General features: G+C 44.5%; 11 protein-coding genes across 20 annotated transcripts; 5 read left to right on the forward strand and 6 right to left on the reverse strand.

The window, feature by feature from the left end:
• Positions 1-7,084: 7,084 nt before the first annotated feature.
• LOC128304011 (SKI8 subunit of superkiller complex protein) lies at positions 7,085-8,330 on the reverse strand. The gene is made up of 4 exons (XM_053041123.1): positions 8,318-8,330; positions 7,945-8,245; positions 7,639-7,877; positions 7,085-7,559 (listed from the first exon to the last, which is right to left on the reverse strand). The coding sequence occupies exons 1-4, from the start codon at positions 8,318-8,320 to the stop codon at positions 7,101-7,103; spliced, it is 1,002 nt and encodes a 333-aa protein (XP_052897083.1). The 5' UTR covers positions 8,321-8,330; the 3' UTR covers positions 7,085-7,100.
• A 284-nt stretch (positions 8,331-8,614) lies between these two features.
• LOC128301298 (protein NDUFAF4 homolog) lies at positions 8,615-9,826 on the forward strand. The gene is made up of 3 exons (XM_053037699.1): positions 8,615-8,816; positions 8,884-8,975; positions 9,052-9,826. Exons 1-3 carry the CDS (start codon positions 8,672-8,674, stop codon positions 9,385-9,387), a joined length of 573 nt encoding a protein of 190 aa, XP_052893659.1. The 5' UTR covers positions 8,615-8,671; the 3' UTR covers positions 9,388-9,826.
• Positions 9,827-9,829: 3 nt separating this feature from the next.
• On the reverse strand, positions 9,830-12,197 carry LOC128301297 (uncharacterized). Of its 3 annotated transcripts, none has more exons than XM_053037696.1 (3): positions 11,766-12,197; positions 11,202-11,690; positions 9,830-10,694 (listed from the first exon to the last, which is right to left on the reverse strand). In XM_053037696.1, exons 1-3 carry the CDS (start codon positions 11,926-11,928, stop codon positions 10,663-10,665), a joined length of 684 nt encoding a protein of 227 aa, XP_052893656.1. In that variant the 5' UTR covers positions 11,929-12,197; the 3' UTR covers positions 9,830-10,662. The 3 variants fall into 3 exon arrangements, with proteins under 3 accessions (XP_052893656.1, XP_052893658.1, XP_052893657.1); XM_053037698.1 differs by having other exon boundaries at positions 9,830-11,074; XM_053037697.1 differs by having other exon boundaries at positions 9,830-11,687.
• A 564-nt stretch (positions 12,198-12,761) lies between these two features.
• Positions 12,762-32,756, forward strand: LOC128305714 (CLIP-associating protein). The gene is made up of 19 exons (XM_053043299.1): positions 12,762-12,889; positions 16,368-17,362; positions 20,739-22,057; positions 22,124-22,239; positions 24,311-24,436; positions 24,809-24,829; positions 25,629-25,757; positions 25,924-26,369; positions 26,438-26,868; positions 26,937-27,180; positions 27,273-27,360; positions 27,608-27,708; positions 27,821-28,110; positions 28,183-28,379; positions 28,460-28,601; positions 28,680-28,854; positions 28,920-29,126; positions 29,207-29,331; positions 29,409-32,756. The coding sequence occupies exons 2-19, from the start codon at positions 17,171-17,173 to the stop codon at positions 29,494-29,496; spliced, it is 4,437 nt and encodes a 1,478-aa protein (XP_052899259.1). The 5' UTR covers positions 12,762-12,889; positions 16,368-17,170; the 3' UTR covers positions 29,497-32,756.
• Positions 32,757-33,032: 276 nt separating this feature from the next.
• On the reverse strand, positions 33,033-35,621 carry LOC128305716 (angiotensin-converting enzyme-like). The gene is made up of 4 exons (XM_053043300.1): positions 35,504-35,621; positions 35,112-35,199; positions 34,850-35,032; positions 33,033-34,768 (listed from the first exon to the last, which is right to left on the reverse strand). Exons 1-4 carry the CDS (start codon positions 35,619-35,621, stop codon positions 33,034-33,036), a joined length of 2,124 nt encoding a protein of 707 aa, XP_052899260.1. The 3' UTR covers position 33,033.
• A 1,064-nt stretch (positions 35,622-36,685) lies between these two features.
• LOC128304059 (cytochrome c oxidase subunit 7C, mitochondrial-like) lies at positions 36,686-37,421 on the reverse strand. 2 transcript variants are annotated; one of them, XM_053041185.1, is made up of 3 exons: positions 37,361-37,421; positions 37,200-37,298; positions 36,686-37,023 (listed from the first exon to the last, which is right to left on the reverse strand). In XM_053041185.1, exons 2-3 carry the CDS (start codon positions 37,284-37,286, stop codon positions 36,907-36,909), a joined length of 204 nt encoding a protein of 67 aa, XP_052897145.1. In that variant the 5' UTR covers positions 37,287-37,298; positions 37,361-37,421; the 3' UTR covers positions 36,686-36,906. The 2 variants fall into 2 exon arrangements, with proteins under 2 accessions (XP_052897145.1, XP_052897144.1); XM_053041184.1 differs by having other exon boundaries at positions 36,688-37,023; positions 37,200-37,390.
• Positions 37,422-37,817: 396 nt separating this feature from the next.
• On the forward strand, positions 37,818-45,672 carry LOC128304879 (dnaJ homolog subfamily C member 5 homolog). Of its 6 annotated transcripts, XR_008287436.1 has the most exons (9): positions 37,818-38,442; positions 39,541-39,679; positions 39,752-39,904; positions 39,974-40,105; positions 41,297-41,365; positions 42,774-42,966; positions 43,251-43,319; positions 43,560-43,743; positions 43,987-45,672. XR_008287436.1 is itself a non-coding variant. In XM_053042122.1 (7 exons), the coding sequence occupies exons 1-7, from the start codon at positions 38,423-38,425 to the stop codon at positions 43,995-43,997; spliced, it is 717 nt and encodes a 238-aa protein (XP_052898082.1). In that variant the 5' UTR covers positions 37,818-38,422; the 3' UTR covers positions 43,998-45,672. The 6 variants fall into 6 exon arrangements, 1 of the variants encoding a protein (XP_052898082.1); XR_008287435.1 differs by lacking the exon at positions 43,560-43,743; XR_008287433.1 differs by lacking the exon at positions 43,251-43,319 and having other exon boundaries at positions 43,557-43,743.
• Positions 45,673-47,061: 1,389 nt separating this feature from the next.
• On the forward strand, positions 47,062-49,866 carry LOC128304877 (cytosolic non-specific dipeptidase). The gene is made up of 4 exons (XM_053042119.1): positions 47,062-47,213; positions 47,285-47,519; positions 48,545-49,663; positions 49,729-49,866. The coding sequence occupies exons 1-4, from the start codon at positions 47,170-47,172 to the stop codon at positions 49,780-49,782; spliced, it is 1,452 nt and encodes a 483-aa protein (XP_052898079.1). The 5' UTR covers positions 47,062-47,169; the 3' UTR covers positions 49,783-49,866.
• A 59-nt stretch (positions 49,867-49,925) lies between these two features.
• LOC128304878 (OCIA domain-containing protein 1) lies at positions 49,926-51,213 on the reverse strand. Of its 2 annotated transcripts, none has more exons than XM_053042121.1 (5): positions 51,030-51,213; positions 50,832-50,966; positions 50,579-50,754; positions 50,348-50,517; positions 49,926-50,288 (listed from the first exon to the last, which is right to left on the reverse strand). In XM_053042121.1, exons 1-5 carry the CDS (start codon positions 51,081-51,083, stop codon positions 50,029-50,031), a joined length of 795 nt encoding a protein of 264 aa, XP_052898081.1. In that variant the 5' UTR covers positions 51,084-51,213; the 3' UTR covers positions 49,926-50,028. The 2 variants fall into 2 exon arrangements, with proteins under 2 accessions (XP_052898081.1, XP_052898080.1); XM_053042120.1 differs by having other exon boundaries at positions 50,576-50,754.
• Positions 50,615-56,163, forward strand: LOC128304876 (bromodomain-containing protein homolog). The gene is made up of 4 exons (XM_053042118.1): positions 50,615-54,091; positions 54,159-54,427; positions 54,501-54,926; positions 55,007-56,163. The coding sequence occupies exons 1-4, from the start codon at positions 51,656-51,658 to the stop codon at positions 55,467-55,469; spliced, it is 3,594 nt and encodes a 1,197-aa protein (XP_052898078.1). The 5' UTR covers positions 50,615-51,655; the 3' UTR covers positions 55,470-56,163.
• Positions 56,164-61,208: 5,045 nt separating this feature from the next.
• On the reverse strand, positions 61,209-65,520 carry LOC128303130 (uncharacterized). The gene is made up of 6 exons (XM_053039988.1): positions 62,896-65,520; positions 62,170-62,810; positions 61,913-62,102; positions 61,698-61,837; positions 61,489-61,624; positions 61,209-61,418 (listed from the first exon to the last, which is right to left on the reverse strand). The coding sequence occupies exons 1-6, from the start codon at positions 65,518-65,520 to the stop codon at positions 61,209-61,211; spliced, it is 3,942 nt and encodes a 1,313-aa protein (XP_052895948.1).
• Between the last annotated feature and the right edge of the window lie 1,328 nt (positions 65,521-66,848).

Consider the following 66,848-nt stretch of genomic DNA (forward strand, 5'->3'; position numbering starts at 1 on the left):
GAAGAGCCATTTTCCCTTCAGTTAGTCGCAGCATCCACGATGGAACATGGATGCAGCTGCAGTCTACAGACTTTGTGAGCACGGAGCAGACAAAGAGATGTTTGAGGAACTATCGAACTTCGTTCGATTCTGAGCGATTGGGATGTGTAGAGGGCAGGGTCGGTTATTTGCTGGTCATTATTATTTTTGTTCGGAATAATTTGGGGCCAATTTCGGCAGTACCAAGCCGGAAAGAATACCCGAAGAAAGAAGGTACCAGCTAAAGGGAACAAAGGAAAATAGTGTACTTCGTTTCCATGCATGGTTTTCAAAATGGTGGCAATGCTTCAAGAAGAGAATATTATTTCCTATCGGCTACAATAAGGCTTAACTTCTATCAAAAGTGTCGGCAGTACTTCAGCTACAACTTCCAACACTGGTGGAAGTGTATTGAGCTGTAATTGAATTTAACAATCATCGGAGGATGTATGTGCCTGTCGGGAAGCAGTGTACGTAGGAAGCCATCCCAAAAGCGTTCCGTGACGTTTGCCATCATATCGATTATTTATTTAAACGGTAAATCCCAACACCAAGGCCCGCGGGCTGCATGAATCCCAATCGTGCTAGGACGGGATTACAACCGAGGCGTACCTAATGCCCCAGAAATAATCGCGTCAGGGATTCGGGGAGGTTCGCTCTTTTTTATTGCACTGCCCGGGCTTCAGATTAATCAACTAATTTAGCGTAACGAGCAAACCGATGCGCTAGAATTACACATCCGAATGGGCACCGGAACGCATATCGCGCTTCACAAGTAGCACCGTAGCACAGGCAAACTCTCCCCATGGGTCGTCCTTTTTGGCCTTTAAAATCCGCACCCGGATAGGCCCGGATGGTGTTCCGCAGACAGTGGTTTGGGAGCGTTTTTAATACACACGCGTCGGCTGGCCCTTCCGTCCAACAACACCATCAACAAGTAACCGAATCCGTTTCATCCAATTACACGACCTACGCGCATCATAGGAGGCTCTTTTTTTTCTCCGCCCTTTTGACGAATTGATGAAGATCCTGTTTTTATTTTCAACGCTTTGCCGGGGCCGCCGATGTCTCGATGCCTTTTGCAGCCAACCGAAACTGGAAACAGCAAGCTTCCCATTCACACGCAGGCCTTTAGCGTTCGTTTACCGCAATGTGTTGAAAAATCGATTTCAAACTTCTTTTCTCCTGCTTCCTTCCAGCACTTGTCTAGTGTGTGTGAGGGTGTATTTTGTGGTAAAATTTCATATTCGCCTTCTCAACGATACAGTGTCGTCCTGTTATCGTTGCGAAACCCTCCTGATATCGTAACAGGCCGCAAGAGTATTGTTTTCGAGGTTAGTTCGTCCGTTAGGAATGAAAAATCTGACACCTTTGCCCGTGTGGAAAATACAGTGCGCACACACTCACACAGAGTGACGCCAAGGAAACTTTGGTAAACATCGATTTCTTGGCTGTTGTTTCGTATTTCAACACGGCAACACGGCAACAGACGCCTGCAACAACCGGCGTGCGCGCATTTAGCGGTAACGGTGTTGTTGTTGTTTCGGTGGAAATGATCCTTCAATGTGCCCCACGCAGGGATAGCGGAAAAGGGAGGCGTTTTACCACTCCCTACCTCGCTCACTGATTACCGGCGTTGTGGGGATGATGTTCTCCACTCGAACGAAGCAAAACATACAACACATTACGATCACAACACAAACACGCGCTCAAGCTCGAGCGAAATCACATTCAGAACGCGTGGAAAATTAATCCCCAAAGGCGAACAGGTTTTGGTTTGTAGCACTGTATGGCACGTCGTATGCGAGATGACGCGCCCAAGCCAGGCGTTCTGGTGTACTGGTTGCGATCCGGCTACAAGATCCCATCGAACAGCACGAGAAGGAGAAAACTGCACCACTCGAGAAACCGTCATAAACGCAGCAGTAACCCCAAAAGGGGAAAAGATCACCACACAGCGGCGAGTCAAGTGTTTCCTCCGAGGTGTCGGTAGGACGAGAGCACCGCGAGCGAGTCGGACGGAGGCTGCGGAGGGATCCATTTCGATTTGTGACATGCACATCACCTCAAGCGTAACAGCTAATGAACGCTGATGGGTGTCTGCAGACATTAGAACACCGGTGATTAGAATATCACTGCCGGCTGGGACATTCGGTGTAGTTATCTTCCGGGTTCTATCTGCAGGCGATCCCCTCCGATATTACGACTGGATGCGATGCAGTGCGCGTGTGACACGCGCGATCGTTGGAGTTGGACGCGTTGGTACACACGACGAAGATCACGGATTGTGGATAGCCGACCGCGTTAGCACATGGCATAAATTTCTATTTTCGTTCCGCATCCGACACCAGCTACTACGACAACTACGACCACGACGGACCGGTGGTGGGCAGCGTCGAACACACGCGGACCGTGTCTTTGGAACGACGTCGACGTCGGCATGTTTTCTGCCCTCCGAAAACTTCCCAACTTTCTTCCAAATTCCCAAGTCCCTGCTGCTCCATCAAAGCGCTCGCAATCGAGCGCAATCGAAAATAAAAAATGATCCAATTTTTCGACCTTTTTAATTTGGCGCGGTGTATTCTCTAGTTGGCCCGGCCGTCTTCGGTGTTCCTGTGTTTCACTTTTTGTTCTGTGGAAACACGGCCAGTGTAAGACAACTTTTTTTTTGTTTCTTGTTGAACCTCAAATGTGACCTCCCCGTCGGTTTTGAAATTATGACGATCGCATGACTTCGATGGAATCATATCTTTGCACTGTAGGAGCACCTGATTGTGTCATGCCCCGCTGCAACGTGCAAATTAGCATCATTTTCACATGACGATCCTATTACTCACGACGTCGCCCGTCCTGAAGAGTCACGGCGCGGATATCGATTGTTGGTTTGCGATCGACGAGAAACACCGTGTGACGTAGTGCATTGGATCTCCCCACTACTGCCCACAACAACACGACTTGCTTTGCTTCCCGTCGCCGATGACACGATCGTCATGTTTATTCATCAGCCGCGAGTCCGGTGGGCATTAATTTATGCAATCGCGCCAACTCGCGTACGGTTCCGTTCTACCGCAAATGCGCCCGTGTTTGTTTTTTTTTGCAAACTGATCTCACTGGCATCTACTGCACCGGAGAGAACGAACGGGAGATGCAGTACGGCCGATGAAGGTGGAAGATTAAACTGTGGCTGCTGATGCTGTTCGACATGGCGGAATTGTACCAAAGTCCAATGTCCAGCAAGAAGTTTGCCATAGCGAAGTTCAGTAAAAAGTTAAAACACATCTTGAATGTGATCTCATACGGATGGTGAGGTACAGTATTGAAACGAGTATTCACTAGTGTCCATGCCATCACTTTCTGTCTTTTATTAGTTAATGACCTTATATGTTTCAAAATACTATTAAATTGTCCAAAAACGTCCCAAAACGGCAGCATCATTAGCCCACACATTTAAGCTGCCTAACCATCCATATAACAAATTCTTCAGTATTCGTGCCAGCAAAGGATACGATCACCTTAGAAAATACAAAGAAATAGATATTTCACAAAAAGTTCTAGATGTGCTCTTTCTGGATCTTGCGTTTCAACTCCCTGAAACTTAAAGTTCATCAGTGATCGTATGAGTGAGACGCGTATTGGAAAAATAACTTTTAGCTTCATAGTGACGCCCAACAACACTTCTTCTGCTGCGGTTCCACTTGATCTGCTGTTTGGTTTGGTGCTTCGTTTCCTATCACATTACGCACCCCCAGCACCGGAATTGGAAACTGACGCCGATCTTCCAACATTTCACACACACGCGCACGCGAGCACAAATGTACACACAGTAGGGAGCAATGTTCTTTTGCGGCTTAATTTGACCACAAAGCACGCTCTCGATCTCGATCAATCAAAACGAACTGACGCAACAGCTATATCACGGGCTAGGAAAGAATGTTTCCACCGGAAACGGCCATTACCCCTTATTCTCTGTTCAACTGTAGCTTGACTGGATGCGGATGTTCGTTGCACCTCGTTGACTCAGTTGAAGTCTCCTGACAAAACACGGCAGCACACCGCCACACAGCGCGGAATGGTTCGCGTAGTTCGCGAAATATACGCAAGCCCTGAACCGACGATAACACGAGACGGTCAAGCCCAGACCAACAAGCATGGGAAAACGCGAAACAACGACTGTTTGTAAGCGCCATGGAAGCGTTCGCTCTAGCGGCGAGGTACTTGCTTGGTTGTTCATCCCCTTTACCATCGTCACATCCCTCCCGCCACACTACATAGTTTCACCAACACCCTTCGGCTCCAATGTGCGAGCATAAAAGCTTTCGTTAAGCTCCACGAACATAGCAATGGTCCACTACACACGAGCAGTATCAATGTGCGAGATGCATATTGGTGCGCTTAGCGATGCGATCTTCGTGTTGAAAGGAGGGTTTTCGAAGCTGTAAAGAATTTAAATATTTCGTTAATGTCTTTAAAATCACACTCTTCTAGTGGGTATGCTAACCAAGAAGATTGGTTGAATGAAAATGTGAAAATTGATCCAAAATTGAGTTAAGTTCAGCATAGAAGCGTCAAGTGTGCAACGCACCTAAACATTCCACGAAGCACGAGTAACAGAGATAGAACCATCCTACGCTTATTGAATGAGAAAGAATGCGTTTGTACAAAAGAGAGGAATGACATAGCGAGATGAATGGAACGAAACGGATTTGAATGCGTACGCGAAAAAGAAAGAGAGATGCTTAACTTGCACACACACACTATCGTGCTGGATTACGCATTCTACCCCGTACAGCAACATATACAACAACGGGCTAAAGTCGACATAAACGGATGTAATGTCGACTAACCAGTTTGTTGAACAACTACAAAATTTTGAATTGTGAAGAAGATAATTGAATTGGAGAAATGCTGAATCTTCCAACCGAACTAATATTAAACATGAATAATATATAACGTCAGTATAACTTAAATACGCGAACATGGGATTTCCAATATCCATTACAGGATACCGTTCTTTAACGACAAGAATTAATTAATGTCACTTCTGTCTGGCAAACCGATATGATGTGTATGGACGGCGTTTCCTATTACCAGACACCACGGTTAACTGCTCCATGCACTAAACCGTACTCATACCCACACAACTAGGCCCTAGGCACAGAAGCAAAAGGGTTTCCAACGGTCAAATCGAATTCTCGTTACTCGTAATTATCTGAAGTGGGCATTGAGCATGGCCCCGATGTGTAATCTCAACGCAAACTCTTTTGCAATTCGAATCAATTGGGCATGTGTTTTATTGCACTGTATCCCAGCATATTTATGAGCGACATCAGCCTCAAATGCAGATTAGATCGGGAACCATTTCATGGTGGGGACAAGAACGGGAAACAAAGAAGGCGCTTGTGTGCGAACAAAAAGCCCTGATGTTTTCGGAAGGGCTACGAAGCCAAACCAAACACATCCCCCCGTATATTGCCATGTAAGGTGCACACGCTACGCAATTAACCGTTGTAGCTTTGAATTGCGAACCGCCGCACACGAGACAGAGGTCTCGGTGGGCTTGGTCTTCGAGAGGAATTAGTCATCGTAAGCGATCGAAGTGTGCCGTTTGTGGTAGTGCAGTGCATACGGGCTGAAAACAAAAACAAAGCCATCGGCGTGCAGCTTCGAATGCGCTGGAGGCAATCGAAGTAGCAAAGCGGCGGGGATTTAATAGGCACAACATAGACAACACGATGGATGCGTAGAAAAGAAAAACAGATGTCTTGCCAATCGGATGCATTTAGTGCGATATGAACAAATCAAAATGCGTACACCATTGGATTCGCATTACTGTTTCCATTCCAGAAAACACCGGTTGAGATATGTTTAGCACAATGAACAATTCACCAACAATTGTCAGTGTTTATTGATTCTGTTTTATCCCCATGTGGTCCCCAGTGTAACACAGATTTCGTTTAACTATATCCGCTCCCTTCCCGATTTGATTCTTACCGTTTTGTTCTTTGCACGACCTTCTGCCCAAGTTTACATCATTACTGACATCCTCTTCCACTTTCGCTCACCCTGGCGATGGGACCGGAAACGAGCTGCATAATATTAGCACATACTTGCTGACCTTCCCTTTTTTCGACCGTCTTGGGATTTTTGGGACTGGAGGTCCAGTGTCACTGAACCTTACGAAAAACAGCACACCAAAAGGGGAGGCCAAAGAGGAGATCAAATGTGAAACGGTCTCGAAGGAAGAAATCAGTGGCCTATGAAGTGTAACTCCATTGCGGAGACAAACATTACATGGCATCGTTCTCTCCCCGCGAATGATTTCGGTTTCGATATGGAATTCGAACCGAACCCTCGGGACATTGGGGAGGACTCTTGCTTTGTCCATTCCCCATTCGAACCTTTTAGTCTGAAACCGAATTTTGGGACGAAATGGAGACCACTGTTATTAATTTTATTTCCCATTACTGAATCGCAGAAATGCATGAGAAAATTCGGAACATTCGCATACTTTCGGGTGCTGTGTTTGTTGTTGAACGGAAACGAAAAAAAAAACATCTTAGAGTGAGTTGAAAGCGAAAGCACGAACGAAAACAGATCAGGCTCCTTTCGGGGTTTCTTTATCGGTTTAGACGAGGGTATTAATGAAGTGCGAACAAGATTGATTTATGCATGAGGTTGCGGGTTCTAATGTAGTCTTTAATATTGAATATCTGAAGAAATGAATATTGCCACTTGGCAGCCAATTTTGGCGCTTTTTGTGTAGGTCAGGACAGAAACCGAATAATTGGTGGAGCTATAGCAAACATTGAAATTTTATCTGGTTACAAGCGCAGGATTCCGGTAAACGAATTCGCAATATTTGAACAGAATTCTTGATTTTTTTCTTCCCCGACATGAATTATTATGCGGACTCATTCACTTAGATTGGGGAATCGAAAACAAAAATATGTCACGTATGTTATATCTGTACCCTCTTCAAAGGTTATGTGATATTATTGGATGGCTTATCGATTGCGAATCAACTAATTCAAAGTAGATTATTGATAAAGGCCAAATCGGAAAAGGAATAGAATTTATTCGATTTATACAACATTGGGTGGGCAATCGTACATATTAATGCATTTATCTTCCGACACGGAAATAACATTTTTACTGTCTGGGCTGTACCGAACGCCCCACACCTGATCGACATGCTCGGTAAACGTATGTAAGCACTGGCGCTCGGCGACATTCCAAATTTTTACTGTCTTATCACTGGAAGACGAAGCAAACTTTTTCCCATCACCTGAAAAAGACACCGATAATACCCACGACGCGTGTCCGGAAAGTGTACCAACTACATCGGAATGTGCCACATCGTACAGCTTCATATGTCCATCGTCGGAGGCCGTCAACAGCATTTGGGAATCCGGAGAGAAACATAAACTGCGCACGGACATCGCATGTCCTTCGAGCGTTTGAGCAACCTTTCCGGCAGCTACATCGAAAATATTGATGATTCCATCGATGGCACCACTCGCAATGTACTTCCCATCGGGACTCTGTAAATGAATTATGGTTAAAATGTTATTGTTGCTTGAGGCTAACAGCTTTCGTACATTTATGGAACGAAATACGTACGCATGCGATGCTAAGTGTAAATTTGCCATTCTGTGGATCTAGCACCTGTTCCGGTTTGCCTGTTTCCACGCTGTAGAGAGAAATTTTTCCCTCATGCGAACCAGATATGATGTACTTATCGCACGGGGAAAAAGCAACGGTCCACAAGTCGACCGGCCCGAGTGATATTTGGTTCATAAGTTGACCTGTTTCCGCCTTCCATATGCACAGACTTGAATCCAGGGAACTGCTAGCGATTACTGTAGAGGAAAAAACAATATTTTTGTACTCATTTACAATTTATCAAATGGCCAGCGTTTTACTCACCTTCGCCACTAGTGCTTACGTCCACCGAAACGACACCGAGTGAGTGACCGCTGAAGGTATTCCGAAGCTTGAATTTGCTGCGGTCTTGGTGTACATCCCAAATCTTAACCGTATCGTCCACGCCGCCGGTAACGATAAAATCTCTATATTCGCCGCCCGTGTCCTTTTTGCTTGCGATTGAATCTCGTGAGTTGTCATCGTTTTCGTCGTCGGCACCTTCTGGGCGTACCTTTATGCGACCCCAAGCGCAGGACCAAATGCTTTCTTCGTGTGCTGCCTCTTCCTTGTGCAGTAGAGAGTACTAAAATGAAACAAGTCGAATTGTACTAACCGATAACAATTGTTTTAAGATAGCGGTAGCTGTTGTACGTACCATCTTGCGGCTTTTTATTGTTGCTTTGTTTTTTATTGATCTGACAGCTGCCCGGTGAAAATGATATGTAATATCGGAGGTATGCGTCAATTCAAGTCTATTTCGAAGCATATTCTTACAAGAAATACATTAATGAACATAATGATCCTTTAAAATATTGTTCTTTAAACAATTGATACTGCAACTGACCAACATAACAATAATTTTATTTAAATTTCACCTATAAACAAACCGTGGACAACAAACAAAATGTCAATGCTCAGTTTTCCTCGCTACAATTGTCAAAGCGGTGTGTGTTTACGCAATCTGCCGATATCAAACGGAAAATTAGATGTTCTGTAATTTGTGGCAAAGATGGGTAAAGTAATGTCCGTTGTCGGACGCCAGGTGCAACGTTTTAATGTTGAAAATCGAGCCCAGAAAGTGATATCGCAAACGAAACCCAAACCGGCACCAAAGTACGAATCGAATCTGAAAGATCTCGAGCGTGTGCTGAGAGGTGAGGACAACATGACCTTCTCTGTAAACTAATTCTAAATGAAAAATGTATGTTTCGTATGTTGCAGAGCATCCGGATGTTGTTGAAGAACAGAGTCGTAAGAATGTGCTATTGGATGAAAATTTGCGCCAAGTCTATGTTACCTCGAAAGATGTAGCGGTATGATGAAATTGAGAGCAAAACGTTTATCTTTGAACACTGTGTAGCATCTGTGTGTTCTGTTGTTCTTTTCCAGATTGACCCGAAAGCTAGTCAATTGCAAGACCCAGATAAGCCTCTTCCAATAAACCGTTCTACCGTAGAAGAGTACGAGTTTGGGCATCTGGAACCACGTACAGTCACTAAAGGTCGTTGCACACTTCGACAAGCTGTGCAATTTATTGCAAACCACCAGACCGATCCGCAGCAGTGGACCTCGGCGAAAATAGCAGAGTACTACAGCATGAAGGAACCTGTAGTCCAAAACATACTCGATCATTTCAAATCGTTCGAGGTGCATTTACCCGACAAAAACCTCGAACGGCGTAGAATACTTACAAGAGCAACGGAAGCCTCAAAACAAATTGAGTAGACAATAGAAGCGACCTTAAAACCAACTTTCTACCGTTGCCCAATGCTTAAACTCCGAAAATGTGACCAGAAAGCAATCGCAACTGCTAACATAGCGTTAAGTTTACCTTCTTAAAAATATAGACATTTATTGAAATTTATCACAGAATACATATTTTGGTATGACGAAAATTATGGCTCAATGCAATGGACAAGTAGATGGAGACACAAGAAAATGTAAAATAAGATAATGTTATAATGATATGGAAATGCGCCAGGGGAAAGGAAGAACCCGTGATAGCTGGTTACTAGAAATGATGTTCATCCTAACTTTGTTGCTAATACAATTCCTCCCATTCCTATCTTCCTTACGAATCCTTTCCCCCTCATCCCACCCTCAAATACAGTGATATGCTTCCTCTGAAATGCATTTTTAGTAGATCTGTTTCTATGTTTTCATACTGTACACTCCTCTCCATCTTAATCTCATGCTGATAGATTTGTATGTATGTAACGCTGTTAAAAGGAACCTATGTATGAAAACTTACACAACTAGATTCTCATCCACGTTCGACGACCCTTTTCACCTATGCCCTATATTATTGTATTATGTTATTTAATGTTCTCCTGGAAGGAAAAAAATCTCTGTTTCACATGACTCCTCCAATGGATGACGGAAGTCAGACTTAGATACCGATCGGACTAAGTTAAAACTAATCCCTCAGCACATGTTCGATCTTTAATAATATTTGATCGTTTTAATACCTAAATTCTTACAATTTCTTCGTACCCTTCTTTGCGCAGTCCCTTTTTCTTTTTGGTGTGTCTGAAAGTGTATTTTTGTGTTCAAAACGCTTTCTTATTTCGTGTGAGGTTTTTGTTTTGTGCTTTACGTAGCGAAATCGCTCGTAATCCTCAAATGTAAGTCTTAACTTCTAGTTCGCTTGAAAAAGAATACGGAATGTTTGGCATGATTGTATCATACCTGCCTTCTGTCTTAACAACCACCGTATCAACGTACCCTCTTGCATCGATTATCCTGCTCTCCTCTTTAGTTATCTTACGATATTTTCTGCTTGATCGATGATGATCATCATCTGCTTAATGATGATTTGGATGCTATGTTGCTTACTAACTTTGACTTAAGACTTATTTCTTCGTACACTACCGGCGCATGGAACGCTCTGCTCGGTAAGGAACGTAGGTTGGAGGAAGTTCGCACTCGAAGGGCGGTATCAAACAAGCACATCTATTTAAACTCACACCCCTCCACATGGTAAAGTTCTCTTTGGCGTTCTCAAAGCCTGCCCGTCTGTGGCTCAAAGCCTACTGCATAATCGTCGTTGTCGGTCGTTGTTTTGGATGATTAGTTGGTTGGTTGGTTGGTTGGTTAGGGTTGTTAGTAACGAAAAGGAATATTTTGGAATAGAGAAAGAAGAGAATAGAGAGTAAGAGAGAAACAGAGAGATTTCGGTTACGCTTCATGATTACGAGACTAAGTATGTCGTTAAAGGGTCGGATTGCTTATCGGAGCGCCTTATCAGGGATAACGGGTATGGAAGATAGGAGTCTGTTAATTTTCAGGATAGAAACAGAGATCTACTCTAAGCAGAAAATACCAACAAGCACATTGATCAGCAGCTACACTCTAGATTTACATGCTTGCACCGAAATACGATCTCAACGGTGGTGCTCTACTGACGGAGTGACTAGCGGGTGCGAACGGGGATATGCGGGGCAGAGGAAAGATAGGACAGAGAAGAAAAAGAAGATAAGACTCTGGTTGGATTCGGTTGCTTTCGTTTTAGATCAAAGGCGGATCATCGGAATCATTACCTAGCACCACGTCTTCGTATGCCGGTCGCCGTCGGTGGCGATTTCTGTGCGCGATAAACCGTTGTCGCAGTCGAGACCAAAGATCCGTACGTTTAGCTAGCACAGCGCTGCCAACGAGTATCACTACAAAGGCGAGCGGAATCAGCACGCCACCCAGAATGTGATGCGCTTCGACCGGTTCCCGCAAAGGAAGCTGTCCCGTATTTCCACCTTCTCCTTTCGTCATACCGTCTTCTCCCGGTGATTTGCTGCTATCACTGCTGAGTCCCCCATGCAAGGAAGTTGCCTTTGCGCCAGTATCATCCGGCAGACAGTACGTGGTGTAGGCAACATTGGTGCTCGGAACTGGCAAAGGTGACAGGCTGTTGGTAGCATTTTTCCCGAGATAAGCGGGGTTCAGCTTATAGCCGAAAAGACAAACACACTGACCCCTATCACATGATGCATTCGGGGGGCACTGATCGAGCACATCCTCCCGACAGGCAACTGCTAGAAGCGAAGGATACATAAGGTTTAAGATTACAACCGTTAATATGTCACGAGGTGCTTAAGAGCGACACTTACTGTTGGTGCTACTGTTTCTCGCACTACTGCTATTGGTGCCATTGTTCGATGCGTTCCGGGCACTGACTTGGGCGCTATCTCGCGGATTGCCACCTATGGACAACCGGAGCTGAATCGCGAATACGTACAGCACCACGAAGTATAGTCGGCGATCCGGATACATGACTTTCTTTCTTGTACCTTTCACCACCGCCTCTTCCACCAGTGCAGCAATCCCTTTGCGGCAAGACGCAGTACGTTTTGTTTATGCACGGTTCAATTTCCCTGAAAGCAAACACTCCCTTTATCCTGCCACACATACACTCGATACGATAAGGAATTTGGAAACAAAGTTTCTGTTTTAGTGATTGATAACACCGAGCACAATTCAGTTTTAGGATATTCTCGTTATCATTATCGTCAGTAGCGAAAGAAGAAAGAAGGCCGCCGTCGTTTTTCTTTTTGACTGAAAGCGCGATTCCCAATCAACGAAACTCATTCTCAGCAACCTAACAGCAATTGCAATTGGAAGCTTTTGTGACACGAACTCTGTTTCTCAGTAAACATGAATTTAATTAAAAAATATGAATTTCTAATAAAAGTCTCCTAGCATAGCGTGAACTATTTTTTCTTTCATTGTTAATTAAATGTCTGCAAAAGAAAGTAAACGCCGAAACAGTCCGAATACCATTTGGTAAATATTCAAATTATTGTACAATGCGTTAGTTGGGTTTCACGATATTTCCCAGCGGAATGTTAAAAAAATTAAGCATTCTAAAATCATTTTGTTATCAGCAAGCATTCTACAAAATGTTACAAAACCTACAAATTGTGCAAAAACACCGAGATAATAACAAACAGTGAAGAATAATGCTCGGAACAGACAACAGCCTCTCGCCAACGATAAAGAACCCGACTCTACGCTACCAACGGCACACGCACACACCCATACAGCGCAAGGGAATGCTGCGTACACACGGAGCAGGCAGCGACGGAAACTCGAAAACTAGCGCATAGCCCGTGTGTTGTTCGTGTGTCGCGAGAGGTTTGCAAAAGCTGTGAAGAAAGAAAAAGGTTGATTTGATTGGCAAAATGTTGTCAATCGGCTGGTTCCGGAACGGTTAACCAAGTGAAAACCGTGAAATGTAAGTTTCGGTCGTCACTAGATCGTGTATAACCGTGCTAACAGCGCTTGGAAAGGAAACGCCGTTGAATGGAAGGGTCGCACCCGTGTCGGTAGAAATTGAGATGGCGGAAGAAGTGACGACGGTCAACGCCAACAAGTTCTTTCATTCATCTATAGGAAGAAGAGCGTGTGTGTGTATGTATGTATATAAAGTGGTGAAATTTTGGACTTTTTTTTCAACACAATTACTTTTTGTGCACTGCAAATAGAAATGCTTTTCAGACAAGAAGATTTTCTGGAAGTAGCGCTCCGTCGCCAGTTCCGGTTACATATGCAGCTGTGAAGTGAATGTGGCTCCGTTCCGTATCTGAGCATACCATCCCGTTCGCTATAGTGTAATTTCGTGAAACAATCCATGAAAGAATCTTTTTCCTATCGCTATACAACAGTCAGTTGCTGGCAGCTTCGTTGTTTAGTGAAAAGGCTCTCCCCCGTGTGAGAAGATTTTTAGTTGCGCGATTTTTTCCAATGCGGGCTCGCGTGTGTGAGTGTGTGTGTGTGTGTGTGGTTTGTGTATGGGTATAAGTATTGGTCGTACGAATGTATTGTTGGCCCGGTGTTTCCGAGCTATTTGCTGCCAGCCGCGTTTCCAAATTTTGCAACAAACGATTTACTCTATGGTTGTGTATTGTGCTGTTGTCCAAAAGCGTGATACTGATGTGCTGATATGCTGGCACACTCCCGAAATCTTCCGTAGTCGTGTCCAAGAAATGATTGCCTTCCCACTTCTCATGTACACCCCCATATCGAAGGGCGAATGTGAGTGGTGTAGATGATGACGACTAAACAATCCAAAGTACTCATCAAAGTAGCTGCACAATGGAGACAGAAGAAATGGAGTGAAATTTCGTCTAATCAAGATGGTGTGTCCAATTCCCACCAGAAGAAAAAACATCTTGTCCATCCGGGTTACTGTGTCCGAAAAGCTACCTGCAGGTTGCGTCCAAAGAGAGCTGCTTGAAGAAACTCAAGCCTCTGACACCAGTTGGCCTGCCGGAGACCATGGAGTCGCCGTTGTTGCCTAGTTTTCACCATGGTTCGAAAGTAACAAGCGAGCGTCGTAGCGCTGAACCGATTGACCAAATTTTAACTCTCTTTCTAGTTAGTCTAGCTGGTAAATTCGTTTTAATGCTGCGGTCCCAACAACTGTGGAGAGTGCTATTTTCATTTTAGTTCTTTTTAGTCTCCCTATCTGTGGGAAGGGCCGCACGGCCTTGTAAAATACTGAGAAAGGCGAATGTTCATGCGAATTAACCTGGAACTTTACACGGTAAAATGTGACTATTCCAAAGCTACATGAACCATTGGGCGAAACTCAGACTGGAACTTGGAACCAGAATGGAGCATCTCTCTAGAAATAGTGAAAGTTAAACAGAACATCTGTCAATTCGAAGATCAATTTGTTAGAGCTTAGAACACATCAAATTATTCGTCTCAGTGACGACGGTTAATCCGGTGTTTCTTTGGTAGCTAAATGTAACAGCAACACTGCACAAACATAATATTGTGTGCAAATTGACCTCTCGCAGCACTTGCTCCTCATCCGTACTGCTTCCTGTCAGTCAGTTGATTTTTTGCACAGTGCGTGCGTGCGAGAAATGATGTTCGTGAGTAGGCAACCGTATGCAGCCAGCGCGCCCCAACGGGCATTAAATGGAGCACAGTTGCACTAACACATACCAATGCTCCCAGAGGCCACCCCCCAACACCACCCCATGTGCTCGCGTTGCGGTTGCGGATTCAAAGAAAGGGGGTGGGTAGATGTCCCAAGGAAGAAATTTGCCCCACACACGACCGCATTCGATGTTTGTTATGTAGCGCTCTGCCCTTGCAAATGCGTTGACGGTAGATGTTATTTGCTGCTGCTGTGTGAGACTACGTAATAGCCCGGAATATCTTATCTAGGTATTTTGTACAACAGGATGGATGTGAGTGTTCTTCCACTTTCGCTAACATTCATAAGAATGAATGTCCTTTATGAATGTCCTTACCGAAAATTGATAGCGAACAAGAATACTGATTGCCTGAAGTCTCTCGAGAACTACGCCACACGCACACTGTGACAGTGTTTTGAAGCACTACTGGTTTGACAAGGTTGTGTGACTTTAAGCATACTACTGCCATCCTCGAGCCTCCTTCCCTCCAATCGCTGCGATGCGTAATCGAAATGTAAATATTTATTTCGAACGATTAGATCATTTCGGAATATTGACAAAAAAGCACCGAACCACGCACCAGCAGCAATGTCACGATGTGTGTTTGCCACTCTGGCACGATTTGGGTGGACATTGATATGATCGGAGGGGGTTGTTGAGTTATACACAATTTTTACAACGATATGACCGAATCATTCACTAAACGACAAAGGTGAGACGACACCAACGGAGGTGTCGCGTAATTATCAACTTCAATTGCAACCGGCTTCCTCGGGTTAAAAGCAGCTAGCAGCGACCGGTAGATGATGATGCGGATGTTCAACTTTTTACTTTATGCTACATATCGACGATGTATGGATCGCGCGCTCGAGAGCTGATGGCCGAACGACCGAACCATAGGTTAAATGGTGTCTAATGTTCTTTGTTTTTTTGCTCACCTTGATTGCCGTTTAATTGATGATGCAATGTCCATTACAGTGTAGTTTTATTATCGGTTCACTAAGCATTTGAAACACAGGACTGCTAAGAGTGCTAGCTATTATATATCATTTTGTGTAAATCTGTTAGAATGACCTAATATGCAAAATTTTACAACAATGCAGTCCTCAGTCCAGATCGATCACAGCTTGACAGTGTGGAAAATCATGCCTCAGATTGTATAACGGACTAAAAACAGCAGCAAAAGGTGCCCAAATTTGCAGTGGGATCCCTGCCAAAAACTAAACTTCCCCATCTCGAGAGTCTAAACCATTTCACAAGTAGGTTACTGGTGTGTTCCGATTATTGGTTATTGTTGGAGAACTTCTACGGGAAGAATTTGTTGAAACTACAAAGGATGTTGCACTACAAAAGGGTAAATGTTTGGAGGAACTTTAATTGGTCATGAAAGATACCTTTCAATATTCTAACATGGACACATTAACTGCGCTTGTTTTGTTCTAAATGAATTGTAGTTTCCTTATCTAGCTTGAGAACACCGCAAATACACAGTTGAATAGTTGATCAGATATTACACACGTCGTACAGACATCAAGTTGCCAGACAAGTGCATTTTTAATTAGCACGCAAATCGAACATTAAACAGTCCTATGGCAATTATGTACAGCAGGAAAAAGCTCGACAGTTGTGTATAAAATAAGATGAGTTCGTTGGTTTGTGAGGGTATTTTATTAAAGAATTATACGAATTCATTGAACAACTGATACATGAACGTAAAATTAGTTCTTATTGCACGTTTAGTGTACATCGCCAATAACGTATGCATGTATAATCTCTTCACAGTGACCGCATGTTCATCTCAACGTTTGTAAAAGTGAGTAAATTTGTTTCTCGTCACTACTTCCTGGTCGAATGGTGTGCCGTAGTGTTTACAGAGAACGAAGAGCATCATTTCTGGTGTTAGTGTTTCGGGACGAATTGTTCCAAAAATTCCGTTGTTAAAAAATAGCTTTCCCTCGCGCTGGTTTTGTGTCGAAGGAGGGGAAAGAGAAAAGTGAAGCAGCGGGCGAGTGAGGGTTGAATGAGTTGATGACAAACCCCAGATATATGTGTGTGGTGATAATTTGCAACAAAATAAATACCGACGACTGCTGAGTGTGCGAAAAAGAAGAAGAAGATCTTGTTGAAAAAGTGTTTTCCGAGGTGTGTGTTTCATTGTTTGGTGTTGTTTCATCAATAAACAGCCGTTGGACGGCAGGTTGAAGGTATGCAAACCCTTCAATGCATTCATTAGCGAAACGAAGACGACGAAAAAAGTGAAAAAGTGCAAGAAAATTAAGGAGGAAGTGAAGAATTCTTGGAACAAAAAGTTGAAGGCTACTTCGATGCGATCCAATAAAAACAGTTGGAATTCCATTGGGTCGGCGAAGTTAACAGCAAGTGAAACAGAGTGACCAGCAGCACGCCTGCCTGAACGACGAGGCCTCCTACTGTTGTGTGGGAGGTAAAATTAAGTTTGGGAGATCAACCGAACCCGATCAATCAAACAATTCCGTAGAAAATCGGTGCACTTTTAAGCCAAGGGCCATACGTGTGGTGGCCGGCCAAACAAAAGGATCTCGAGCTAAGAGGAAAGGGCACACAGGATGGCGTACCAGAAGCCAATAGACATCGACGGATATGTCACGCAGATGGCAAAAGCAGACATGCGCGTGAAGGCCCAGCTGGCCGAGGATCTGGTGCTCTATCTGAGCGATTCGGAAAATTCCATTGAATGCACCGACCTCGGGCTGCTCATCGATGGGCTCATTCCGTGGATGACCGGAAGTCACCATAAGGTAGGTTATTTTATGACGCTGTCCCTTCCTGTTTCCTCTACAACTCCCCCTGTGTGCGGGACTTTTTTTTTCTACCTCCGCCTTTTCTCTACCACCTCTGCGCGAAGTAAATGGAGGGGAGCGACAGTTCGATCCAAATCGGGTTCGATCCGTGCGTCGGTACGATCGTTTTGTGGAGGTTTCTCTACAGAGACTGTCGTCACACGCTAACACACGGTGTGGTGTGCTGGTTTGACAAAGAAAAATGAGAAACATTTTAATGAACTGCGCACCTTTTACGTGTCGGTCGTGTGTGGTGGAGTTAGTCCAGTGACGATTATGGCAACGGCGATGACGCCAAAAAAAAAGGCGAGACACGGTCTGTGTCCCTGGAGCTCTGGTACCCGCTGTCTCTCTCTCCCTCATGCGCAAGGTGGCGATTACGGAGCTCCGTATCAATTCCTCGTGTGTAGAAAAGAGCAGGCGAGGGAAGCAGTAGCGACCGGTAAGAACCTTGCCTGGCAAATAGTGTGTGCAGGTCATGCGGGGGCCACTTTCCGCTTTTAGCCTACCCACACTAAACCTTACTCCGCTTGCTACTTCACAGAGAGCTTTGGCTCCGCGGCGTCCAGAGGAGACCGTCATGATCACCTTCTCCCCGACATATGGAGTTGGTTCAAAACCACTGAGATTTGTTCCATGTCCCTCAGTACACTACACCTGTATCGAAGAATTTACATTCCTTTAACCTTTGAGAATCGGAATAGGACGGTTAACCTCCCTTGGCCGCACGTACACTAGCAGCGAAGTATTAATAAACCCTCTTCTTCGCAAAGTGGCCAACTGTTTGGAAGGAATAATGCAGCGTAGTATATGAATGAAGTTGAAATAAGAGCTACAGTGCAGATTTTTTGTAGTTACACGTGTATAATGAAGCCTTTGGCATATCGTTTACGTCAGATGAGGTCAATGGCGACGTATCGAATTTTATGACCAAACCATTGGAGGAGAGGGTGGGAGCGATGAACTGCATCTTTATTTACCTCTGGATCGTCCAATGCACGGACGTTGTGCAAACACGTTCTTTTCTTCTGACCGATTGAAACGTACTGTGATGATTTCAACGTAGTAGTTGACGACGATATTACTGTTTTTACCACATTTTATGTTATCGTTTTTTTTTTTTTTGTATGGGCTCTCTGTGCAGCGGAGAAGATGTTATGAAACTGAGTAGCCACAAGGCGTAATTTCAGACTTGGATTGCTGCGATTTGCTCACATAAATATGGCAAGATTCTATGTGTGAAATAAAGCTCTGAATATATTACGCTCAACTTAGCGCTCCAGTAAGAAAAACTCCCGAAAAAAGGAAGAAACGCTAAAATTTAAGTCAATGTGAGTATCGTTGCTCTATAGAGCTTGGAAAAAGTAATACAAAATGTCACTACATATGTCTTGTGGTTGTGCGCTGTGTCACTTCTCGTCTGTCGGTAGATTGGTCGGCCTTCGTCGATGGACAAGTTACTTAATCGAATCAGTTTTCAAGTGACAACAAGTAAAGCGTTCTCCCGTCCTCCACGTGGGTGCGAAGCGGGTAAAGTGGTTCGTTAGATTTTGTGTTCAGCATTTACCAGAGCTATTACGGATCCGCTGATGTTATGGGCTACTAATTTCTTGGAACTTAGATAACAAACCTTAGTTGGAAGGTTAGTTAGGGTATTGAAACATGGAAACCACGTTTATGATTCGTCACTATTTTCGGGCAGACATTCCGGAGGTCCAATTTCGTTTTGTTGTCCGTCCTTGATAAGTTATCTAGAATACAACGGATCCGGCAGTGTCTGCGATAACAGCACAAGGGAAGGTTCAGAGATTGTGCATGGTAAGGTTCGCCAGTGTTACTTTTGTGGTTTGTTTTTGTTTTGGACGGCTTCATCGAGTCATCAACGAGGGAAGCAAATCAAAATTTATCGTTATTGTTGCCGCCTTGACATGTTTCTGATTGATGCGGTCGATTTCGTTGTAGAAGTTGGAGGAGTTCTCTGTTTCTCATTTTTAGATTCTTACTGACAACAAAAGAATCATTTTTGATTCACAGCTTTTCGAGTTTTTGTCCAACAGAGGAGTACCGTCTTCTTCATTGCACAATACCCGGGACGTCTAGATTCTCCACGCCCGCAACCTAAAAAACCTTTTTCGTCACGTGTGAACGATGCCCAACCCTTAGCCACAAGAAACATCGAACATTCAAACATCGAAGATCGTTGGTTGGTAGCGTTGCGCTCACGCCAGCGCCAATTGTCGCGGGTCATCGATCGCACATCCCGAGCGCATCGGCGACGGTGTAACGACGATCCTCACCGACCTGCGCGATTTGATGGTTTATTATATTTTGCACCACCTCACGCATGGTGGAGGATCATGTTTTTGTATAAATCAAACCAAACGAACGATGGGGAGAGGTCGCTGTATGGAAGATTAGAGATTCCGCTTGCTATTACCACTATTCCTATCTACTGAATTCCCGACCCGCGGCAGTGCAATGTGGTGCAATGCGCGCGCACTGTTTTATGACCGTCCAACTGGAATTGGTTCAATTGAACGAAATGGTCGGTTGTGTCTTTAAACTCGAGCCCTCCCTCGACGCACTGAGACTTATTTAAGCGATCTTCTTCATTGTACTCTCGTCGGGTTTCTTTTGGCTTTGATTAAATGAAGATGCGCAATGGAGAAGATACTTTCGCTGAAAGTACGAAATTTCGGTGGTCAAGATGTAACAAATGGCTGTCACTGTTTGGTGCTGCGCACACCTAAATTGTCCGTAATAACCTTTTTGCGCGCTTGCCACTTATCCCACGTTGGCTCTGTAAAGTGAACAATTTTGCGGTGAAAATGAGAGAAAGTTTTAATCACAGACCAAGTCGATTCCGAGTTACTTTCGCACTCCAAAGTAACTTTTTTTTCTTTGTAAATTCAATTGTAAAACGCGTACATTGTGGATTGGTTTAGCTATCCAATCGGAATCTCAATTCATTATCAGCTGTGAGCCCTGACACCTAGACTACCACGATAAAAGTCATGTTTTTGTTATCGAAAACACACTAGCATGAAAGTAGTGCCACAGCAGTGTAAAACTGCTTTATCTTTATTAACATGACAGGCGGATAAATGAGGTTCATGCACAAGATCAACTGTCACAAGAGGGTTAAAAGTGGAGTCGAACTCCCCCTGTTTGATTCCCTCTTTCAAACTCGGTACCAATTAAGGGCATTTAAGCATCATACAAGTAAGGCAAAATGTAGAAATCTGCCGCTGCTACGTTACGCATGAGGGTAAATTTTAATTATCATTGAATCAAGATTGATAACGGAAATTTTTCTGTCCTTTTTCGACAACAGATCGCACAGCGCGCCCTGGAAGCGTTTACGGAGCTGATCGTGCGCCTGGGACAAGACTTTAATGCGTACACTTCGACCATCCTGCCGCATGTGATTGACCGACTCGGCGATAGTCGCGATACAGTGCGAGAGAAGGCACAGCTGCTGTTGCACAAGCTGATGGAGTGCCGAGTTGTTGCCCCACAGTCGCTGCTGGATAAGCTGAGCGTCTGCTTTAAACACAAGAATGCCAAGGTGCGCGAAGAGTTTCTGCAGACGATCGTCAGCACGCTGAACGAGTACGGCACACAGTCCCTGTCGGTGAAGATGTACATCCCACCGATCGTGATCCTGCTCGGGGACCCTGCGCCAACGGTGCGTGATGCCGCCATTCAGACGTTGGTCGAGATATATAAGCATGTCGGCGAAAAGTTGCGCTTCGATCTAAAGAAGCGTGATGTACCATCAACCAAGGCGACCATTCTCGAACAGAAATTTGATGAGACACGGAATGATGGGCTGTTGCTGCCGTCGGCACTACAGGCAGCCAGCGGCGGCGGTGGACACGATGAGCTGGACCGAGCCGCGGTCGTCGAGCGGCCAACGCGGTTGGTGAAGCGTACACCATCGGCCACACCACGGAAGCCACTTTTCGAAACGCAGACGGCCGGCTCGGGTGATCTGCTGCTAGCAGCGGGTGCCGTGTCCCACGAGGTGTTCGAGGCTTCCTTTGAGAACGTACCACAGCTGACGATCTTCTCCCAGCGCGACATGGACGAGCACATGAAATCGATCAACACGCTCATCGGTGACAAGAACGTGGATTGGGAGAAACGGGTGGACGCGTTGAAAAAAATCCGTTCACTGCTGATAATCAATGTTCAGGGTTCGCCGGCATTTACGCAGCAACTGAAGGATCTTTCGATTGCGTTCCTCGATATCCTAAAAGAGCTCCGGTCGCAAGTGATCCGCGAGGCGTGCATCACGCTCGCGTACATGAGCAAAGTGTTGCGAAGCCGGTTGGATCAGTTCGTCATCTACATTCTGCAAGAGTTGATCAACCTTATCCAAAATTCGGCCAAAGTAATCTCGTCAGCGGGCACGATTGCATTAAAATATGTGATCCGATACACGCATGCACCGAAGATCATCCCGATCTTGACGCAGAATCTCATGCTCTCGAAATCGAAAGATATCCGCAGTACACTTTGCGAGATGCTCGGTCTGTTGTTCGATGAGTGGCCAACGAAGGCTTTGGAAAAACACAGCAGTCTGTTGCGCGAAGCCTTACGCAAAGGAATGGTCGATGCGGACAATGACGCCCGGCGATACAGTCGATGGTAAGCGGAAGATATTGAGCACGATTTTGTCTTACCTGTACTAACATTCCCACTTATTTTTTGCAGTGCATTCTGGAGCTTTCGGCGCCATTTTCCGGATTTGGCAGACAACTTGTACGGCTCGTTGGACATTTCGACACAGCGTACACTCGAGCGTGAGCGGGACAATCTCGGAACAAACGGTACCAACTCAATGAGTGTTAGTCTACGTGGCAGCAACAGTAGCTTGAATTCTGTCTCTGGTGGGGTGATAAGTATGTGTTAAATGTTATTTCAATCTCATTATCAACACCTTGATTCCCGCTCTTTCCGTCCACAACCATCGTTCCTACACTGTTTTCGGCCCATCCCACAGACTGCTCGTCTACACCCGCGGTTTCGAAGCACTAAATTTATTGTGAAGTAATCACATGATTCGTACACCTGCAAAGTCTGCGGATTTAGATTTAACTCTTAGTTACAATCGATAGCACAGCTTGTTACCGACTGTGTTGCGTGTGAAATGATTGCTGTCTTTCTGTCGTGGTAAAACATAATCTCCTACCTTTCCTTAACGAACAACCATCATGCTGTCTTCCGATGTACTTCACACGGTGTCGTTCGTTTAATGCAACATTTCATTTCTCTTGTTATTGTTTTCTTTCATCCTTTTCCATGATGCGCAACACATATCATCGCAAATGGCAAATATCACGTGCGATAAACTCATGTAATCAAATCAATCCCCTCATTCAAATACCCCATAAAGAACGAAGGCAATCGTCCGGGTTGCGAAGTCCCGCAACCGCACAACCTCCAGGTAATTCAGCAGGTTCATCATGCTGATCGCATTGTACTTAAAACCTTCCTCCTTTGGAAGTGCGCAAGTTTCTGCTTTGCTAAGCCTGTCAATTTCCTCTGTAGTTTTCGGAAACTTGCTTCTCTTCTGTCTCGCTAGAAAATCTAGTTGATATGTCTCTTCATTATCTGTCATGTTTTCCGCAAATGAATCTTACGTTATTTCTTCAAATTAGTTGTGCTTTTAAGGAGCGTATTAAGTATAGAACTTGCTAAAAAGGTTAATAGTTCAAATATCTATCATTTTAAGCCGACACATCTGTTTGTTGCGTTTTTCAATAACAATAACTTATGATTTATTACTTTACCCAAAATAGGATGTGTTTTTCAGTTATAGCGATTGTCTATTTGTGATCAACAAGTTTTAATTTGCTTGCACAATTAACATAAATATTTTATATCTCCTATCTGAACTGTAGAATCGCACATAACAGTTTTGGCAACAAAACAATATGACCCTATACCAATATTTCGTAATGGCATTTGCCCTTTTCTCTTTCTTTCGGTGTCTTTCTATTTGTGCCTTCTCTGGTTTTGACTGAACTCATCTTACCTTCTTTCCATCTGTTCAACCGCTAACAATTGCAACAAACGAACCAACCGCTCAAAATTTGCCACAAACTCCATCAACTACACAAAATTGGCAATATGTATGACACAACAGTAAGCGCTACGAGCGTCAGTACGGAAAATCTCACCACTGTCCCAGGATCCACCTCGTCATCATCATCGGCCGGTACGACACGCCTGCAGCGGGCTCCGTCACTGCCCAGAACGTTCAATCGCAGTTCTCGGAGTGGTATTCCTGTTGCGACGACTCCCCGGGATGCGAATCCTGCAAATCAACAAGCGCAACAGCAACAGCCGCCATTGGTTGTCCGAGGTTATACCATGTTGAAACGATCGAGTGACGATATTGTTGATGTTTGTGGCCTTCTTTTGTGGTCTTAATTTCCGCAGAATCGAATGTGATTTTTTTGAAAAATTTTACGTTTCTAGTTTCGATTGTGTAAAAAGCATTATGTTTCGTTTGTTTTGTGTCGTTTTGTTAATTGTATAAAAATATGTTCATTCTTTCCGTTCGTCGATCTTTTGTCGTTGTTGCGTTCTGTAAATAATATCCTACATTTTCGCCCCCTTTCAGTTACTAACATCCGCTTTCTTTCCGGTGATTATGTTTTGCATTACTTTTCTATGATCAATGGGTTTGTGAGTGTCTCTTGCGCTGCCGCATGGTCTTTGAAACGTTTTAGAGTGCATACTTGATCATTGCTCATTACTCAACACAGATCATCTTTTTTTCTTTCAATCCTCTGCTCCCCATACCTTGCTGCGATGTGTGCTATGTGTGCTGTTGCCGCGGCTTTCGAAACTAATTTCCGCTACGTACGCAACATCAAAAATCATGAACGACAGCAGGAGCAGCCGGTGGCTTTAGGAGTGTGTCCGCCGTTGACACTGCCGCTGCCCAGCGGGCCCGTGCCAGGGCACAATATTCAACCCTGGCACGGTTGAAAGTGACCTCCGGAACGGCGTCTCTACGTAAGTGCAACCAACGAATGAGCTTTTTGCCAAAGTACCTTAATAATAAGCTAATACTAAGTTTGGTTATCCAAGATAGAGACCGAGTGGCTTTCCAGTTATCGTTGGAGTGTGTGTTGTATTTGCTTTCAAACATGTTCTTACTAACATTGCCTTTTTGTTTCGAATTTATATTGCCAACCCGTTTTCCATGACTTGATCGCTGATCTCTGACTGAACTACAACTGACTGCATGTGAATGCGCGTACCGTGCGGTGTGTGTGTTTTTGACGTGGAAACTAATATCTGAAACTGCTGACTTAAACTGCTGGCTGTCTCTGGCCAATACGGTCTGATGATGCTATGAAATGGTGGTATGGTTGAATTAACTAGAGGGACATTACGCGCAACAAGGTAAGTTGGTCGCTAAAGGGAGTAATTAGTAATATACTTAATTACATCTTCAATTTCTACAACCATCCATTTGAATTATTTGAATTGGCACATCATTAAAACGACATTAGGTTTTGTTTTTCTGCATGTAATTCTGCATGGTGTGAATCGAATTACTAAAATAGCATTCATGATTTTCAAAACTAATCCTCACATCCATTTTAGGTCAAACACTAGTCGTTATGAGACAATTTGTAACACATGTTTTAACTTAATTTATTTATCATGCGCAATGTCGTCTAAGAACCGTGTAAAGTGAACTTTCTGGTTGAATTTATACTGCTCCAATTTGAGTCTAGCACGACTCATCTGTTCTTGTGGACGATCGCATATTGTCGTTCTCGTTGCATGACTTGAGTAAGCAATAACGAGTAACGATGTAGTGTTGGTAGAATTCGTCACTGTAGCAGCTTCTTTATTACTTAACTCTTCGAAGCAACTGTCTTTCGACTAAGGATTCCGTCAAGTTGAGTTGATTGTCTGTCTGTAGCGAGCATTGTCTTAATGGCAATGCTGCTAACCAGATATGTCAAAGGTGCCCAAGATGCTCACCTGCTAATTGCGATAGCTATACAAATACCTTGAGCTGACTTGAACCAGCTATGGTGGCAGCATCACTGTAACCGTTTTCTATATACACATAAATATATAAACATTCATTGCAGAGCACATTGTTTTATCTTTCACATGTTAACGATTTTCACCCGCTCATAACACTTACGTGTGCTATTTGTTTCCGGTTGTTTGTTTATTTCTTCAGCACGTGCTAAAAAGACACCGTCATCAGTATCCGCCACTTCATCCTCCGTAAGCAACGCGACCACGCCACAGCAACCTCCTACACCGGAACGCAAGATCCGATCGAGGGCAGGAGTGTCACAGTCACAGCGTAATTATCACCTCACATAACCTCTGTTTACCTCTTCCGTCCTACTTTCGGTTCTTCAAGTGCGATCCCGCTGGGACGAGCTGGAAAATTTGCACCAAACGTTTCTCACCCAAAATGAGCCTTTGTTTGTCATTTGTTTTTTCTTCCATTCAAAAACCTTTTATAGCTACATCCAGAAGTACGTCTCCTTCGAGCAAGTTGCGTGACATGTATAGTGGCGTCACGTCTCTGTATCGACAAACGGGTACGGTGCCGAAAAAGACTCAGTCTGGCATTCCGCGCTCATTAGCAAACTCTCGAGAAACTAGCCCGACCAGATCGCATACACAGTTCGGTTCATTGCGCCGTCCCGGTTATGGAACCGGTAGCCCTCGACGGCCGCCGCTGAATCCTGGTCGGCCGGTATTGGCGCAGAAAATTCTGCAGCAAAGTCGCGAGGCTGAGAATGCTCTTGCGGATGCATTATCGCCAGGGGACGAGCATGATATGCCTTGCGCAGACTTTGCTAGGTTAGCGCTGCATCGTAAAATTTCGCGCGATGAGTCCGATGAAAGTGAAGCGTCCTCGGTATGTTCCGAGCGCAGTTATGATAGCTACCGACGGGGCAATGATGTAAGTATGCACGCCGCCGGAATAGCTGAATAAAAAACGAGATTTAAAACATGCTTTTGCTTCGACAGTCGTTTTCATGGAATGGTTCGCGCACGCGATTGGACAGTTCACGACAAGTGATCGACGATATCGATACGATCATCCAGTTTTGCGCCTCGTCGCACTGGTCCGAGCGTAAGGACGGATTAATCAATTTGACGCAGTACCTCAGCGAAGGCAAAATGCTGACGCAACAGCAGTTACAGTGCGTGTTGGACCTGTTCCGTAAAATGTTTATGGATCCACACATCAAAGTGTACGCACTGTTTCTGGACACTGTAAATGAGCTGATTCTGTCGCATTCGAATGATCTGCACGATTGGTTATTTATACTGTTGACGCGTCTGTTTAACAAGCTCGGGACAGACCTACTGGGTTCTATGCATGGCAAGATCTGGAAAACGCTTCAAATAATCTACGAGTACTTCCCTTCTGAACTACAGCTCCAATGTGTCTTTCGGTATGTAGCTATCGGGGTTTTTTTTTATTACGGCGGTTTCACGCTCCTAACACTGTGCACAATTACAGAATATTAGTTGACAATGCGCAAACACCGAACGTGAAGACACGCCAGGCGACCTTGAAATTTCTTTCCCAGTTAGCTACAAGCTACTGCACGGCGTCCCAGTTTGTGGTGCATCCGCAGAACCAGCAGGTCGTTAATCACGCGATCCAGAAGATCATTCAGACGTCTCTCGATCAGAAAAGTATCGAACTAAAGTCGCAGGCGCGCATGTGCATCGTGGCGCTATACAACTGCAATCCATCACAGGTTAGAACGAATATACAGATACAGCAGAATGTACAATTATGTGATGGAAACTGATTGGCATGATGATTGCTTTTTCTATTCTACATTCTCAGATGACAATGGCTCTAGCCAATCTGCCGAAACAGTATCAAGACACGGCGAAAATCTATATCCAACAGAATATGAGAAGAAGCACTTCAGGTACGGAAAACAACGTGCATGATGCGAATCAATAATGAATTTAGATTTGCATCTGCAGATAAGCAGTTGCTAATATCCTTTGCTTTACCCAATTTTAGTCAGTTAAACCTGAAAATTACTACATTAACACATTTATATTGCTAGCAAATGTAGTGCAAAATGATGTTACACCAAGAAATTGAATTGATAAACCTATTTGTTTTGTATCATCCTGGCTTTCCCTCTGCGCCATCTTTTGCTTTTATAGGAAATGATAGTCCATCATCTCCACTGTCGTCTTCGAGCCCCAAACCATTGCTTAGTCCTCAGCAGGGGCCGTATAGTTTACAGAACATCGCTAGTAAGTTACATGTAGTACCCACATAGTGAATAGTGTTGTTTTTTATCTGTGTGCTATGTCTATTTCCCGACTGTGTATTCTGTTCCGGGAATGGACCTATCCGTAACTCGGCTAATCCCTTCTATCACCCCCACAGGTCCGCGATCACGACAAGCATCGGTGGAGGCAGCGGCGGAATCAATGAACACGGAAGAAGTGTACAAGAATCTGCGCAAAACCACGGCAGAAATACAAAACTACAGCTTTGAGAGCAAACTTGACCGTGATACAAACAGCAAGGATTCCGGTATCAGCCAGATGGGTGAAACGCACATGATGCAATCGATGACCGTGCTGGACGGTGTTGGCCATGGTGTGTATGGAATGGCATCGAATGGAATGAATGGCCATATAGGCGGAGGCATGGGAGGGTAAGATTCAACTGATTGAAGCTTTTGCAAGCAATACGATTTAACGGTTCGTTTTTCATCTGCTCACAACAGTCTTGAAAAGGATGATTCATGTAATGGGTCGAAGACACAGTCAGCAACAACCACTGAGTCAAACACACCGGAAAATACCGTACGGCTCGATAGCATGGATCTGGCCCACAAAACGATAGCACAACAGCAACAGATGCTTCAGCAGCAGCGTCACCAAAGTTACAGCTGTGCCGAGAATGGCGAGCTAGTACTGGACAGTAAGTAACCCGCCGGAAAAAAATGAATTTCAAGAACGATCAAACATATTTTTCTACACACATACATTTCTGTTTTGTAGAAGGTGTTAAAGAAAACGATGTGATTAAAGCTGCGATTGTACTAACACTCCAATCGGCACCGGAAACCACAAAACAGGTGCTAGAAAATTTGCAAATTTGCATCAAACATGGATCGTGTGAACTGCCCATAAAAAATTTCAAGTAAGTTTGATTGTATCGTAAAGTGGTGTTTCAAAAATTGCTAATCGTCGTTTTACATTTTCTTTCCGTTTCCTACAGAGCAATCATGAAAATGTTACTGCATTTAATGGAATCGCAGAATAACGATGTGCTGATAGCATCACTGCACACTCTTGGGCGCATCGTACGAAGCACGGAGATGAAGGCATGCTGGAGTAACTTTCTCGAGCTGATTCTATTAAAGATAATAGACTGTTATAAAATTAGCAAAGAGGTAAATAGAAGGCGTCACGCTTGTTGATGATGTTAAATTTTGTCACGTTTCGTTTGTACCCACAGGTGTCACGAGAAATTGACATAATCGTGGTGAAGATTGCCGGCGTGCTACCGCTGGACATTTCCGTAAACATACTTAACCCAGTCATTGCGACTGGTGAATTTCCAGCGAATCTGTGCGCGCTGAAAATACTGACCGAGCTGACACAGAAGCAGGGCAAGGATCTGACCGATAATCACCTAGATTGTATAATGCCAAATGTAGCTAGGGTAAGTGTGGTATTTTCCGGTGCCGTGCAAAATTGTGGTGATCGAGCTTACTTTACCGTAATGTTGCATTTTTCTAACAGCTCGCTGATGATAGTCAATCGATGGTACGGAAAGCGGCAGTGTTCTGTATCGTGAAGCTCTATATTGTGATGGGCGAAGAGAAAGTGAAACCAAAATTCTCCCTACTGAACGCGAGTAAGATAAGGTAGATCGGTTTCTCATTTGTTGTTAATGTACGGCTCGAATGATTCATCGGATATGTGTTTTCTCGTTTATTTTCAGATTATTAAATGTGTATATTGCAAAATCAATGGGCAACGGTGGCAGTAGTAGCAATAAGGGTGGATTGTCGACGACAGCAATGTCATGATCCAAAAATGCCAAGTGATTATTATTCAAAGGACGCAAATTTGCTAAATTGCTCTGCAAATTTCGTAGAAGCATCTCCGTTATTCAAGAGTAAAACTATTTATAATCCTACCTACCTACCACAGCACACCGCAATTCTTTCCAATGCGCTTTAACCCCAACTCTGACCTTTTTTCTCTCTTCCTTCCCCTAATCGGAACTAACAATCAAAAAACGATCGGTTAGGATCGGTATGATGTTTCGGGAATGTTACACAGAACAAATGAGGTGATGGTGGAGGGCAAGAGAATTGAGGAAAAGAGACACGATAAGTTTTGTATGTGTGCGTGTGTGTGCGTACGTGTCAGAGTGTATGTGCGTTGTGTACTGTGACGATGTCATCCTTGTCTTTATCCGGTTGTGCTATAGGTATAGCTTACATTATGCAAAACTGTGAGTCTAACACCCCGCAGTATTCCTTCCTATGCGAATGGCTTTCTATTTTTTGTTTTGTTTTACACGATGAGCATGGTAACAGAGGTCCTTTGTTTTCGAAACTTCTTTTAATGAAGCTAGTTTAACCACCTAATCGAACCACTAGCGAACGATCATGAATAGACTAAGGAGGCAAGATAATATACAGCATTCTTATATACATACTAATAAAGATTTGATTGTAAAGAACCATTTTGCTCTGTTCGCACAAGCTACTGTTGCTCGCAGTTTTAGCTAAATTGACTGGTGAGAGGTGTAAGAAACGGCCAAAAGGAAAATGGGACCGCAGATTCAGTAATTCTGTCGGATGTCTTCGCATAATAAACGATAACGAATACGAAATGCATGCATGGAACAGATCGATCGAGCAGGAAACAATTGCCTTTAATTTTAATGGTTTATTGCTGCAAATAGAATGTGTGCTTGTTTGTTTAGGCCACTCGAACACTAAGTTGCAGAAAAAGTGCGCTCGTAATATAATAACAAACATATATATGCTGCCGTTTAATTGTGTATCTCAGGATGATCATATGAGATATCATTTTATGAAAATCATAAGTGACTCAAATAATGGACAATGTTTTTTCTTTGTTTGACTTTGAAAAGGGCACGTGGATGCAATACATACATGCTTAAAAATTCATTTGATTTAAAATGAGCACATCGATGTGCTTCTTCTAATAATCAGTAAAAACAAAGATTGATCAAAAACATAAACGAGGACGAAATGCTTTACTACAGGCTCGGCACGGAGATAAAATCTCGACTAGTATCGTGCGGTACTAATACGATCCTGCTATAGATAATCGGATTATCGCATAACCGACAAAGCCACCAAGCAAACATCAAGTCAAACCAGAAGTGGTTCTGTTACACGAAAAAAAGAAGCAACAGCGAAGAGAAACGGATCAATTAAAACATCCCGCTCATTTCACAATTTGATATCATTCCAGATGTTTGGAGGATGATGATGCATGTGTTTTTGAAGAAAAGTAAACAATAATTGAATATAGTAAAGCTTTCGTACTCTTGCACTGTTTTCTGTTGAGACGGGCTGTCGGGATGCGTTCGGTTTTGAAAGTGAATTGAGGGAAAAAGGCACAACACATCGCGCCATAGCAGCAAACTTGAAATCGTCGCATAGAAACGACCGAGAACAAAGCAAGCTTAAGTAAGCAAAGTAAACATAATTACTTTATATTTTCTAATAAGCGAATGTGGAAAGAAGAAACATTAAAACAGAGAGAGAAAGACTACCTCTACTCGGGATGTCTAGTCGCGTAATCGTTAAGAGACAAACAGCATACTATAGGTTCGCTTTTTGTTCACACGGTAATATTCGGTGGTAAAAGTTCAATGTAAAAAATGTAAGAAATAAAAACACAAACACACACACTTAAACTAAAAAACACTCACAAAGCGAAGCCAAGAAGGAGCGGTGTTGAAACATACGCAAAAATAGTGTAAAAATCGCTGCAAAGTACATGCTACACGAACATGATAAATGGAGAGCGAAGCGGACGCTGATAAGCAAAGAAAAGATAGCAAAAGTAATCGGAAAATGCTAAAGGAAGGAAAGCCCGGACAAAGTTTAACCAATAACGATTAAACCCTTTACTAATAAAGAGAAGAAAACACGAAACGTTAATAGAAGAAATCTGCATGGTTGAGGAATGTGGTTGTTTATTTTTTTTTATTTTATGTGTTTGTCATTGTGTTGACGTCTTTTTTCGTATTTTGTTTGTTCCTTTATGTGCATTCAGTATTTTATTTCTTACATGTAACTCGAAGTGCGTATTACAAAGGAAAAATATGCGCATTATTTGAGAATGATTTGTTTCATAATTGGTATTAACAAAACCGCTATATTTAAGTTGATTTTCGTTTTAGTTACCGAATCATATGTAACTGCTTCATCGTGTGCTTCCGTGTGATCGTCATCGTCATCGTCATCGATGGTCATCGTGTGAGTCAATTCCTTGTTTATTTTTTTTCTTTGGTTATTTATCAGTATTCTTGCTTTCTGGTTATGGTGATTTTTTAATAATTAAAAGTTTTGATTGATTTGAAGTGTTTAATTTTACACAGTTCCAATAGTTTTCGTTTTATTATTTTAAGGTTATTGTTACGTTGGAGTCGTGTATAATGTTAAATCCTTTGAAGAAAAGGTTAAACACAAAAAAACAGAAAATACGCTTAATTAAATGCTTCTCGCGTCGAATCAGATTTAATTCACAGTACGATGAGCTTTCCAGATGTTAATTTAAATTTTGCAGTTTTGTGTTTAAAAAAGCTAAATGTTTAGAAGAAAGGCAAAGAAGGAAGGAATATTTAGTATTCAAACATGTATGACCAAATTAAATCAAGTTTCATGCTAAACATGTTTTTGCGCCAATTTACTCCATTCGTCTGCAGCAAGTCCATTCCTACTTCTCTTATTCCCTTGCTACAATAAGCTTTTACTGTTTCCTCGAGTTTTGCCACTTTTCTACAACTGATTGTTACGCATTAGTTTAGACAGTTTAACGTTTGTACGAACTAAGCGCGACGGTTGTTTAAATACGGAAGTAGGAGTTCCAAATTGACGTTACTGAATCCGTGTGTCCGTTATGGAAGGGAATCAAACGAAAAATCATTAGCCCTTAAAAACTTTATTATTTGCCAAAACAAATTGCAAGCGCATGGAACGAGTAGATCGAAGCAATTTTACCATAGGTTGCACTAGATGTGTCATGAAACAGCTCAGCACAGCTGCTTGAGCAGCACCAATCAGCAGTGTTAATGAACAATGCCAACCGAGATCGGATGGTGGTGGTTGGGCAAGAAACTAAAGAATATGTGAACGTGGCGTTGTGCTTGAAGTTAGTAGAGTGAAGCGGGATAAACCAATTTAACTATTTTTGTTACCCAACATAAAACAACTATACGCACTCACGTACAAAAAGGTGGAGGGTTAAAAAACGGAAAAATAAATAAAAATGGTATGTCCATTTGTCAACCAGTTCCCGCGATGTGCGATATGATGTTCGTTCCGTGACACTTTTTTCCATTGTTAGTGTTAGTGTTAGTGTTCCCATCCAACCACGAGACGATGGCGTGCAATGAAACGATCCAAAAACTCGTCCAACGGTTGATAGTACTTGAGCAAACTTTTGGCTGATATCTCCACGTCTCCGGTAAGCTCTTCCAGTACGTCAGTCCAGTGTACAGAGGCACCGAGTGCTAGTGATTTGCGCAACAGTTTACCGGCCTTCTTGGAGCCGTATAGGTCACAGCGATGTAATGGCATTGGGATTTCGTGCGTAGGATTGGTAACCGTGCCGAAAAGAGCAGCGCGGCATAATCCCTCGTAGATCTGATAGCTCAGGAAGCTCGCGAGAAAATAGCGCACGAAAGGTGTATTATCTGACAAATGGTAAACGGAGCCGGCATCGAACAGTTGGAGCCGCGAATGCACTGAAGACGGGGGTCGAATGCCCTGCTGCCGTTCGAGCAGAAACCAAAAGTAACTGTTTGCATCTTGCGTGTAGTCGACGCTTCCATCGAAAACATCCCACCGGTACTGGTCCATAAGATATTCGAAAGGAATGGTAGGAATCTTGCCCAGCGCCATGCGCAGCAGAAACGCATAATCGAAGGAATTTAACGTGGGGCCCGTTCCAAACGGAATTTTCTCCGGTGCCATGTGTTTAGGATCAAGCAATCCGAGACGCACGAGATGCTGAGGTGTTACAGCACCCAGGTAGATGGCGTCTCCGAGCGCTTCCTGGAATGCGGCCGTCGTTCCATCACTGAAGATGGTCGGCTGTTTGGACGCCTCCATGTAGTAGACAATGTGGCCCATTTCGTGCACAGTAACGTAAAAATCCTGACCAGCAGCTTCGGACCGTGGACACACGATCATACGATAGTCATCCGCTCCATCTGCGAACATGTTGGCTGCCGTTCCGTGACACTTGCCCCCACTAGCACCCTTACCGATGAGACTGTGCTTCCAGAACTCGTTCGTCATGCGTGAAAGACCAAGAGACGCGTACAGATCTTCGGCACGTCGCACCAGATCCATCGAAGTCCAGTTAGCCCTGCCGAAAGCTTGATCGATGTCAACGGGATGCGGAAAAATATCATGACAGTAGCTCGTCCAGCTCTGGCTCCACATGCCACCGAGAAGATGTGCCGGAATTAGCCCATCGACGTCGATAGACGATGCCGCTGTTGGATGCTTTTCGCGAATAAAGTGGCGCACTACGGCGTGTAGCTTCTGATAGAATGGTTTTACCTCGTGCCACAAACGGTCGACCATCAGACGCAGTTCGGGAATTTCCAGCTCCTCACGCCAGCACTCGCCCACATCGCGATGGTTCGCGCCACGCATGCAGCCAGCATTCATTAGCTCAATCAATCGTCCGTACGGTTGCCGCATCGGAGGTCCTACCGCCATTCGCCAGGATTCCCACACCCATCGGAGAACAATTTCGTTCGGGAAACGTCCGGAACACACACGGTCCATGCCATCCGATAGCATCAAGCGCTCCAGATCGGGTTCACCCGAGAAACATTGCAGTTCGTGAGGTAGTTTGGTCGGAATGCTCGGCGTAAGCACTTGTGGAGACACTGGCGCGACAAAAGTAAGATCCAAATGCCCTGTGCTCAGACCGGGATAGCGTACGAATGTATTGGTCCACAGAATAGTCGCGTCTTCATAATTGTCAGAGCGACCATCTCCACAGTTGGCCTGAATGCACACTTCCGACTCAGTGTAGATACGCTGAATGAAGGAAAACAGTTGAGCCATTTCACTGCAGAAATATCAAAAGAGGCACGTTAACCATACTCGTCCGGTCAGCTTGTTGGTAACGTGATAAAAGACCACCTCGTACCTCAGTTCCTCCGGGGTATTTCGCGGTCCCCGACACAGCAAATAGTAAGCACGATCGTATGGCCAGCCGTGCTGACGGTAGAGGGCGCCCTCGTCGCATGTATCCTGCAGCCAGGCGGACTTGCGCTGAGCTAATTGAACTATGCTCTCGAGCGTGAACTCCACACGGGATTGATGCTGAGTGCTGCTGGCAAGAAAAAGGGAAAGCAATTCATCACCGCTGTACCGCATCGAACTTGTGTGCAATGACACTACTACTGCACCTTAAATCCCATCCGTACTGTGCTGCCTCACGGTTCAGTGCATGCAATTCCGCGTTCATTCGCTCAAACCATGCTTTCGGATCCGTTGCTGTCAGTGAAAGACCAGGCGCCCCCATGCGATAGTGTGAGATGAACGTGAGGAAAAAGAAACGAGCCGCAAGCTCACATAATGCTCCAATTAATGTACCGAAAAACAAGCTAAACGCTTCTCTCAGTCGACATTGTTAAAGGGATCAAGTTTCGCTAAATTACTGTTTTATCACACCTCGGAAACGACTACCGCCGGTCACAATTTCCCCCTCCCGAAAATGTCGTTTATATGACCGCCATAAAATGGAAGCTTGCCCTAACCTGCGTATTTCGTGTACTAATTAAATTGCCCATGTACGTACCATTTTCCGCGGATTCGGTGATAACTGGCGGTAAATGATGCAGCGCGAGCACAGCTAATATTGGCAACAAACACAAGAGTGGGCCACCACGAGTGAACTTTTGTCGGTTACGAATCATCGTTGCAGGTGAGCTGTGCCGTGTGAACCACCAACTCTGTTAGTCACACAACAACTGAACCCGCGGCGCAGTGAACTACAGCCATTTATACTCCATTTCCTTCATTTCCCGACCTCGAACCCGCACGCAAACCACACCACCCACTGTTGGCGCGAAGGAAACTCGTCACTTGACAAAACGGGCAGTTCAGTTGTTGATTTCCCTAGAGCGCTGGGAAAGATACTGGATTTGTTCCGGTACAGCGTGCGACAAGGGTCGGGTTCTGCTTCGCTCTCTTTCTCCTGTTGAGGCACGATGCGATGTGGATGTTTTGAAATGAACGACCATTTTCGCTTGGAAATTCGTTAGAATGTTGACGACGAAACGAGAATTATTCCGGAAAAATCTGTCCTTATCCAGCAGATGCTAGGTCCAGCATTCCGAAGTAACGGTGCAAATGGTAATAACCGCCGCAAGGAAGCTTATGCTTTTAATCCATATTTGTCCCTTACCGTGTTTCATGGATGGGAATGGAAAATAGATTACAACCTACTGGTGAGGTTTTATTTCGTGCCTGAAGCAGCGCAGAAAACGGTTTTATTTGTGCGTAGACCGCGTGATCGTACAGTGCAAAACGATTCGCGCGGAAGCAAACAGAATTTGTTACGCTTTTCACAACAACTAAACCTTCAATCGAAATGTCCATGCTTTATCTATTTGCTACTTGCTGTAATACTTAAACAACTATTTACTTTATTTCATGTTGTTTAGGCATTTCGTTGCCAGAAAAACTCCCAAATGGGGATATCGTTGCTCTTTTCTTGCCACCTTCTACTGCCTGCTCATGCGGTTTAGGAAATTTCTGACGAGGGTTGGCTAACAAACACCACCCACGAAGCTCAACGGTAAAAGGTAGCCGACATTTGCACAACGATAAGCGAAAATGGAAACTGATGTAGCTCAATCTGTATGGATTTATCTTTGATTGGTAATTTATTGGGTTTCCTTTGCGTCGGCGCTTATGTCATCGAGTGCATTTCTTCCGCAAGTGTCAGTGTTTCCACACCGCTCGAACGTGTTTGGTACGGAAAAGCCAGGGGGAGAGACTTAGAAGCCCGGTAATCGCGAGAAATAACTTCGAAAATACCTTTTGTCTAGGTGTGTGTGGTATTATAGCGCACCAGATTTTGGATGATTTTATTGCGTTACTTCATCCTTTTGCGGGATAACATATCGTTCAAACTCACTAACAGATGAAGAGGGCCAGATTGTGCGGGCCATCATTTCAAAACCAACAGGACCCTTCTTACTTCTTCAACAGCTGATGTCTGAGAATGAAGAATGGAGCGCCCAGTCCGGAACCGAAGAACACGATGAACATAGCAGTCAGCTTGTACCGGTTGGTCAGACTGAACGGAAGGTTCTATTGGGATGGAAACAGAACAATTAGCATCAGACATTTGCAGATTATGGCACCATGACACAATCGCACAAATTAACCATCCAAACATTGGCAAACATTCTTCATTATGTAATGAGGAAAGTGGAGCTAAGTTGTTTCTGGGCTTTGCTCTAGCCTCATGATGGTAGATTGCTTACCTCGCCAGGGATTCCACCGTGCGAGTGGGAGTATCGGACCAGATTGGTCATACCGGTGCGGGTTACGTTAGCGGCACGGGCAAACATTTTGGCTCGTTTCTGTTGGGAGTAGTTTTCAGGTTAGCAATGCTATGGCAAGGTTTTATTTTGCCGTAACAAACCTCTGGGACAATTTTTCACGATTATCTGATTTGACAGCACAGAATGACAGTGAAGTGGAAATGTCAAGTGTTTTGCAAACGTCCAATGTGTTGCACTACGGGATTGTGAAATAGGACAAAATTTAAACCAACTTTCTATAACCTTTTTAATGTAGTGTCCGTAATACCATTCCTGGAATAGCATTTGATTATTTAATTTGTAGTTGCAGGCCACAGTCTTCGAGATTTGAACAGGAACATTCATGAACTTTTGGCACAGCATGCTGTTGTGTGTAAACCGCGAAGAAGAAAGTTTTTTACATTGATTACATGTCACAGAACGTTTAAGATACACGCTTGAGTTCCCAAATTGATGTAAAAGCGATAGCTTCTCTGAGAGTGACTCGCGACGACATCCTCGTATCTCTCTGCCAGCAAAACTGAGAAAAGGTATCCCATACGTGACGAGGCGAGGCGAGTCTTTTTCGGGGTTTGCCTGCCGCGCAAGAGCTGCAAAATTTTGCTTAATTTTTCCTCAAACAGTGAAAAAAGACCAGGGTTAAAGAGCTGAACTTTATTTCTCGGAAATACGGTAAACCCCGCAAAGTACGCGAAACCCCAGGCGCGTATACGCGTTTGCGCTTCGTTTTAACGAGTGAAAATAGTCATAGTGTTATTATTTTCATATGAGTTAGGTGTGCGCTTCATCTTCGCCCATTCTCGGTGAAATCGTGTGGTGCAAAATAGTTAATTGAAGGAAAACTATACATTCGTACAAGCAGAGCATAATCAAAATCCGTTTATTCTGCACTGTGTAGTCGTAATCGGTAGAGTTCCCTTTAGTCGGAACTCATATTACATACGAAGTTTCCTCTAGCGGGGAAGATATCGTAGTCATCAGGTGCCACTTCAAGTCAATGGTTGCTACGAATGAGGTGTAAAGTCGGTGAAATCTTTTGAGGAGAAATTTTAGACGCGCTCCAAGAAGCGTTCGTTAAGACGAGATTCTTGTGGAAAGTTCAACACGGGAAAGAGGCAACCGCTTTTGGATAGTTTGCAGCCAGCGATAGCTATCTTATCACAATGGATAAAAGGAAATTATCGTAAGTGTCTTCTTACCTACCGGACGTCTCATACATTCCGCACGCTTGAATACTCGAGGGAATACAGCAAAAAAGCAAGGTGTCGATTAAATTGTTTTATTACGATTAAGAGCATCTGACGGAGTCGTGAAACACGAATGGGTTTTATTAATATTTTTATTGCAGCGGGGAGAGTTGGTGGAAATTACACATTTCCACTGCCTTTCGTTGTAGGCGCAATGTGGATGAAGAAAAATGAAACACTGCGTCTCCGTGGCGTGAAATTAAATACTGAGAAAAATCGATTTTTCCCTCGCGAATACAGTGGGGCAAGTTGGTGTTGTCACTCTACCAGATGGAAACTAAAAAAGTTTGCAAAACATACTGCCCGCGCACTGCCTGCACCTGCCTGCGGCCCTGATGGATATGCATTGAAATGGACAGCAAAAGAGAACACTCGTACTAAATTATGTGTGCAGCATAATGAGAACTCTACTTTAAGTTATCGTTCAAGGATATTCAACTATTCACCACACCCGCGAACCGCACGCAACATCAGCAGCAGCTGCACGAGCCACAGACCTTTTGGTAGCCGTTAGGACCGTTCTGCCGTCTTGCTTTACATCAATGTGCGCTGCCGTAGGTTGTTACTGTTCCCTTTCAACTCACTTCCTTGCACGAAAGGATGACAATATTAATCAACAGAACATCAAACGAATATCGCTATCTAATTTTCTTTTGACGCTGTTTGTTGCGCTCACGTAGAATATAAAACTAATTGAAAGGGTTGATTGGATGTAGTACGTTTTAAAATAACAACTAAAATGGTTTCATTTATGGTTTATGATGGTTCTAATGTTCTTGAACCTTTTATACGATGAAATAATTTGGATTGCGTTCGTTACCTCCTTCTTCCAAGGTTTCTTAATCAGTTAGTAATTGATAAGAACGGTACTTCAAGTTCGATGTATTAACAATAACAGAAACAGGAAGCGTGCGATTGTGTGAGGAATTGGGGGTTTTGATGACGATACTGGTTAGATCATCGTGAGAGCATAGTTCACATTTGTCAAAAGAATTCAGTGTAATGAAATTTTGTTTATTTTTGTTCTTTTGTAGTACGGCCGGGGATACTCTCTACCAGACACTGGGTCTACAGAAGACGGCAACGGCAGACGAGATCAAGAAGACATACAGAAAACTCGCTCTAAAGTACCACCCGGACAAGAACCCCAACAATCCAGATGCAGCAGAAAAGGTTCTGTTTTTTTGCGCATTCCGGCCGATGCAACTCATATTATCGTCTGCTTTGTGTTATTTGTACTTTTAGTTCAAAGAAGTAAACCGTGCTCATTCCATTCTGAGTGATTTGACAAAGCGAAACATATACGACAATTATGGATCGCTTGGTTTGTACATTGCGGAACAGTTTGGCGAAGAGAACGTTAATGCATATTTCGTCGTTACGTCGCCTACGTGCAAGGTACAATTTTCCATTCCCATGCGTAATGCGATGTAGTTCTAAGGTAAATCTTTCCGTTAATATTTTCAGGCACTGTTTATGATTTGTGGTATTATCACCGGTTGTTATTGCTGCTGTTGTTGCTGCTGTTGCTGCAACTTCTGCTTTGGCAAATACAAACCAGTACCTCCCGAAAATGCTGGAGATTATCATCATCTACACGTAAGTTATCGATATTAATGAGCCAGTCGAATTGGAATTATTCTGTCCTACATATCCAGTGTGAATTTGCAATTGGTTCCAATTTGTGTTTAGTATTCGCTATAGTTCGCATATTGGCTTACAGTAATTGAACTACCACAACAAAGCCATAGTGCGCCCTTTATGTATGTTTTGTATCTTGACAGCATAATCCTTAACATTCCGCTAGCACTTTCCAAGCTGCCAGAATGAATAGAGAATGATAATGTTGAATAAGGCTTATGTGTGTTTGGGTTGCTTTTCGAGTGTGTGCCTTTTCGCTGGTTAAATAGCACCACGCCGAGGACGGGTGCGAATGTGCTAGTTGCTGTCGTACTACTAATCTTCGATACGCTGGGCAACCAAAAGGATGATTTCCATACTGATATGCATTTTGGCACGTAAAGAGTTGGGAAATATATGTGATATGTGCCGAATCGTTTTATTATTGCTCAATCAAAGTTTGGGGAACTATTGGATGTAAGGCATTTTTCGTTATCTTTCGATCTGATTCAGAGTGATCACCACTAGGCTATTAATTTTGTGTTTACGTTTCACGCATTACCATCATAAAATTTCAAATTCATCCCTTCAAAATTAGCATAGCTTTAGTTTGGCTTGTTCTTATTTGAGTTTGATAAATACTTATTGCACTGCACTCACTATCTCATTCTTTACGAGACATACTCATAGCAGACTTGTGGACGGTCCAATTGATGTGACACGATCGATGCATGTAATTTCAACTACATTTCAATACACTTTGGTGTGTTGGAATCAATATATCTCAAAATATTACACCTCATCACGGATGTATCCTTATGCGACACACGTGCCATGTGTGTGTGTGTGTGTGTGTGTGTGTGTGCATACTTCGTAATGAGGCTATCTTTCGCCGGTTATCCCACGTCCAATCTATGATCCAATTACTGCATCATCAGATCGTGGTGTGCTCACGCGCTTTGTTATCGTAATTGCGTGTGGCCTGCAGGATCTGATTATCATCCGTCTCGTTCATTTGTACCCTCTTCGCATTACCCTTCCGCTTCACGAAACGGACTAATCTACCACCCACAGAGGGCAGCGAGGCTTAGACACACACGTTACAGCATTCATACTCTGTCTCTATCACCTGTTTTTTTTTCTACATGTGTTTTTTTCTACATTCATCAGAGAGATGGTGCCGCAAGTAGTAGCAACGCGCGGGATGGAACCGCCGTCACAGATCAGCCAACGCGAAGAGTATGTATTCGGTTTATCGTTTGTATTTTTATGTACGATATACTCATCTTCATTCACATCTGCACGGTTAACATAACTTTTAGTTCTAATATTAACAATTACTCATTTCGTGGACATTACTGTAGTAGTTTTTAATTTTTGTTAACATCTTTCCTGGCCGTATACCAAATATCATTCGGTAGGGATTTAATTTGTGGCGTTTTTTCTAGTATGGTGAAAAGGTGAGGTTCATCCAGAATAGTTTTGTTATTACAAATATAAGTTTATACAAAAAATCGTCCATTTTTCTCACAAAGCTCAATGTAAGGCAAGGATCAATCTAAAACGCATTTGTATCGACAGTAAAACGCCATGAATACTTTGAAGCAACTAATACCCATTCATTTATCAATCCTTCATCCAAAATCGTTTAATTTCATTATTGCGCCATGACTTACCGTTTGATTTTTTTCTTTCTTCTTTTCCTTCCTGATTTAGTTGGAAACAATTTCGTAGAAATGTATTTATTTTCGTGGAAATAATGGGAAAATTGAATGGAATTAATAAGGGTTTACTGAATAGACCAGAAAACGTTAGCATTTGTTTGTAACGGAAAAGTTATATTTGGATGATTGGCTTGGAAGGAAAATTAAAACAATGTCTCGTGGAGAAGCGATGGTTGTGTATTTCGCCATCAAGGCATAAGGCATTCAGCAACAAAACGTCCTTTGTCAAGTTTTACAACTAGTTAGACAGTTACGCTATACAATAAAAAGTGAATTTATTTAAATGTGATTCGATTACCTATCATGTGTGTTGGATGTTTGGAGAACGGAAACGACAGGAGAAGTCATCATCGTGGAGTTTTCGGTATTTCTCGTAGAATTTTTGGTCTGTATTAAAATCAGTGTGTAAACAAATACTAATTTTAGTCCATTTTGCGAAGAAGTGTTGATAGCTAATATTACAAATTTGGCGTGGCTTAAGAATGTTGGGTTGTTTTGTTGGCAAATTAACAAAGAGATTATGAAGCTGTATGTAGCGGTAGCTGTATTGTAAGTTGTCTTGAAAACTATTATGTCGCGTGGAGATGGAAAATATCTTTCCAAAATAAGTGAACTGTTTCTGTTGTCCTTCTGGCGATGGGTTGGGTAGCTTTTGGTGGCTTAGTGTATGGTTTGAAAGTGTCGCTAACAAATATGGAATGAACATACTAACAAATGCGATCGATGCTACAGCTTGTAAACACCGTGGTCGATCCATTCGAGAGGAATCGAAGGATTTGCCTCCGCTTTATCGCTGATTCGCTTGGTACGCGCTTTGCGTGTAATAATGTTGCTTTGTAGATTTTATAGGGACTCGCGCTTAATATCGCCTATCTGCCAGCATATTTTTAACGTTTGTTTTCATGGTTCGTGTTTCTTTGTAGGAAGATTTGGCCGATCTGGAAGATAACGGCGGTGGTCCGGTGACATCGCAGCCACAAGCTGGACAAGGACAGGGTGCCGGCATGCCAGTGTACGCCATGCCTCCACCATCATCCAATCCGACGAATCCGTTCACTGGAAACGCCACTGAGAGCACGGGGCTGAACACGGGCAATCAACCCATCTACACGCCAGGTAAGAGGCGACTATTGTAGGACATATGCCGAATCATTCCCTGTCACTAAAATGAAAGTATCACCGCTCGCAGTTGATGGATGTGTCGTGTTTATTGATGTGCTAGTATCGCTATTAAAAACCGTTCATAATCACATTACACCGCTAGTTTCGTCTTGGCGGGACAATTTATCAAGAGAACAAGCAACGATGTTTGTAAATTTGTGTAATATTAATGCATATTTCTGTTCTATTCGCTCACATTCCTTTCTCTTGGGTGATGCTGTACATGATTCGGAAAAAAGGCCACTAAACAAATTTGGAAATTCGATACCCAGCTTCCGTTGTAATCGTTCAAAAACAATAAGCATATGGTAAACCAATCATCTTTCATTTACGTAGACAGTGTGCTGTGTGCGTGCAATACATAGCGTGTGTTTGTGCATGTGCATGTGCAATTGCTAAATGTGTTTTTGATGTTTCTTTGGTTTGGTAATGTTGTGATGCACGTTTTTTCACATTCTTACCATTCACATTCATTAAATTGTGTTGTCTCTTTATTTTCTTAAACTAAGGAGTTTCTCTTTCTGTTATGTTCCATTTCTGCCCAGGAGATTTGCTCCAATTTTGAAGTTATCCTACGTTTCCGTTTCTTTCGAATCACCAATGCAACACCATGCGCTTCTACAATTTCGCACATTAATGTTGCATTGCTTATAGCGTATCTTTAGTTTGGAGAAAATGTAGAAGTATCCCACTCGCGTGAAATGGCGCAATGGTGAATTCCCTAGTGGCAATGTAAGTAAATGTAAATGTACACATGTAGACCACTAAATTTTGCAGCAAATGGGTTTGTCATGCTTTAGTACGTGATATTTAGTGTATATTCGGCCGTAAACAATTAGACATTTCAAAAGCTTGTGCTGTCAAAGAAATATTATGTTTCTGTTATAAATGGATGTGGACGTTATAGTTAATCGTGTTCGTTTCTAACAAATTTTCTACGATGTGTGATTGTTTTTCCTTTGTTCCCAATTATAGGTATGAAGTGAGCGTACTAATCATCGCCATCAATAAAACTGGTCGGTTCGAAGGAAAAGTAATTTGGACAGTGGGAGGTATAGCATAATGGCGAGTACGGTAATGTGCGCACCTTCCTCTGAGTCCAGCCCTATTTCTTTTGTGCAACGAATAGCACCGAACCAAATCAAACAACCCATATACAATATACTGTAACAATAACAAACTGTAATATTCATCGCTCGAATCGAACCGCAACTGCATCTCTCTGCAGCATTAGCGCGAAACAGTGGAATCACTTATAAAATGAAGCAGTGGAGCAAAAAAAAGTATCTTTTTAGGGTATATTTATGCGTTAGGTAATGGCAGCAAAAAGGATATATGTACACGGGAACTAATCTGCTCTGTACTTTGTGGGTAGTACTCAATGAAGCGGACGGATGAAAGATCGTAAAACTGTTGTGTAGTAGATATCCTCTGTTTGTGTGTGTGCATGTACGTGTATTTATCCTAGTGAGGTTATTTCCTACCGATAGCCTCCGTTTCAGAGAGTTGCAGATAAGCGAGAACACACAGAATCAAAAGCAACCATATAACAAAGCTAACAATAGTTTTTACTCTCGCTGTTGCTGTTTGTATCCGTAACGTAAACACCTAATCCATACGAAGCAAACCATCATTTGGTGATATGCTCAAACGACGATTGATGAACATTAACATTACACTTACACACACAACACCCTCTACCATTTCTCACTCTTATGAGATCGTCCATGAAGTAGCAAATGTTTCTAGTTTGAAATGGTTGCAGAAACAGAAGCCCCGTTTAATTGAAGATTGAAGGCGCAACAAAAAATATTAAAATCGATCGATAGAGTGGAGTTGATGAAACGAGAGCTACACCATTTAGCTGAACTTGGGAAACGAGTTTCCTCCTCATTTATTAAGTGTTACTATTTCAATTTTTGCATATACTACTTGGAAAGTGAAAAACCGTTATGCATAATTACGATAATAAGAACGAGATATGCAAGTTCATCCGGGGTCACTAATCCGGCGCTTGAGATACAACTATAAGTAACGTAATTGCGTAAGTTATGTTTATGTGCGGCAGTGTACATGCCTTCTGGCTACGCTGCAACAGGTGAATAAGTAAACAAAAAGCAAGACGTTGCGTTGAGACAAAGAGATGAGAACAGAGATGAAGAAAGAATATATCTATATACATACAAAATTCATAACTCTTATATCCATTTATCCCAAATTTCCAAAGCATTTGAAGCACGAACCTTAAATAGGACGTTATTAGAGGACGGCGAAACGTTGTTGGTGTGTGTTTGGTGTGGTAGGCAAAATGAGACATAAGACATTGGAAAGCGAGGTAAACGTTTGGAAAGGGCCAACAACGATGACGGGGCGGCATTAGGCACAGCTTTGAAGGACGGACGATGCTATGGACGCTGGAATTAGGACGGAACCGTAATGACCGCAACAAATCATAAGTTGGAAAAAATTATTTAACGAAAGTGGCGTAACCAAACAGCCAGCAGTTGAACGCAGCGTTAACGACGATGGGCGCTGCTGTCGTACGTTTAGTTGGTGTAACCCGGGCTGTCGAGAGCTGAAAGGACATTACAATAACCGTTATCGAGGAAAAATAAACTAAGACCTGAACGACGAAACATTCATTGCCACGTTATGCAAAATCCACAATAATTGCGTGCGTTGTAAAGTAGTATTTTTTTACAATTTCCGAAAGGTAATATACAAACTTGCCAATACGAACACTACATTACACTCAGGTTGTTAAGGGCAACTGCTGTCTAGTTATCTTTTGAGATTCGTTCCAGATAATGAAAGTTATCACAGTTATCAAACATTAAACAGTCAGTTACTGCCCAGGGATGAGCAGTGAAGAAACGTCGCTGAGAATCGGTTTGCTGCGGATGAACGCTCTACACACGGTACAGGTTAGTAATTAGCTTATTACAGTACCTTGACGTAAAAAAGTACATTTTAAAAGTGTACACCTTTTCAGTGGTCTCTGTAGGCCTTATAGATAATAACATTTGTATTAATTCCAGTTTCCTGTACTGTAGGCATTTGTTCGTGTGACTAATTCTTACTCCCTCCATAAAGCTTGTTGTGGTCGCGATGTGGCTGAGGAAAATCCACATACGGAAATCCCCGAATAAACATAGTACATTCAGAGGTGGTGATCAGTGGAGGATCAATCCTCTTGGAGGCCCAGGGCGGAATTATAAATGGGGCCTCTTATTTTTAAAAAAGATGAATTGGGGGGCATTGAGACCCTTGAAATGAGGAAAAGCTAAAGGCGCAGTAAGAAGGGGCTCCTGAACTCACTTTGAATCATCCCACGGGTAATTCGCGGTCAAATTTCGCCAGGGGCCTCTTGTGGCCGGCGGATACGAAATTCCATACAAAACGGGCTGTTTTCAGATTTCCTACACCAAGAGAGCATCCAAAACAGGAGGTAACAACCGATTGTTTATAAATAAATAATAATTTAAGTACGATTAAATGCAAAAATCCACACACGCCAGTCAGTTGGACGCTTTAAATGAGAGGTTGAATATGTGGGCTTCGAGCCGAATATGCTGAACCTACACGACCACAGTACATAGGCACCTACGCCGTTGGACGCTTTGAAGGAGCGCAAACTCAAGTTGGTTAAGCGGACACGCAGTACATAGGTACCTGTCGACACACGCGGTTTCCGTCGGTCGCTTTGAATGTGTTGGTGCGTTGCGATATCCGTATATGCGCGATGGAGGGCGTGGATCGCGTACCGTGATTTTACGTGTGTATCACGTGTGTGTTCGATTTTTTACCTCGCGTCGCATGTAAGCCAGAATGAGAGATCCGAATAAAAAATGGATGGGAGGAGTCCAATTGCTGGTTGGGTATTGTTTGCCCAGGCATAACGAATTTGCCTCGGTGGCGGCAAACACAACTACTGACTGAAGTACTGGAACTTGCGCTTGTAAACAGATGCAGATTCGTCATATGTGTTGGGTCGTGATATCAGGCCGGGCAGTGCACTTTCATCCGAAGTCGATCGTCTTCGAACATTGGGATCTGAACTCCAGAACAAGTTTAACCGTTGGCCCGTTAACGTTCTTGTGCAGGAAGAGTGATTCTCCTTGAGTGTTGTGTGCTTGTGCTGTTAATCATTCGATAAAAATGTCCAACGCAGATTTGCCCGCTGTGCTGAATAAACTGTTCAGGTGAGTTAATCTGTTTTCCCTAGCTACCAGTAGAGACACAATCCTGACCGTTTCGTATCGTTCGTTTAAAGCCACATCGATGCCAACAAGAGCAAGTACATCGATGCCTTGAGGGAAGCGGTGGCGATAAAGTCAGTGTCGGCTTGGCCCGAGTCTCGGTCGGAAATTTCCCGCATGGTGGACTGGGTTGCGGAGCGATTGCGGAAGCTTGGGGCCACAGTTGAGCTGGCTGACGTCGGCAAACAGAAGCTGGCTGACGGCCGTGAACTCGACCTGCCGAAGGTCATCCTCGGTGTGCTTGGAACAGTAAGTAATATTTGCCTTTCGCGTTAGGTATCCGTTATCTGTGAGTGCGGCTGGGGAGGATGTCGGAAAACGGGTAAAGATCGCCATTTCTTTGCCATTTCTTTCCATCGCACAACGCAGTTTGATGTCAATGAACTTGTTTTGAGGGGACAAGAGCGGGGGAGTCGTATGTCTTGCCTTTGTAGCTATCGTTTTGTTTAGGTAGTCGGCAAAGTAGCTCAAGAATGAAACAAGCTCCATTGAATGAAACGGAGGCTCGGCAGCGTATGTTTACTATAAACTGCAACCACGACCTCCAGCATGAACTGCATCGTCAGAATATGACGTCAGGGGGGGGTACGGTTGGAAATGCAACGGTTGCACATTGTAATGTGTGGGTTGAACGCAAAAGGGGAAGAGAGGGCAGTTATATTTTTATTATGCGTCAGCGAACAAAGTGGTGCTTGATTGTAAATTCCGATGCTGAGTGTCGCCTTTCAATGGGAATCACTCTCGACCAGAGCCATTCATAGATAAGACATCCCGAGGCATCGTTGCTTCCAGGGGGTTACCAGGAAAGGGCGGTAGATAAGGTGGAGGGGGATTCGCGTGGTTCAACAGTATTATCATGAAATGGGGTTTCTGTTTCAATGAGATAAACTAACGAAAACAGTCAAAAATTGTGGTTAACCGTAGTAGAGTAAGAGGAGGAATTAAGTATAGACATATGAGGACTCTTAGGAGACCACTTTGCAAGTGGTTATCGTCGAATGTAACCACTGTGGCTGCCTCGTTGTTGCGGTGCATGGACGAATTAATAGGCCAATAAAGTGACTGCCCATAGACAGTTGATTGATTAGTTGTATATTTTCCTAACTTCAATTATCTCGAATGCCCCCGATTCTCTGCTGATGTTTTCTATAGGAGATATTACATATCTTCGTTTATCCTTTAACCATTCAAACCTTATCGCGTTGTGCGTTGTGAGCGTTTTTGATAATCAATATTGATGGATTGAGTACTAACCTAACAATGCTTCATTGCAGGACGCAGCGAAAAAGACAGTGTGTCTTTATGGGCATCTGGATGTACAGCCTGCTATTTTGGAGGACGGCTGGGCAACGGAACCGTTTGTGCTGACAGAAAAAGATGGCAAACTGTTTGGCCGTGGATCTAGCGACGACAAGGGTCCGGTTCTGGGATGGCTGCATGCAATCGAAGGCTATCAGGCAATTGGCGAACCACTCCCGGTCAATTTGAAGTTCGTTTTCGAGGGCATGGAAGAGTCCGGCAGCGAGGGTCTCGACGAGCTACTCTATGCCCGCCAGAAGGATTTCCTCTCCGACGTGGATTATGTTTGCATTTCCGATAACTACTGGCTTGGTACGGATAAACCTTGTATCACGTACGGACTACGAGGTATTTGCTATTTCGAAGTTGAAGTCGGTTGTGCACACAAGGATCTTCATAGCGGAGTTTTCGGCGGGACCGTGTACGAAGCAATGAACGATCTGGTGTACCTGCTCGGCACGTTAGCAGACAGCGAGGGTCGCATTCTGATTCCGAAAATCTATCAGGAAGTCGCTCCACTTCTTCCGAACGAACAGGCCATCTACGATGCGATTCATTTCGACGTCGGAAGTTATCGGGCAGAGCTTGGAGCGCGCAAGCTTATGCATAAGGAGGACAAGACAAAGATTCTCATGCACCGTTGGCGTCAGCCGAGTCTTTCGATACACGGTGTCGAAGGTGCATTTTATGAACCTGGCCAGAAGACCGTCATTCCGAAGAAGGTCATTGGAAAGTTTTCGATCCGTATCGTGCCAAACCAGACACCCGACCTTACGGAGCGTTATGTGCGTGAGTATCTAACAACGAAGTGGGTCGAACGCGGTTCGCCGAACCACTTTGCGGTGCGTATGGCTCATGGTGGTAAACCATGGACAGAGGATCCGAATCATCCCCACTATCAAGCGGCTCGAACGGCTACAAAACACGTGTACAACGTTGATCCGGATATGACTCGCGAGGGTGGATCGATCCCGGTTACGTTGACGCTGCAGCAAACGACGGGCAAGAACGTTTTGCTACTTCCTATGGGCGCTTCGGATGATGGAGCACATTCGCAGAACGAAAAGATTGATGTGCGCAATTACATTGAAGGGGTAAGTGTATACACTTGATCGTTTCACATTGAGATACTGTTGCTCATTCTATTTTTGCTCGGTAGACCAAACTGCTCGGTGCTTACTTGTACGAGGTATCTCTCATCGGTGGTAACTGATCAGATAAGCAGATTGGATTGATTGTCCTCCTAAAAAACAAACCCGACTTCACATCACAACCCATCACTCCTCTAGCATCACTTATATTGCGATCGTAATCCCACAGTTATCTGTCGTCGCAAATGTTAAATGATAATAAAATACCCGGCATATTAGTTTCACTAAGCTTTAAGTGTATATTTAAGACTCTTTTCCTCTACTAAGCTTTCCAAAAGGACCGACGTAATACTTGGACAGACTACTATCTATTGTGACCAAGCATCACCGTACTTGTTTTTCACGGGTGGTGGACCTGGAGGAATCGCAGCTTCCTCCGAAGTCATACCACCACGTCGTTCTGCTTCGCGTCGGATTGGTGGACTATCTTCAAGAACCGTTGCTGGGCGGTATGGTTGCTGCTGGCGCTTAAGATATTCTTCGCGATTCTGACGTCGCAGTTCCTCGTAGCTTTTGGATGCCTTCGGTGCGAGTGGCAACTGAAGATCCTCCTCGAAATTGGTGGTAGCTGGAATCAAAGGTAGCGGTTGAACAATCGTCTATGGTGTCCAAACATTCTCCACTTACAATCAACAGTCGGACGGCCACTATCATCCAGTCCAGAGTATTGCGGACCATCGTAGTACAGGTTCAGCGAACCGTTACTCAGGAATGACTCGTCAGCTTGTCGTTCACGTGCCGGGCTTGTTTCAAAGGGAGTCAGCATGCTTGAAGCGCCGAATCCTTGATCAGGAAGACTATGAAGAAGAGAGTTAAAGGTTAGTTTTAGAATGTAGCGTTTGTTAAGAATCGTACAACTTATCGGCCATTCCCGTTGTTCCCTGACGACGTTGACGCATCAAATCTGCCAATCGAGAGTTGGGCAGCTGCAAAATCTTTTCGGCACATTTGCTCTGGTAGCTTATCTTTCCGATGAAGTATCCAAGCGTAACGCCAACCAATATCTTTGGGGCAGGACCGAACCGTACACTTGGCTGTCAATGTGAATTAACAAATTGGTGCATGACCAAAGGTTTAGCTGTTGCTTCGCATAATAGAAGTGCATTCTCACCTTCAGAAACTTATTATGCACCGCGTACCACGCACCAATTCCCATAACCGTCCCCAACGGTAGGGATCGTTGAAAGAAGGATTCTCGATTACATTCACGAAGGACTCGCAACTCTTCCGGGGAAAATTGATAATTCTAAAACGAGTTTCACAACATTGCATTACTGCGAAGAATATTAATGTTCTAACTACTTCCTACCAGTGCATTTCTCTGTGTGTCGTCGGGTTGCTGCAATTGGCCGTTTTGTTGCATAATGAAATTCAATACTATTTATTATAAATCACTGTGAAAATGCGTTGTTATCTACTAGAGTCAACGTAAATAAACGATTGCTGTGGAACGTAGCCGGCATACAAACAGCTGACATTCACAACTGACAACTGAGCTGCTTGATCATGCATTTCAATCGATAGAAATTGCACACGTACGTGGACACATTCTTATCGGCGTCGTTATGAATCAAGTCGAAAAGCATAGAAATAATTGCCAAATAATATAAATAAACGAGAATTAATCCGATTCGGGTAAAACATCGGACAAACCTACATGCTCTGGTAAATGTAACGGTTCGGGATTCGGGCTACGCGTACTGTTGGCAGCGCTGAACCGGTTGAAGTTTGACAGTTATACGTTGCTGTCACAAGTGAGCTGCTGTAAACAAAAAGAAAGGCGCTACAAAAATACGAACAGAAGCCTTGGTGAAAATAGCACGGAAGAAATACCAGACAGGGTATAGGGGTGATTACACATCTTTAAAACAGAAGAATTGTTCTTCCAGCATAGGTGAGCAGACGGTGTTTGGATTGTGAGGGTGGCAACTACAAATGCCAGCCAATAGATTCGATATCCAGTCAGGAGCAGGATCACTAATATCAAGCAGCGCCATGGGGATCGATTTCGATGTGAACGATTACATCAAAACGCTGAAGAAGGACGCAGGCCCATTCAAATGTCCGATGTGCGAGAAGACGTACAAGTCGGTGATAGGATTGCAGTATCATCTGAACAACTATGACCACGATAACCCGTCGCCTGCCGTACCAGCCTCGGTGTCGACTCCCATCAAGCAGAAGGGCCGCAGGCTGAAGGTGGGCGTTACACCGAAAAACCAAATTGCTTCCAGTCCACCGAAGGAGGGGATTACATATCTCGAAACGGAACACCTCGTACGTCTGGATTGTAATGGCAAGACAGTGAAAATCCCTGTGCTGGACGCTCTGCCTGTAATGTCACTCGAGGAGTACGAGAGCAAATGCAAGACCGTGTCTGATTTCGAAGCGTTCGCCGTGACACCGCCGGAAGAACCAGAAGTGCAGCTGCCGGAGGGCAAATTTAAGGAGATCGAAGATTACACTATCTGTGATGCACCGGCACGGCCGAACGCTTACATTCGTTTCATCGAGAAATCGAGTGAAGAGCTTGACGGGGAGGTTGAGTACGATGTGGATGAGGAGGACACGACATGGCTAAGCATTATAAATGAACGGCGCGCGGCGCAGAACGTTGGACCTGTGCCGGTGGATTCGCTCGAACTGCTGATGGATCGGTTGGAGAAGGAATCGTTCTTTCAGGCGGCTGCTAACGGTCAGAATGGAGCCGTCGTGGACGATGATGCAGTGTGCTGTATCTGCATGGACGGGGAATGTCAAAATACGAACGTGATTCTGTTCTGCGACATGTGCAATCTTGCCGTGCATCAGGATTGCTACGGTGTGCCGTACATTCCAGAAGGGCAGTGGCTTTGTCGACGGTGTTTGCAAAGTCCTAGTCGTCCGGTAGACTGTGTTCTGTGTCCCAACACTGGTGGTGCGTTCAAGCAAACAGATCATGGACAGTGGGCCCACGTCGTGTGTGCGTTATGGATCCCGGAAGTTCGATTCGCCAACACCGTGTTCCTGGAACCGATCGATTCCATCGAAACCATTCCAGCGGCCCGATGGCGCCTGACGTGCTATATCTGCAAGCAGAAAGGAAACGGGGCGTGTATTCAGTGCAACAAAACCTATTGTTATGCGGCATTCCATGTGACCTGTGCACAGCAGGCGGGTTTGTGCATGCGCATGGATACGGTGAAAGGCTCGGACAGCAATCCGGTTGTGGTACAAAAGATGGCTTACTGCGATGCGCATACACCACTGAATGCGCTTCAGACAACGCCGAGCAATTCGCCTGAGGGCGGACCTCCAACGGATGCACGAGAAGTGACGCGAGAGAAGATGAAAAAAGCTCGGAAGCTGCTTGCATTGAAGCGGACTAGTGCACCGGTTATTCTCATACCGACGATTCCACAGAACCGCATTGAGGAAATCTCGTCGTTGGTGAATATTCCGAAAAAACAACAGTTCATTCAACGTCTGATTGCCTATTGGACCCTCAAACGTCAGTATCGGAATGGAGTTCCACTGCTGCGTCGACTACAATCGCAAGGTCAAGCGCAAGGAACGGGAATCCCCGGTTGTCGCGATCGAACTGATGGCTCGCCGGACGCTCATGAGCTCTATCAACAGCTAAAGTATTGGCAGTGTCTTCGACAGGATCTGGAGCGGTCCCGATTGCTGTGTGAGTTGGTACGTAAACGTGAGAAAATTAAGCTCATTTTGATCAAAACCACGGAACAGCTTGTAATGGCTACGTTGAACCCGATCGAGAGTGTTTTGCATCGAATACTGGATCAGTTGGAGGTAAAGGATGATAAAGAGATCTTTCGTGAACCAGTCGACACGGAAGAGGTGCCGGACTACACCGACATCGTGAAGCATCCGATGGATCTGGGCACGATGAGACAGAAGCTTAAACGTGGCATGTACGTTCGCATTGAAGATCTGGAGCAGGACTTTGCGTTGATGATCCGGAACTGTCTGGCATACAACAACAAAGACACCATGTTTTACCGAGCGGGTGTACGGATGCGAGATGCCGGTACGATCGTTTTCCGAACGGTGCGCAAGGAACTCGAACGAGCTGGCCATTTCCAACAGCCACCTCCCGTGGAGTCAGTGCCTTCAAGTATTACAACGCCTGCCGGAAATAGCAGATCGATCGGTTCCAGCGAAGATAATATTGCGATGGACATAGAGAATGAACTGACGAAGATTACGGGACAGTCGGCAAATGCGGAGCACATCGGCAAGCTGCAGACTTTGCTGAGCAAAGCGAACGGAATTCGCCATGCGTTGACGCGCTCGAAGCGCATCAAACAGATTCGTAATGAGATTGCTCGCGTGAAACGTGCGATCAGTAAAGATCCGGAGCGTGCCTTGGTGAGAAGAACAAGAAGAAAAGAAGTCCGTATCTCGGTCTTATTATTCCAAATGCTCTTTATTCCAGGTAAATGATCGCAGTATAACCTCCGATTTGATAGGATCAGCAGCAAGCTTATCAGCGCTTGGTGGAGCTGCTTCTTCGTCACTCGCCGGTTCAACGCATTCGCCGAAAAAGTTAACTCATGCCATACATGCGGAACCCTCTACCAGCGGCATTGGGGATCTGATAGGAAACAGCCTTTCTGTCGCTCAGAAACATCACCAAATTACACCAGATGTGAGTCCGCATAAAGTGCTCAACAACAGCCCTTCGCCCTCCGGAGTTAATCGAAGGTAGTACTAATCGAAGGAGTTCTTGAATCTTAAAGATTGCGAAGTAATACACTCGATCTCTTTTTATCTATAGAACGGCTGTTCTGTTCACGCGTAAAGCTCAGGCGGCGTTGAAGAAACCAGAAACACCGCCCAAACAGGATGGTCCAGGTTCTGGAGCCGGTGCTGGCAGTGGTGGAGGTTGTCCAAGCGGACCAACTGTAATCTCAATGTCAACGACCGAACTGCTTCAGAAGACGGCAAAAAAGATCAATCGTGGCAAGCGGATTGGCAAAAGTGGGAAGAGCATTGAATCGTTCCTTGAGGCAACGTCCGCTTCGGCACTGGACGGTAAACCTGTGGAACGGAAATCATTGGAAGCTATTCCGGACAGTTTTCGTGTGTACCGTGGGCAGCAGGATCGCGAAATTAGCGACTCGGAAAGTAATCTCAGCCTTACTGGTAGTACCTGCAGTAGCTGCAGTGGGTTTAGTGGAAGCGGAACCGAATCGGAATTTGGGTAAGATTCACGAACCCACCATGATCTTTCCTATGGAAGTTTTAGTAATTACTTTTCTCGGGTTTCACGCGGGTCTATAGTTCTAGCAACGATGATTCATATTGCGACTCGGAGATGTCCACCAACAGTGAACCGGATATGGAGTCATTCCCGGAGAAGCCGGCACTGGAACCGTTGAAGCTAGTGTGGGCCAAATGTCGGGGCTATCCGTGGTATCCGGCGCTGATTATCGATCCAAACATTCCGAAAGGCTTCGTTCATAACGGTGTGCCACTGCCTGCTCCTCCGACCGATGTGTTGGCCCTGCGCAGCAACTATGATGAACCCGTCTTTTTAGTGCTTTTCTTTGACGTGAAGCGTACTTGGCAGTGGTTGCCAGTTGGCAAGCTGGAACTACTCGGTGTGGACAAGGAACTTGATCAAAGCAAGCTAATAGAGTCGCGCAAACCGACTGAACGAAAGGCAGTCAACAAGGCGTACCAGGAAGCGCTCCACTATCATAGCCAGGTTTCGAGTGCAGATGGTCCGGCTGGGAAGTTATGATGTTATGGGAGTGGTGTGACGGTAGCAGGCTTTGTTACCTCACAGGGCGATAACTCGGAGGAACAGGATGAGGAGGATGAGGAGGAAGAATCATGTTAAATCTGTCACGTATTGGTCTTTTATATTAGTTGTAGTTAAGGTCCTTTTCGTACATGTTACTGCATTATATGTGTTGGTAGGAGTGCTTTAAGAAGGAAGTTGGACAACATCTCCGAACAAATGTTATTAAAGTTCGTTTTATTTGGCTTGACGTATATCTGTTTCGGATCGTGGCGGTAAGAGGTTAGGTAGGAGTTAAGTGTTGGCAACGAGTCTTTGCATGCATGGGAGGGCTAAAGGAAAGTTACTTCGTTCCATGTGTCGAAATAGAGAGATAGAGAGTGTTCTTTTAAAACTTCCTCCTTTTTCCCAAATTGCCGTCGTCATAGTTTTTTTAATGTTATTTAAGTTGCTTACATTATAGCAGGAAAGATACGTATATGCGTGAATGTATGATATCGAATGTTTACGCCATTCGTAAGGCTATATCTATTTATAACAGTAATAGAATACGTTTAGAGCCGGATCCTCACGAGCAGCTAATCGAAAAGGGTACGCGAGTTTCGCGATAAAAAAATCACACATTATCTACCGTGCAACTCACTCATACAGGTGTACAAAACGAAAGAAAAAAGATCAATTTTAATAAAGCGTATCCTCCTGGATGCTGTTTCATGTAAAACTCATACAGGTTAACTCTTATTCCGATACCATTCATTTGTCACCCACTATCTCCATGAGTGAGAGTGTGCTGGAGCGAGACAGATGAATATGTCGCTTTCGTCACTCAAATTCATCTACTATCTAACACGGTGCACTTTGATAACGCCAAACGTCGGTGTTGGTCATTCTTCCGCTAGCTTCGGTCGGGTTCGGTCTTTTGTTGTACAGCGGTACGCGCGTGTATAACAGTTGCAGTTGCTGGTTAAATGTTCTTGTTGAATGGAAAGGACTTTTTTACTTTTCCTTTCATTATCGAAGTGTATTATTCTAAAGTACGTTACAAAACAAAACATTATACCAAATTCAGTGATTTCCAACAATAAATGTTACAGTAATGCACCGAAAATGCTGTGCGCGTCGGTTTGTTTGTGAAGAACATTGCGTGCGTTGTTTCGTGCCGTGTAAGCGTGGAAGGTGATTAATTTTGTCAGGAAACGTGAGGGAGTGCAAATAAAAGTGAAAAAATGTGTAGTTTATTGTGTAAAAAGGTGCGCAAGCGCATTTTTGTGCGAAGAAAAGTTCACACGCAGGAGCGCGTGGTTTAGCGCCATTTTGCAGTTCCGAGCGTTCGGAAGATCATCGTTGGTGTGCAGTGGTGAGTGAAGTGAGTTCGCCGAGATGAATGAGTGAAACGGTATGCGTGAAAGATGAGAGAAAAGCTTAGTGAGATCTTTTTTGGTGAGATATAATCGCGCGGTTTTGTAGAGAGATGTGTTTTAGTGCGTGCTTTTCTGTTTAAGTTTCTGTTTGTTATTTCAATCGATAACGTAAGTTGTGTAGTGTAGAATGTGATAAGAAAGCTGCCAGACGAATTGTTTAAACAATCACAGGTAACCATTAACACAAGACTATCTATATTCGTTTATTTTTGTTACTTTTCTCCTGTTCGACTTGCCCAATTTGTGTACGCGGGCCAATTCTTTACATTCACGTACTATTTCATTATCATTTAAATACAATGCAACAATCGGTTTGAATCGCTGCTTCCGTATGTCTTCTATTACGCTAATTTAATACCTGTTCTTAAACTTATTTGCCTAACTCAGACTAACAGAATTGTTTCTGGCTTCATTGCGCTATATGTACACATTTCACATTGTTTCTTTGCCGTCCATTATCTGGCAGCTACAGTCCGAAAAGGAATTACCATTTTGTATTGACTTGCGGTTCATAGGCGGAGTGTTCCCTTACTTCAGGTTCCATGTAGCTCGGTGCTAAGTGGCACGTGCCATCATTGGTTCCGAAATCGATCAATTTATCACAACGAGATCGCGTGGCTGTGTTCGGTGTGTCTCGTACATTTGCGATGTGTGGCCCAAATCCGGATGATCATATTGCTGATAGCTCATTTATAGTACGTCGACTGTAATGGCCGACCGGAAGATGTGTAGGTGCTCATTGGTATGCTGCTTTGCGATTTCGTTGTGCCACGTATCGAAATAGAGAGATAGAGAGCGTTCTTTTAAAATCTCCTCCTTTTTCCCAAATTGCCGTCGTCATAGTTTTTTTTTAATGTTATTTAAGTTGCTTACATTATAGAAGGAAAGATACGTATATGCGTGAATGTATGGTATCGAATGTTTATGCCATTCATACGGCTATATCTATTTATAACAGTAATAGAATACGTTTAGAGCCGGATCCTCACGAGCAGCTAATCGAAAAGGGTACGCGAGTTTCGCGATAAAAAAATCACACATCATCTACCGTGCAACTCACTCATACAGGTGTACAAAACGAAAGAAAAAAGATCAATTTTAATAAAGCGTATCCTCCTGGATGCTGTTTCATGTAAAACTCATACAGGTTAACTCTTATTCCGATACCATTCATTTGTCACCCACTATCTCCATGAGTGAGAGTGTGCTGGAGCGAGACAGATGAATATGTCGCTTTCGTCGCTCATATTCATCTACTATCTAACACGGTGCACTGTGATAAGCCAAAGGTCGGTGTTGGTCATTCTTCCGCTAGCTTCGGTCCGGGTCGGTCTTTTGTTGTACAGCTGCGGTAGCTGGATAAGTGTTCTTGTTGAATGGAAAGGACTTTTTTACTTTTCCTTTCATTATCGAAGTGTATTGTTATAAAGTACGTTGCAATACAAAACATTATACCAAATTCAGTGATTTCCAACAATAAATGTTACAGTAATGCACCGAAAATGCTGTGCGCGTCGGTTTGTTTGTGAAGAACATTGCGTGCGTTGTTTCGTGCCGTGTAAGCGTGGAAGGTGATTAATTTTGTCAGGAAACGTGAGGGAGTGCAAATAAAAGTGAAAAAATGTGTAGTTTATTGTGTAAAAAGGTGCGCAAGCGCATTTTTGTGCGAAGAAAAGTTCACACGCAGGAGCGCGTGGTTTAGCGCCATTTTGCAGTTCCGAGCGTTCGGAAGATCATCGTTGGTGTGCAGTGGTGAGTGAAGTGAGTTCGCCGAGATGAATGAGTGAAACGGTATGCGTGAAAGATGAGAGAAAAGCTTAGTGAGATCTTTTTTGGTGAGATATAATCGCGCGGTTTTGTAGAGAGATGTGTTTTAGTGCGTGCTTTTCTGTTTAAGTTTCTGTTTGTTATTTCAATCGATAACGTAAGTTGTGTAGTGTAGAATGTGATAAGAAAGCTGCCAGACGAATTGTTTAAACAATCACAGGTAACCATTAACACAAGACTATCTATATTCGTTTATTTTTGTTACTTTTCTCCTGTTCGACTTGCCCAATTTGTGTACGCGGGCCAATTCTTTACATTCACGTACTATTTCATTATCATTTAAACACAATGCAACAATCGGTTTGAATCGCTGCTTCCGTATGTCTTCTATTACGCTAATTTAATACCTGTTCTTAAACTTATTTGCCTAACTCAGACTAACAGAATTGTTTCTGGCTTCATTGCGCTATATGTACACATTTCACATTGTTTCTTTGCCGTCCATTATCTGGCAGCTACAGTCCGAAAAGGAATTACCATTTTGTATTGACTTGCGGTTCATAGGCGGAGTGTTCCCTTACTTCAGATTCCATGTAGCTCGGTGCTAAGTGGCACGTGCCATCATTGGTTCCGAAATCGATCAATTTATCACAACGAGATCGCGTGGCTGTGTTCGGTGTGTCTCGTACATTTGCGATGTGTGGCCCAAATCCGGATGATCATATTGCTGATAGCTCATTTATAGTACGTCGACTGTAATGGCCGACCGGAAGATGTGTAGGTGCTCATTGGTATGCTGCTTTGCGATTTCGTTGTGCCACGTATCGAAATAGAGAGATAGAGAGCGTTCTTTTAAAATCTCCTCCTTTTTCCCAAATTGCCGTCGTCATAGTTTTTTTTTAATGTTATTTAAGTTGCTTACATTATAGAAGGAAAGATACGTATATGCGTGAATGTATGGTATCGAATGTTTATGCCATTCATACGGCTATATCTATTTATAACAGTAATAGAATACGTTTAGAGCCGGATCCTCACGAGCAGCTAATCGAAAAGGGTACGCGAGTTTCGCGATAAAAAAATCACACATCATCTACCGTGCAACTCACTCATACAGGTGTACAAAACGAAAGAAAAAAGATCAATTTTAATAAAGCGTATCCTCCTGGATGCTGTTTCATGTAAAACTCATACAGGTTAACTCTTATTCCGATACCATTCATTTGTCACCCACTATCTCCATGAGTGAGAGTGTGCTGGAGCGAGACAGATGAATATGTCGCTTTCGTCGCTCATATTCATCTACTATCTAACACGGTGCACTGTGATAAGCCAAAGGTCGGTGTTGGTCATTCTTCCGCTAGCTTCGGTCCGGGTCGGTCTTTTGTTGTACAGCTGCGGTAGCTGGATAAGTGTTCTTGTTGAATGGAAAGGACTTTTTTACTTTTCCTTTCATTATCGAAGTGTATTGTTATAAAGTACGTTGCAATACAAAACATTATACCAAATTCAGTGATTTCCAACAATAAATGTTACAGTAATGCACCGAAAATGCTGTGCGCGTCGGTTTGTTTGTGAAGAACATTGCGTGCGTTGTTTCGTGCCGTGTAAGCGTGGAAGGTGATTAATTTTGTCAGGAAACGTGAGGGAGTGCAAATAAAAGTGAAAAAATGTGTAGTTTATTGTGTAAAAAGGTGCGCAAGCGCATTTTTGTGCGAAGAAAAGTTCACACGCAGGAGCGCGTGGTTTAGCGCCATTTTGCAGTTCCGAGCGTTCGGAAGATCATCGTTGGTGTGCAGTGGTGAGTGAAGTGAGTTCGCCGAGATGAATGAGTGAAACGGTATGCGTGAAAGATGAGAGAAAAGCTTAGTGAGATCTTTTTTGGTGAGATATAATCGCGCGGTTTTGTAGAGAAATGTGTTTTAGTGCGTGCTTTTCTGTTTAAGTTTCTGTTTGTTATTTCAATCGATAACGTAAGTTGTGTAGTGTAGAATGTGATAAGAAAGCTGCCAGACGAATTGTTTAAACAATCACAGGTAACCATTAACACAAGACTATCTATATTCGTTTATTTTTGTTACTTTTCTCCTGTTCGACTTGCCCAATTTGTGTACGCGGGCCAATTCTTTACATTCACGTACTATTTCATTATCATTTAAATACAATGCAACAATCGGTTTGAATCGCTGCTTCCGTATGTCTTCTATTACGCTAATTTAATACCTGTTCTTAAACTTATTTGCCTAACTCAGACTAACAGAATTGTTTCTGGCTTCATTGCGCTATATGTACACATTTCACATTGTTTCTTTGCCGTCCATTATCTGGCAGCTACAGTCCGAAAAGGAATTACCATTTTGTATTGACTTGCGGTTCATAGGCGGAGTGTTCCCTTACTTCAGGTTCCATGTCGCTCGGTGCTAAGTGGCACGTGCCATCATTGGTTCCGAAATCGATCAATTTATCACAACGAGATCGCGTGGCTGTGTTCGGTGTGTCTCGTGCATTTGCGATGTGTGACCCAAATCCGGATGATCACATTGCTGATCGCTTATTTATAGTACGTCGACTGTAATGGCCGACCGGAAGATGTGTAGGTGCTCATTGGTATGCTGCTTTGCGATTTCGTTGTGCCACCTCCGCCACCCCCAGATAGTCCGCCCAACCCACCGCCTCCTATCGTACCGCCGAGTGTACTTCCACCACCGTACAGCTGTTCGGCACCCGTCGGTGCGTAATCCACATCGTAGTAGATCCCCGACTGGAAGTAGACAGCGAGGAAATGGTTCGTGAGGAAGTCACGTCCGGGGAAGGATGCTAGAAGCACTTACCGTGACGCTAGCATTGCTGCGACTCTTTGGCCGTGGCACGTTAAAGTTGCGTCCCAGCAGATCAGCACGGTCCTCTTCCTCGCTGGAGCTGGAGTTTTCCAACGTTCGCATGCCATTTCTGTTCAGTCCAAGAGTTCTAAACGTGATTCAAAAGAAATCCGATTATCAAATATCAAGGTTGGTAAACATTCTTCGCATTAGAGCAATACCTTGGTAACGGCACGGGCGGCAAGGTTCCGGTGTGCATAGGCAAGGTTCCATGTAGCGAGAGGGTGTTCATGCTTCCGATCGTCTGCAAATTAGGGTAGCCAAACATAGCCGACGATGGACGTCCTGCAACGGGTTCAGCCTGGCAAGAGGGGAGCGAATGAGATGAGAATGAGATTAACTTCCTCGGTACGCAAGCCACCGTTCTGTAGCGTACATCGATGTAGCTTACCGCGTAATGATTCGCTTGAGCCATTACGTCCGCAATCTGCGCCCATCGCATGCGATCCTCTAGTGTCACCTGGTACGGTGCCTGTCCCATGACCGGTGTCTTCACCTGTCCGTTGCCGAGATATCCAAACACAGGGCTACCCATGGCATTTTTGTGCTCGCGCTGCCACTTCCGACTGCAATTGGAAATTGTGAATGGAATTAGTTCGAAAACATACAGATTCGCATTGAAATTCGTCTTACCTCCACATGACAAGGCAGATAAGCGTCAGCACAATGATGATGACGGCGGCAACCGATGCACCGACAGCCACCCCGAGCACCTCGCCATCGATCTCACACTGAGTGCCGTAGTAGCTGCCGAGACACTTGCACACCTGTCGGTTATTGGCGTTATCGTAGCTACAGGTGCCACGATTCGTGCAGTACGATTCCGGACACGACAGACATTCGCGGCCGGCCCGTTGCGGTTGGTCCGCCCACGGATCTCGGAAGCCTACGTTACATTCGCATCGGAACGTGCCGAACAGGTTGGTGCAGTGTGCTTCCTCGTCGCAATCGTTCAATTCATCGGACGTACACTCATCGACATCCTGCACGCTGGAAACGGCTCCTGTAGGTGCCTCTACGTATAGCGCGGAGTTGCCAATGTTGTTGTTCCGTCGGTGGATGACTCCCAACAGATGCCGCTGTATGTCGGAACGGAGTGCCGGTCGAAGTGTTTCCGCGTTTTCGTCCAAGTTGACGGTGTAGTTGACAAACACGGCACTGGCAGGGGAACCGGACGCGGAAGATCCCGTCGATGGATTGACGGTGTAGATGCCGTTGATGCGTGCCTCCAAGAACTCGTCCGAGAACGGTGTCATAGACATTGCCGAATCCATCTAATGGAAGAAATTCACAAGGTATAGGCGTCATAAATAGGGGCATTCATTTCCATCACCATTACAGGGCAATGTCGCTACTTACCGCGCGAATGGCCTCATAGCTCAGCTGCTGGTACTTCTCACTGCTGCGGTCCGCCAACGCGACATCCCAATGGATGCGACGTTCGTAGATTTTGTCCACCCGCATCGACAGCATCAGTGAGACGATGCGTCGACATGGTTCACGATGCTTACGTCTAGCGTACCCCGGTCGACAATGACAGCTGGACACACCGTTCTCCGTTCGACAGCGCTCGTTCTGGGCCTGATCACACGTGGAGTCGTCGCCCACAATGCAGGTGTCGATACGTACCGGTGGCAATCCAAGTGCTCCCGGGTACTTTGGACGATTCTGGTGTACCGATGGGACGCGATGAAGTTGTCCAGAACCTCCGGAGGGTAATTTGTTTCCACCGAGTGGTCCTGCGTGTACCGGAGATTCAGTTTCCGGCACGGCATATCCGGTACCGACGATACCGGGTTGTAGAGCCGGAGGTGTTGGACCTAACTTGGGGGGTTTGGGTCGCTCCGTAGCAACCGGCGGGCTGTTGGTGCGTGTCGCTGTGGGTTGTATTTGGGTTTTTTGGCCGCGTTGTGTTTCCGTGCCGAACAGATCAATGTACGATCGTTTGCCATCGATCGAAACGAACCCATCCGTGCCAGTGCCCGTGAGAATGATACTGGCCTCGGGCCCTGCACCCGGATGGCCGGGTCGATTGTAGTAAGGGTTAATTTTGATCGTTTGCTGTGATCCCGAACCACCTGCACCACCCGGTCCTTGGATGGCGGACAGCGTGACATCGAAGATCTCACCGTAATTCGGAGGACGTGCCCCTCCAGGTCCGGGCCCGGCGGAACCAGGAGGCGGAGCCGTGTATATTTCTGGACGATTGGCAAACGGCGGCAAGTTCTGAGTGCGGATGGAATTGCTGTTGGGAGTTCCAGCACCACCACCCGGTTTGAAGTCAGGATCATCCAGTACCAAACCTGGCCGGGGTTGAAATCGATAGTCTGGAGGCTTCGTTGCATCCGTTGATGCAGGCGATGCAGTGGGGGTAATTACGTCCGCAGGTTTGCTTTCCGCTAGAGCAGAGCTCGTCGTTGTCGTTGTTGTTTTCGTTTTCGAGATCGTGGATGTGTCCGTCGTAGGCAGAAGGGTGGGTGTTGAGGAGATCGTTAAAGAATGATCACTCGCGTCACTGGTCGAGGGTTCTAGTGCATCTGCACTGGAAGTAATAATCACGCTAGTCGTTGTTGGCGATGGTTCTAGCACTCCACTCGTTGGGAGATACTCGATTGAATTGATCTCGTAGACACTTGGGACCACTTCCGGATCATAAGACTCTCCATTCGGACCATTCGCGGGCATCACACTGGCAGCACTCGTCGCAGACTCAATCGTGTATTGGACCTCCGTAGGTATCGTTTGTGTTGTGGGTCGTCGTTTTTGTGCCCCCTCCAGCGGCTGGTGATCGTTTTCCGCATCCGAATTGGAAGATGTTGTGGTGGCTGTGGTAACGTCTACCTCTGCATTCGCATCATTGGTTACTTGCGTCGTCGTGGGATAGTTCCCTCCCGCACCGGGAGTCTCGTAGGGCGGGTCTTCGATCACCTTTTCGGTAACGTTATCGATCGCATTTCCACCACCATCGTTGTTGGTAGGAATGGCAATCGGTCCCGCATTCGAAGGGCCACTTCCATCGTAGTTAGACGGATCCGGTCGATAATCCAGACTGGTTGGGTACGGTTTGTAAGGTGGAATCGGCCGTCGGTTAGGTGATATCGGTGGCCGTGGTTTGGGTCTCTGCCACGGAGGTCTGTTTTGTGAGACGAATCCAGGTCGGTAGGTTTGCTGCATCGACGGCACAATCTGCTCCGGTATTGGAACGCCAGTGAGGAAGGGACGCACGGGATGATCCGGTCGTGGACCTTGCGAAGGACCTGGTTGCTGTTGTCCTGGGTCCTGCTGTAGCAACGGGCGGGAAGAAGTCGGAGCACCCAGTTCACCCTCATACTCGTTCGGTAGTGGTTGTGCTTCCGATATGCGTGGAGGACCCCGGTTGTTGATGCGAGTAGCCGAATGACGTCGGGTGGGTTGAGGGTTCGCGTGTACGTTCACGTTTCCGTTCAGAAGCTTCACAATCCCGGTGATGATGTCCTGAATGTCTGGATTAGGGTTCTGACGGCTGCCGTGTGATGGTGTTGGGCTTTGCACCCTGAACGGTGGAGGACGCTGTTGTTGAGATGCTAACACCGCTCGTTGAACGTTGGATATGTTCATGGCAAGTTCCTTGGTGCGCTGGTAGGACTCGTCGAGCAAATCCTTACCATTGCGCCCGGATGGTCCAGTGGCTTCCAGAACGCTGTTACTGTTGCTATCAAAGGACACGGCAAGCAGACTTCTGTCTCCAGTGCTAGACCGAGGTGTAAGCTCGTTCATGATGGGTAGAGCCGATCGCTTAGATTTCCCCGCCAAGGTTGCGTCCGACAGAGGGGACCGGTTTGTGCAGTCTTGTGATGTACTACAGCTAGTAGTTTGCTTTGGAATGGTGCTTGCTGTTGCCACCGCAGTTAGGCAGAGGCAGATCAGCATGGCGGCTATCAGTCGGTAGCTGTGCATCTGTACAGCGATGGGAAATTCCCCGCAAGTGTGTCTATTTGCTGGCATTTCAATACAATGAGACGTTCAGGGCCGTGAACGTATCGTCTGTTCTTTCTTCTTGCGATATGTCTTGTAGCAAGACCTGTAATCAGGCTAGCTTTAGGTAGTCGTTCCTAGTGTCCTGTATTGTCTAATCTATTTTCGTTTGGTGGCTGGAAAATGTAGCACACCGTAATAACTGCTGGATGATGCTGTTGCTGTGTTGAGCTCCTGCGCTCTTTCGACGCTCATCTTATCACGGGACTGTTCATTCGCCGGCGTGCAAGAACCTACGGGGTAAAAAGATAGGCAAAACAGTTCAAAACGTTAGCAAGCTTCATGTCTTCAAATTGTGCCACTTTAAGCCGATTCCCGCTATCTTGTATGCTTAATCCCAATTGCCCGCATTCCGTAAAACAAGTTTCGAAATTGGATAAAGTATATATGGGATAAGTATGGGATTATTTTTAATCTTTGCCCCCTCTGCTCAATACGGCTCCCTCCCGCCGATTCAGCGTAAGTTATTGCTGCATAAAACTAAAACCGGCTGATCATGCACAATCATCCTTCTAATGATTGCACAGGTAGCAGAGGGATCATATCTGGATCAGACGATCGGCAGCATGCGATTTGCGGACACACGCGCGCACACGCGCTCGTGCAAATGTAAACATCTTGCCTGGCCTCACACTCGCACATCGTAAGCAAATCATGGAGTGACCCCAAAAAACTGACGCGCAAATGTGCTCCGTTTGGGTAGAAAAAAGGGGGAGAGAAAATTGTTCGCCACTTTTCGCCAGCCCGCACGCGATCGGTAGATAAGAACCGCAAAATGCAACCTGTTCCCGCCTGGTAAGCTTCCACTCCAACCTGCACCTGGCTCGGTTGTGCTAAAAAACTCAATTCCAGCGTGCGTTTTCTCTCGTTCGTTGCTCACTGCGATCCTCGCGCATTTGTGGACCAACGATCACGGGCGGGACTTTTGCCGTGTATGTTTCCTCAGGAATTTTGTAGAAAAGTTGTTTGCTTGGTCTTTTCTCCACTTCACTCACTGTATGGCACTTGGTGATGATCCAGAAATCAATTCCAAAACTTCTCTTGGTGTTGCTATATGTGGGATACGCAGCGACGTGTGGTGCCCACTATGATCTTCATGGTAGACACCTGATGGAAATTGTACCGGTAGTATCGTGCCGGAAATCCCGTGGTGCATCTATAATGGCATGCGGAACTCATAGCACAGCCTCTCTCGATTGTTGACCGTTCGACCGATCGATGATATTCCGGTCATGAAATAGTTCAAATAACAGTGCATTACGACCACGCGCCCGCTCTCCATTGGTTGAACGGCGGGT

This window comes from Anopheles moucheti, chromosome 3 (genome assembly GCF_943734755.1).
Source record: "Anopheles moucheti chromosome 3, idAnoMoucSN_F20_07, whole genome shotgun sequence".
Classification (NCBI taxonomy): Eukaryota; Metazoa; Arthropoda; class Insecta; order Diptera; family Culicidae; genus Anopheles; species Anopheles moucheti.

Bases quoted from the DNA above. Each gene is read 5' to 3' on its own strand.
- LOC128304011 (XM_053041123.1), bottom strand. The intron at 7,878-7,944 runs GTGAGTAAAACG...TTTCCTCTACAG, and splicing joins CGTAAGCACTAGTGGCGAAG to TAATCGCTAGCAGTTCCCTG. The intron at 7,560-7,638 runs GTACGTATTTCG...ATTCATTTACAG, and splicing joins TTACACTTAGCATCGCATGC to AGTCCCGATGGGAAGTACAT.
- LOC128301298 (XM_053037699.1), top strand. From the start codon at position 8,672: ATGGGTAAAGTAATGTCCGTTGTCGGACGCCAGGTGCAACGTTTTAAT. The intron at 8,817-8,883 runs GTGAGGACAACA...CGTATGTTGCAG, and splicing joins TCTCGAGCGTGTGCTGAGAG to AGCATCCGGATGTTGTTGAA. The intron at 8,976-9,051 runs GTATGATGAAAT...GTTCTTTTCCAG, and splicing joins TTACCTCGAAAGATGTAGCG to ATTGACCCGAAAGCTAGTCA.
- LOC128301297 (XM_053037696.1), bottom strand. From the start codon at position 11,928: ATGTATCCGGATCGCCGACTATACTTCGTGGTGCTGTACGTATTCGCG. The intron at 11,691-11,765 runs GTAAGTGTCGCT...CTTCGCTTCTAG, and splicing joins GAGAAACAGTAGCACCAACA to CAGTTGCCTGTCGGGAGGAT. The intron at 10,695-11,201 runs GTAATGATTCCG...ACGATTATGCAG, and splicing joins ATACGAAGACGTGGTGCTAG to TAGGCTTTGAGCCACAGACG.
- LOC128305714 (XM_053043299.1), top strand. From the start codon at position 17,171: ATGGCGTACCAGAAGCCAATAGACATCGACGGATATGTCACGCAGATG. The intron at 28,602-28,679 runs GTAAGTTTGATT...CGTTTCCTACAG, and splicing joins CTGCCCATAAAAAATTTCAA to AGCAATCATGAAAATGTTAC. The intron at 28,855-28,919 runs GTAAATAGAAGG...TTGTACCCACAG, and splicing joins GTTATAAAATTAGCAAAGAG to GTGTCACGAGAAATTGACAT.
- LOC128305716 (XM_053043300.1), bottom strand. From the start codon at position 35,621: ATGATTCGTAACCGACAAAAGTTCACTCGTGGTGGCCCACTCTTGTGT. The intron at 35,033-35,111 runs GTGCAGTAGTAG...TCTTGCCAGCAG, and splicing joins CAGTACGGATGGGATTTAAG to CACTCAGCATCAATCCCGTG. The intron at 34,769-34,849 runs GTACGAGGTGGT...ATATTTCTGCAG, and splicing joins AATACCCCGGAGGAACTGAG to TGAAATGGCTCAACTGTTTT.
- LOC128304059 (XM_053041185.1), bottom strand. From the start codon at position 37,286: ATGTTTGCCCGTGCCGCTAACGTAACCCGCACCGGTATGACCAATCTG. The intron at 37,024-37,199 runs GTAAGCAATCTA...CCATCCCAATAG, and splicing joins ACGGTGGAATCCCTGGCGAG to AACCTTCCGTTCAGTCTGAC.
- LOC128304879 (XM_053042122.1), top strand. From the start codon at position 38,423: ATGGATAAAAGGAAATTATC. The intron at 38,443-39,540 runs GTAAGTGTCTTC...GTTCTTTTGTAG, and splicing joins ATGGATAAAAGGAAATTATC to TACGGCCGGGGATACTCTCT. The intron at 39,680-39,751 runs GTTCTGTTTTTT...TTGTACTTTTAG, and splicing joins ATCCAGATGCAGCAGAAAAG to TTCAAAGAAGTAAACCGTGC.
- LOC128304877 (XM_053042119.1), top strand. From the start codon at position 47,170: ATGTCCAACGCAGATTTGCCCGCTGTGCTGAATAAACTGTTCAG. The intron at 47,520-48,544 runs GTAAGTAATATT...GCTTCATTGCAG, and splicing joins TCCTCGGTGTGCTTGGAACA to GACGCAGCGAAAAAGACAGT. The intron at 49,664-49,728 runs GTAAGTGTATAC...TTTGCTCGGTAG, and splicing joins TGCGCAATTACATTGAAGGG to ACCAAACTGCTCGGTGCTTA.
- LOC128304878 (XM_053042120.1), bottom strand. From the start codon at position 51,083: ATGCAACAAAACGGCCAATTGCAGCAACCCGACGACACACAGAGAAAT. The intron at 50,967-51,029 runs GTAGGAAGTAGT...AACTCGTTTTAG, and splicing joins ACACACAGAGAAATGCACTG to AATTATCAATTTTCCCCGGA. The intron at 50,755-50,831 runs GTGAGAATGCAC...TCACATTGACAG, and splicing joins TGCATAATAAGTTTCTGAAG to CCAAGTGTACGGTTCGGTCC.
- LOC128304876 (XM_053042118.1), top strand. From the start codon at position 51,656: ATGCCAGCCAATAGATTCGATATCCAGTCAGGAGCAGGATCACTAATA. The intron at 54,092-54,158 runs GTGAGAAGAACA...TCTTTATTCCAG, and splicing joins AAGATCCGGAGCGTGCCTTG to GTAAATGATCGCAGTATAAC. The intron at 54,927-55,006 runs GTAAGATTCACG...GCGGGTCTATAG, and splicing joins GGAACCGAATCGGAATTTGG to TTCTAGCAACGATGATTCAT.
- LOC128303130 (XM_053039988.1), bottom strand. From the start codon at position 65,520: ATGCCAGCAAATAGACACACTTGCGGGGAATTTCCCATCGCTGTACAG. The intron at 61,625-61,697 runs GTATTGCTCTAA...AATCACGTTTAG, and splicing joins CCGCCCGTGCCGTTACCAAG to AACTCTTGGACTGAACAGAA. The intron at 61,419-61,488 runs GTAAGTGCTTCT...GTCTACTTCCAG, and splicing joins GCAGCAATGCTAGCGTCACG to TCGGGGATCTACTACGATGT.